This window comes from Diplotaxodon limnothrissa, linkage group LG20 (genome assembly GCF_057381915.1).
Source record: "Diplotaxodon limnothrissa isolate DT_005_m linkage group LG20, D_limnothrissa_male_GT1.1, whole genome shotgun sequence".
NCBI classification, from domain to species: domain Eukaryota; kingdom Metazoa; phylum Chordata; class Actinopteri; order Cichliformes; family Cichlidae; genus Diplotaxodon; species Diplotaxodon limnothrissa.
Genome location: NC_140615.1, coordinates 25655348 through 25726538, shown reverse-complemented (window position 1 = coordinate 25726538; position 71191 = coordinate 25655348). Strand labels below are relative to the sequence as shown.

The 71191-nt window shown below is 40.4% G+C and overlaps 5 protein-coding genes across 5 annotated transcripts in view; 2 read left to right on the top strand and 3 right to left on the bottom strand.

The window, feature by feature from the left end:
• The window catches only part of ptpdc1b (protein tyrosine phosphatase domain containing 1b), a 3308-nt gene extending 2609 nt beyond the window's left edge, over nt 1–699 (top strand). Inside the window, exons 7-9 of the mRNA XM_085345331.1 lie at nt 70–252; nt 348–458; nt 568–699. Coding sequence (XP_085201457.1) covers nt 70–252; nt 348–458; nt 568–699 — 426 coding nt within the window. The remainder of the gene's footprint in view (nt 1–69; nt 253–347; nt 459–567) is intronic.
• A 22-nt stretch (nt 700–721) lies between these two features.
• Nucleotides 722–5424, bottom strand: fbxw12 (F-box and WD repeat domain containing 12). Its single transcript, XM_085345329.1, has 10 exons — nt 5230–5424; nt 5111–5148; nt 4838–5004; nt 3591–3715; nt 2959–3165; nt 2709–2873; nt 2330–2540; nt 1662–1843; nt 1392–1522; nt 722–1248 (listed from the first exon to the last, which is right to left on the bottom strand). Exons 1-10 carry the CDS (start codon nt 5326–5328, stop codon nt 1149–1151), a joined length of 1425 nt encoding a protein of 474 aa, XP_085201455.1. The 5' UTR covers nt 5329–5424; the 3' UTR covers nt 722–1148.
• Nucleotides 5425–6388: 964 nt separating this feature from the next.
• LOC146611015 (protein Wnt-7a) lies at nt 6389–13920 on the top strand. Its single transcript, XM_085345330.1, has 4 exons — nt 6389–6459; nt 7061–7287; nt 9793–10064; nt 13438–13920. Exons 1-4 carry the CDS (start codon nt 6389–6391, stop codon nt 13918–13920), a joined length of 1053 nt encoding a protein of 350 aa, XP_085201456.1.
• Nucleotides 13921–34072: 20152 nt separating this feature from the next.
• LOC146611014 (uncharacterized) lies at nt 34073–35460 on the bottom strand. The gene is made up of 6 exons (XM_085345570.1): nt 35175–35460; nt 35044–35106; nt 34805–34899; nt 34665–34674; nt 34441–34572; nt 34073–34356 (listed from the first exon to the last, which is right to left on the bottom strand). The coding sequence occupies exons 1-6, from the start codon at nt 35458–35460 to the stop codon at nt 34073–34075; spliced, it is 870 nt and encodes a 289-aa protein (XP_085201696.1).
• Nucleotides 35461–45172: 9712 nt separating this feature from the next.
• LOC146611013 (fibulin-2-like) lies at nt 45173–69383 on the bottom strand. The gene is made up of 17 exons (XM_085344493.1): nt 69327–69383; nt 65681–67079; nt 59363–59477; nt 58863–58992; nt 55992–56193; nt 54535–54753; nt 53699–53797; nt 53115–53216; nt 52241–52372; nt 49971–50108; nt 48498–48638; nt 48203–48331; nt 47580–47705; nt 47087–47203; nt 46852–46980; nt 46388–46511; nt 45173–45744 (listed from the first exon to the last, which is right to left on the bottom strand). Exons 2-17 carry the CDS (start codon nt 67005–67007, stop codon nt 45387–45389), a joined length of 3588 nt encoding a protein of 1195 aa, XP_085200619.1. The 5' UTR covers nt 67008–67079; nt 69327–69383; the 3' UTR covers nt 45173–45386.
• Between the last annotated feature and the right edge of the window lie 1808 nt (nt 69384–71191).

The following is a 71191-nucleotide window of genomic DNA, read 5'->3' as shown; positions in this document are numbered from 1 at the left end:
ATAGAATAACAGAAACCCACTCAATCTTGAAATGGATTAATACAGAAACACGTGTATTCACGTATGCAGGCAGAGCTAAATCAAGGAGGTGCATGGGAAAGGCTGTGCATGGAGCGAGATCCCTTCATCCTCACTGGACTCATGTGGGCGTGGCTAGAGCAGCTTAAAGAGCCAGTCATCTCTATTCAGGATGCCAAAGCCCTGAACCCCGACGAGACGGATGCTCAAACGATCCTAAACACACTCGATCAGGTCAGTGTGTGCAGTTTAAGATTTAATACAAAAGCAGTATCACATTAAATTGCTCCAAAGTGTTTAGTGTAATCCTCTTTGTCATCTTCTCTTAGGCCCCTAAAGAAACATTAACATGCATATTGGATTGCATGGCTCACATGCTGAAAATACCAGAGGAGATTGAAAATACATTCCTGAATCGTACTATCAAGGCTTTCACCTGGGTAACAAAAACCAACACACTGAATCACTTGTGATCAATTGAATAATTCAGTTCATGTACGGCTTCTAGTTTGTTCTGACAACTCAAGAATCACGTTTGTGTTTTAACAGGTGGATATTAATTCAGAGGACAGCAGCAAAGTGTACGAGTCCATGATCAGAGTCTTAAGGTGTATTCTTGAGGACATGAGATCTGCAGTAGAAGCAGATGAGACGCCCACGTCTCCCTTCCCTGTAACATAATATATAGCCACTAATCTATGTTTGGTGCACTGACACTGTGGAAAGACAAGGATGCTTTTGTGCCTTGTGTCAAAGTTGTTTAATGTGTAATATAAACATTTATATGTTAACCTGCCTCAGTAGATTCCAAATAACATAGTGAAAAACAGCTGATGAGAATACTGTATTCTTTAAGTATGCTGGGCCGTAAGCCTGGTCACATTCAACACATACCTCAGCTCTAAAAGCGTAGCGCTCAAACACAAATCTTACACTTATACAGACTTCTCACAACACAATACTACTGATGCCTTTCTCATAAGTACCACAGGGATCCTTAACTGTATTACTTTCATTTATATTATAAGCATAGTGCTACCAAAGAAAATGCATATAACAAAAAAAGAAATGTTGATCCCTCTAGTGAGTGGTGCAAACTAAATGCAGGCACTTTTGTGAGGCTGTGATGCTCAGGCATTGAAGGAATAAGCTTTTAGGACATCTTTTCCATCATTCCCTTCAACCGATGCCACAATGCTGGAGTAGTCACAGGCGACGTGAGTAAACCCTCTGGAACAGAGTATGGTGTAAATATTATGTGATACTCAGGTCATAATGTCAAAGACATGCTTGTTTTCAGTAATTATTGATGATAAAATGGCATGGATAGTGTTGATACAGAAGGGATACTAAAAGACCACAGCTTACAGTACCTGGACATTGTGTGAGAGCCTCCCAGTAAGTGGTATCGGCTCTCCAGTGTCAACCCATAGTCTCTGTCATTTTTCCAGGTTAGCACTCGTAAGGAAAGGTCCTTGGATGCTGTTACAACACGAAAACTGTCCTGCAACATGAAAACAACATAAACCGATCATTTACAGGCACTAATATTGTGAACTTTTCACAAAAATGGTATTATGTAAATCAAGAATTTCAGCAGCTAATGGGAATGTCTCTGAATTCCAAATGAGGAAACAGCCTACCACACATATGGAAGAGATTGGCAGAGTATGTTCTTTAAAGCTAGCAAGCATGACTCCTTTCAGTGAGTAAACCCATAGTTGTTCACCAGCTGCCAGCACTATGCAGTTGCTATCCTTGGCTGCTAGGAGGATGTTTGAGGACAAGGCATTCAGTGTCAAGGGGAAAGACTCGACCTGCTGGACTAAAATGTAAAGGAGACTCAGATTACACTTGTACAAGGCAAATATTTAAGAAAATATAAGAAAGTCTAGGCTTAACATGTGGATCTAAAATTACAGCAATAAGACTGGTACATCATTTTTTCCAGTTGAAAAACCGCCTTTAAAACAGATCTGTGGGTGCGCTGCTTTCTGGTATTTCAAAGTTGCAGTGAGTGCTGTACTTGGCATGTCGGGCTTTTTTGTCCCTGAAACATCACTCACCAATATTGTGTTCAGAAACAAACGTAGATACACAGTTTTCTTTAACACTTTATTCTAATTTACTTATCTTATATATGTGTTGAAATCATGGAATTTTTATTATTCGAGGAAGTAAGCAAAACTCAAAACGACAAATACATCAAACTGCATATGTTCAAGTACCTGCAGTGGCTGTAAAGAGTTTTCCTTTTTGTGTTTTAAAGTCTGACTTTTACTAGTTAGTGTGCACATATCTGAGTCCTCACCTATGATCTCGGATTTGTACTTAGTCTTTTTCATGATGATATCAAAGATGGTTATATCATTTTTGTGTTCGAGGTCGTTGTGGTGAAGGACAGCCAGTCTGGCAGGCTGGGTGGGTATGAAGACAGCAGCCCGGCACCCAATGACTGGCACAGACTGGCAAAGGGGCTCTTCATCCTCCGACGGAGAGGTCAAACTCTCAGTGTAAAACACCTAGCAGAAAAAAAAACAAAACACAAAATGCAGAACTCTATATCTATAAATGCTTTTGACTACTCCAACTGTGCAACATATATTTTCTACATGAGTCACTTATACAGAGGTAATGTGGTAAAATAATCAGCGTACAGCAGAGCCGCTGAAGACAATATAAACAAATACCTTTGGAAAAAAATCGTTATTCTCCGTAGTTCCAGCTGTGATCCATTTCTTGTCAGGTGAAGCGAGGAGTATGTTGACACTAAAGGTGTCATACACTATAATACTGGACTTTTTAGTCAACGAAGGACCTGCTAGTGTACACACAGATCCCTGACCAGTTCCAACCTGGAAGGCAATATAATAAATCTTACTTTAAAATGATTGTATTTCATTTTCTAATAAGAAACTTAGAAATGCTGTGGTTACTTACGGTTAGAAACCAATCATTGTCTATGTTGTACTGTAGCAGTGTACAGTGTGATGAGGAAGTAGAAAAGGAGGCCAACTCCTGGCCAGTTTGGCCTTGCCAGGTCTTAATCAGGCCCTGAGAATCTGCTGTGATCACAACTTCATGCTGTTCATCACTTAAAATCTTCATCAGAGGACTCTGTACAGGACTACACCACAGGGGCTCACCCTGAGAAAAAAAAGGGTGCAACTGTGTGTTACTGCCTAAGTGACAAACATTTCTCCCAGAAGACTTTCAAACAATACAGGAGAACCGTCGGAGAGATTTTGGCTCAGCAATAAAGATATATACTGTTACAGAACAGTACAGCACGTGTAGTATTTCTGCGTTAACTTTGTGGCACTGAAGATCTAAAAAACAAACAAAAAAACCTCATGACTTATTAGAAATGTATCCTCCAAGCTTCAGTACGGACAGAAAAGACCAGGATTTGACACATAATGTTCAGATTTGATATGTTTCCTGTCAGAAATTCAATTTAAGTCAGAAGTTTAAAGCAAAGGCGATATTTATCTAGCTGAATGCACAATTTATGTTAAGCAGATAAAAATAAGACACTACTTTGCAATGGTGCAGATACTTCTAGCACTGACGTTTTGGATGTTCCATGCTCGGACCGTCCCATCAGAAGAAGCACTGCAGACTGTGGCGTTGTGGCTCCAGAAATCTGGAAGCTGGCTTGAAATTGCCTTTAGGTAAACAAACCCCACAACCTGGCCTGATGGAAAGGAAAACAGACCACAGACAAAGAAAATAGACATAAAGAACGGCATGCAAGCCTGAATTGTCACATTTTTGTTTTGCTATTTTTTTTAACTTATTTTAATTTTGGTTTTATTTTTAGTTTGAGTTAAGTTAGTTTCTACAGATCAGTTGCTAATTTGCGTTTCGCAGTTTAATTTTTTTTTTAAATAAACAAAGTTTGAGTATTTTTGTCTTTAGGGGTAGATTTAATAATAAGCTCATAACGGGTTTTACGTCACAAATGTGTGATTAACTGTCGACTTCTTTGTGCCTATTTTGTTGACAAATAAAGATAATTATAAACTGTATGTTTTAATAACATTCTCACAATCTGCAGAGTTGTGTATATTCTGTCACTCCATGGTGGCAAGTATGTTGTTACGTTTACTTTTTTTTAATGCAGCAGTATGCCGGGGCAGCGGGGTGAAAGCAGCTGTGCCAGCAAACTGATCCAGATGACCAGGAAGGCTGGTCATCTTCTGGGGGTGGAACTTGAGCCTGTGGCGGAGGTGTCTGAGAGGAAAATCCTCAGCATCATCCGCGGGCTCGCTGCTCTGATGCAGGACTGAGCGCTACAAGGGAGCTTTTCCAGCTGTGGTGGTTACTGGATTATCTGTAATTACTTCTTACCCCATCCATTAATGACACTTTCTCCCTTTTACACCAAGGTTCTCATATATGAGATACTGCACTGTATAATCTTTATAGTTGTACTCCAACTGTAAGAGTTTGATCCTTTCCAGGCTGAGATTGGTAAGTTTGAAGTGATTGACAATCCTGGCTGTCACTATACTCAGAGTTTGTTTCTATTTTTATTGCATTGAGCATGTAAAAGGCACGGACATTTTCCTCAGCAGTCAAGATTAATACAAGATTATTTTACGTTTATTTATTTCCTTTTCAGCTTAATTTCATTTTTCAGTGTTTAAAGTTGATTCCTGATATTTATTCATTTACTCCACTTTCTTTCTTTTTTTAAAAAAATTGTTGTTAGCTAAAATATTTTGCCCTCCTTCTTTTAGTTTAGTTCTAGTTAACTATACTAACAATGATGTAAAGGAGACTCCAGTGACGCGCACACACATACAGACCACACCTGTGTGCCCCCTGAGGCTTTTGCAGGTATAGCCTCCTGTGCGACCTTTCGTCATGTTCTTCTCCAAGTGGGATCGTCGCAGGAAGTATCTCTTCCAGGAGTGATTCGCCTGTTCACTCCCCAAGACTGCGAGGTTACAGAAACCCCAGCGCTGCAGACACATCCTCCTGAGGAGAGCACACAGTCCAATGTTTACATGCGCGTTATCACGATTTCCACGCCCATCGACTTTTAATATCACGCTTTATGTTATAAAACTGGCAAACAAATCACCTCCATAACCAAGGAGTCTCTGCAGCTTCATGCCAATCCTGAAATACAGATTTGCAATCAGACACAAGTCACAATTTTTGTTATTTTGGCGCTACTTCCGCATGGTGGACACTCCTTACCTTACACACACTTGAAACATTAATTAAATCTTCCTGGGTAAGAAATGTAAAAATTTGAATCAGGCAGTCATCGATTAGCTGCGGTTCACAGGAGTCCATGGTGGCATCGATACGGCGTTAAACAGATATTCCCGCAGAGACTGCCTTTATTTTTTCTCCTCAGTAAGTTACAGAGAAAGTGCGACAGCAAACGGGTAAGCTACGGAAGGAATCCAGGGACAAGGAGGGAGAGTTCGCTTTAACCCGCAGTGTCCTCGCTGCACCACCAGATGTCGCCATCATCAAAGACAGGCGATCCACAGAGTCTGGGACGGAGACGCACAACAGTTTGCGCGCACCAGACGCATTGTGCGTGGACAAGAGACCGGCGAATTCTACTTTTGGGTTTAAAAAAAACAACATAAATCCACATACAAAATTCAATAAAGGCGTAATTTAACCGGGGGTTGTCAAAAAGAGTTGAGAGAGTGGGCTACTCTTCAATCAGATTCTCTAATCGGTTTAAAAATCTGATCTTGGCTTTAATCAGGATCGTTAAATATTCTTCTTTTTACTTTGCTCCTCTTCTTTTTGGAAAGTGTGACATAAACATAGTTAAATGCAGTGATCCAAAAATGTTAACCTGGGCAAAATAAAAGTAGAAGGCTTTAAAATGAGTTAACGCGTTGAGTTATTAATATCGCCCTTTAGGTAAACCCTAATCAGCCAAGGTGAATGAAGAAGAGAGGAGTGTGCAGGCTTGAAAGCGTGTGTGTGTGAGTGTTTCTGTTGAGATTCAGCCCTGGCGGGATTCTTCAGCAGGGCCCCATGGCTCCTATGAACACGCCCCAGATAGATGAAGCAGATAAATATCCAAGACCTGCGGGTAGTAGAGGAACTGTGAGACAGAGATAATCGCACTTGCTCACCCCAAGAGTTACCTGTGACACCCTCGCAATGACAAGAGGGCCCGGCGATAGGGGCCACGTAATGGGATTTTTGGATGATACCCTAGTCGGTGATTTATAAAAGTACCGAAACATCTGCTGCTCTTTTTTATGCTTTTCGTCACTTTGGACTTCCTCTGGAGTTACCTGAGTCGTGATCGACCGGAGCGTAAGGGAACCGAGTGATTAATCAGCTCCACGAATCGTTGCATGAAACTGAGAGCTGGGCCGAAATGAGTCGGAGAACACGACGCTGGATTTTAAGAGTTTTACTTTGCCTGGGAATTGTTTACTTGAAAATCGGGTGAGCAGCGTTCATTTGAGTTCTCATCAGTTGCCGTAAGTCAGTCACAACACAAAAGACTTTAAAAGCTGAGGACTGGCGGATTTTTAAATGCTGTCGGTCCTTCAGAAACCACTCCTGAGCCCCGTATTTCCTCAAAAGCAGGTAGAAGCACGCAGTTGAATAAATAAAGCCAGCGAGGAGCGTGGACTTACATGGCAGTTGCTCTTATAAGTGAATCACGCTTTCTTTATTATGCCTTAATGATCATAAAACGCATACATTCATAATAGTTCAAATGATATGAAACTGTAGGCTACTGTAGGTAAGTTTCAGAAATACTCTTGCGGTGCACCTGAGCTCGCACATATGATAGAATCTATTGTAAAGAAAAACAAACAATTATGTTGATTCCATCTCCTCTTGATTTGGAATTACATAGTAAAAGCATATTTAATCCACACGGACGTGTTAAATGCTTGGAGTATTACACCAATTTATAACACCAAACAGGAACTCGGGGTGCATCTGTTTTTAGACTGTTATGTAAAATTAAAATTAAGCTAACAAAGCTAAGAAGCTGATGGCTGCTTTCTCAGTCATATCCATCTTCCGTTTACAGTGGTTTCTCATCGGTGGTGGCCCTAGGTGCGAGTATAATCTGTAACAAGATCCCGGGTTTGGCCCCAAGACAACGGATTATCTGCCAGAGTCGCCCCGATGCCATTATCGTCATCGGAGAGGGAGCCCAAATGGGCATCAACGAGTGTCAGTTTCAGTTCAAAAACGGGCGCTGGAACTGCTCTGCGCTTGGAGAAAGGACTGTCTTCGGAAAAGAGTTGAAAGTGGGTATGTTGCTGTCTGTTAACGTTTGCTTAGCCTTCTCTCTGAAACTTTAGTTTTCCTCCCAACAGCAAACACAGTGTATTAACCACCTTTGCGCATTGTGCGTAAAACAGCCTTTGCATTTGGCTCTTTTTATGATTTACCTCCAAAAATTGACATGCATCACATATGTGTGTGTGTGTTCACTGTCACCAGTCAAGCACCTGCACATCATAAATATGAAAAATCATCTGTTTTTCATTAATACATTGTTGGATTTATACTATCAGGAGTCATTCACATCTGGGTTAGTCTTGCGCCCCACGTTTCAATGAGTAGGGCTCTCCGAGGTATCTGAGTCCAGCATGGTAACAAAACTCTTGCCACTGTTGGCAGCTTTTCTTTTCAGCCCCTAGAGTCTCTAGAGGCACATTTCCACTGGTCTTTATCCTTCTAGTGATGGGTGGCTCTCACTGTAAGGATGTCGGTCTTACCACGGGTATAAGTTACAGTGAGGAATAGCCAAGAGGAAAGCAAGACATGAAAGTACTAAATAAGAGAAACAAATAAATCCAAATCGAGTTCCTGCAGCTGGAATAAAGTTTCCTGTAAAGAGGGATGAACTCCCTCCAGGGGATGCTCAATTATCTTTGAAGTTTTGTGGCTTGTTTGCTAAAATGGATTAAAGATTATTAGATAGTGGAAAGGAAAGTGTTTGCTCAAGACTAAAGGCATTTTATCTTATGATGCCTTTATGGCTACAGGTAGTGGAAGGCTTAGAACAACAGAGGTGGCTTTGTCAAACTTTTTACCTAGCATTAAAAAACATGAAATATGTTTTTGTTCCATCCCCAGCTAAAGATAATAAAATTTAAAAATCACAAATAGCCCTATGCACAATGGTTAGTAGCTTGGGCCAGCTGTTGGAGGCTGCTGCTTTGGAAAGAAAAGTTTATCTCTTCATGCTTCTAAAATGAAAACAATGCACTTGACAGTCTGTCCCCTTTTGAATGAGCGCTTTTAGCCAATCCAGAGTTTTGGTCTGTGTGTCCAAAAGAGGAGTTTAACTCTATTGCTTGGACAGCCGTACCAAATAGATTGGTTTCACTGATCAGATTTAGCTTAGAAGATGAATGGTTGTAAATGAAAACCATTGTTGATCCCTGGGCTGAGTGGAGCTGTGTAGCTTGCTATTGTTCTGGAAGCAACAATTGGAAATGAATGAGCAGGGTGACTGACACAATGTTGACGCAACGTGCACTAGATTTGAGACAGTTTAGACCTCGGCTATGTTTGCACTTGAACTTTGTAGTTGCACTAGTCTGAGATGAGGAACATACAAAGAGACTGCATAGTGAGAGGCTGAAGTGTGAGTAAACTGGCACTCCTAGTTCAACACGTACAGGTTTTTGATTTTTTTTCTACTTTCTTTTAAAGATCTTCCTTCTGTCATTACAAGGTTATGAAGTATTCATACCATCTCTTGTGGTAAACCCATGCACTCAGAAGTGGAGGGGAAAAATTAACAACGGTGCACCCAGAACTGACTACCCCGACACACCTTTTTTTTTGGCTCTGAGCCCATCAAGTCTATAAAAACGTCCAAATAATTGATGCCTCAATATGAGGGGTTTTTTTTTCAATGGCAAGGGCTCACATCCAAGTTGTTTATCAAAAACACGGCAGCTTTACGTAGTGAACTTGGTGGCTGGAGGAAGCATAAAGAAGGTATGATGTTTGTTATGAGCAAATAGTAACAAGAAGAGTTTATTTACACATAGATATGATGGATGATACACTTAGGGGTTTCCTGTTTGCATTATAATGAATCATAGATCTGAAACTAAAACATCATACTTGCTGATTTTGTTTGAGAATGCTAACATACATATTGGGAACATTTCAACATTGAATTGCTTTGTTTACATTACACTTGAGGTTTCAAATAAGACATTTAAAAGCGATATTAGACTGTCTCTCAGCTCGTTCGACTTGGGAGCTTTGCTTCAGGTTCTGTCTTTTGACTCCTGTCTGAGCCGTTTCAGATTAACCTTTAGTTATTTGTCGATATTTTCGCGTGTGTAAATGATTTGTCAGCTGGGCCTGGAACTAGATAACGGCAGAATGAAGATTCTGATGTGACTGCCTTATGAGTTTACACAGAATGTGACAGCTTCTAAGTGGATCAATAGCCCTTCCTTGCCGACAACTCTCTTATTCATACGGCTTTGTTGACGGTACGCCTGCAGACATTTTGGTTCACGGGCACGACAGTTTCCGGGTCAGGTTTCGAAACACTGTAGCCCTTGAGCGATATGTTAGTAAGACTGTAATGTAAGCACACATATTGTTAATAATTGACCTCTTTTTCCTATTTAAACAACCTCTTACATTCTGTGGTATTTCTTTTATAGTAAAGGAGAAACACTATAATCTTCCCCTCTTAATTAAATCTAAATGTGTGCCTACATTTTATTATTACACATCATTATCATAGTATTCATCACCTTTTTTTCCCCGCTCCCCTAGGCAGTAGAGAGGCTGCATTCACCTACGCCATCATCGCAGCAGGGGTGGCCCATGCAATCACAGCCGCCTGTACACAGGGTAACCTGAGTGACTGTAGCTGTGACAAGGAGAAGCAGGGTTTCTACAGTAAAGACCAAGGATGGAAGTGGGGAGGCTGCTCAGCAGATATCAGCTACGGCTTAGGCTTCTCCAAAGTATTTATTGACGCACGGGAGGTCAAACAGAATGCAAGGACACTCATGAACCTCCATAATAACGAGGTGGGACGCAAGGTAGGTAATTAGCAAGAGGACTTTGAAAAAGTCCTGCTCCGATCTCCACATCCTTTTTTCCATACTTAAATATAATGGTGAATTCATCTTAAGTAGTCTAAAGCTGGTAATGCTTTGATAGGAGTGAGTCAAAGCACTGAGCAGTGGGACCAAGCTTAAACAAGGAGTGGAATAAAAGATTGCTTTTAGCTGTCTAAGTGGCAGGGTTTGATTACAGCCCAGATCTCTGAACTGAAAACAGATTGACACAGTACAAAAAGGCATTAGCCCAGTCCCCCTCATGTTTTGCACCACTGGGACAGTATACAGTTACCTTTATGACAATCCCCACCCACAATTTCTCTGTTCGCACAAACACACATCAGGTGCAATGTGCATGCACATGCAGCTCGGGGCTGTTTACAGTTTAGCGATTGGGGCTGCTTGTCATTGGGTAATATTTGCTTCTATGGAGGCGTACTTTCTAATGCACAGGTTAAATTCACTGCTTACGTCAATTCTCAGAGTTTATTATATTTTTATTCACAATAAAATGCAAAAACAACCCCAAGCAAACAAACTAAGCAAAACATAAATGATCACAACATGAAAACATAATAGAAGCCAACAATATTATATTGAAAACTAGATTTTAGACAGTTTTTGTTAGAGTTAGTTTTAATTAGATGTTAATTTTAATCTTTTTTCTGTGCCTGTGTTTTTGTGTGGATGGTTGCATAACGCTGCAGAATGACAAAGAGACTCCAGTAGGTCTAGAAGTTGGAAACTGAGTGGAATAATGTGTCCAACAGCTAAGGCTTTGCCCAAGTTAACCCATATCCTCTCTCCCTCTCTGACTCTGCCAAAAGAGCCTGATTCCCACAACCGACACATTGAACGCAGAGGCTGAAAAGCCTCCTAACACAATAGTACCAAGCAGATAATTTTCTGCACCCATTTCAGGGCGGTGAATTCAGATTGGCTTTTCTGGACAGCTAAACTGCCTCCCAACGAAAAGGACTACTCGTGGATTCAAACTTTGAGCCGTCTCACTTATTTCCTATTCTTTCTGCAAATAAATAGACTCTCTGTTTTCCTTTACTTATGCTAATCAAAAGCAGTGACACTGAGCAGGAGCAGCGTTCACAGCTCCCTGGTCGAAGACGTCCACACAATGGCTGTCACAAGTGTTGGTCACAGGACAAGTGATGGATTAGGGAGTGAAGCCAATGTTTTTATGAAGTGGTTTGCTCAGGGAAAACTTGTTCTTTTTGGTCCTTGTTCACACGTCTGTATTTGGGTTTTTACTCCTTACAGTTTACTTGTCAAGAACACAGACACGTAAATTTCTCACGAATGGCTTTAGGAGACCGTATCGCATACCAAACACCTAGCATTTCAGAAAAAAACGGAAACTGCAATTGACCTTGTTGCTAAAGAAAACTGTAGTTTAGTCAATGGCACTTCTTATTGTCATCAGTTGAGGCTTTAGTCGTAATCCCAGTCACTCGGCGCCTTGTTGAGTCGCTCTTGACATTTGTGTGGTGTGTGTGGTAACTACACACACAGAGCCTGAAATCTGATACATTATTTTGGCTTCTGTGTATATGGTACCACACTGTTATGTGGTGGGGCTGTATTTAATCCCTAGCCGTACTGTATTTGTCAGTCACATTGTTTAATAAGCTGCACGTTTTTCACTGAAGTTGAAGTATGGATTGAAAGTTTTATGTAAGGATATGCAAGCATACACAGCAAATCCAGCATGTCCAAATTAACACTGTCGGATTTGATTTCAACACTATTAAAGTGTCTATATGGGTCCACACCAGAGAGTGTTAATTTAACTTTTTGGAGAGTTGGTACGTTAACTCTGATTTAGTGTTAAACACCAAATCTGTCTGGAGTTGATAATTTAACACTTGGTGTTAAGAGTTTATATATTAACTCTCAAAGAGTATTTTAGTTTAACCACGTAAGAGTTATCTTCTAATTCATTCTAAAAAGCGGGAATTTTACTGTTCTGAACTTCTAGAAATTTCTTTTGGAAATAAACATTTACTAAAAAGATGCAATGGTTTTTGAAAAACATTTATTCTGAACTGTGCACCACAATTTCAAAACATTTTCTGAAAGATGTAACAGTGTACATGGTCTCACTTTCATTAGAATTTTGTTTATCAAAAGGTCTGACATGGTAAATGCAAATAACAGCATTCTCATCACTTATTTCTTCAATACAATATGCATGTCCTTCATTCATCCCTTTGTGGAACTTCAATGCACTTCTGCTCTCCCCCATATTCCATCTTCACAAGCATATCCTGTGCGGAGATTGAATAAAAATTAGTTGACACTAATTAATGGCACAAATAATCCAGTAAACAATTGCAGCACAGTAAAAAAAAAAAAAAAAAAGGAATCCTCTTTGAGTCATTACTTGTGTAAAGTATTTTCCCAAAAGACAAAGACACAGGCAACAGGTAATACTGAACTAAATGTAAAACCTCAACCTTTTTAATTTTTACCTAAACCGTGTGCACAAAACTCTGGAGGGATCTATGCTAACGTAGAACCCAGTCAGGACGTCAGCTACTGCTGTTCGCTCTTTTTTTTTTTATGGGCGATCATTTTCAGGCTTCAAGTAGCACCATTATACCAATATTTCACATTCTAGACATTGTTTTAGGTGTATTTGACCAAAGGTTTGACTGAAAATTCACATGCAAGCTTTTTTCAAGGCTGTGGTATTTGCCCGCAAACAATACCTTTCAGCTAGCTAAAACAGAATATTATGCTATCAGCGAGCAACATGGCTAATGCCTTTCACACAGCTTTGTCTCAACTCCAAAGAGCCACAGAAGTAAAAGCTAATAATAATTGAAACAATCTTTGAAAAAATGACTTACCAAGCATGGCAAACAACTCAAATATGTAGAGCAAAATGTTCTGAAACGGCTTCACTTCAGCTTCGATTGGAGCCGTGCTGGGGGCGGAGTCTGTGAATTTACTCTATTGGTGTCATAGCCCCTGTAGGAGTTCAGAGTTAAGAGGTCAAGAGTTAATGTTTCCATTGTAACACCTCCAGATTTGACAGAGAAACACTCATTTTTAACACTCGATTTTAACTACTGTCATTTTACACCTCAGAGTTACATTAAAAGAATGTGACTCTGCTTAGAGTAAAATTAACTCTACTTTTGCAAGAAGACTATTAACACCAAAACATTTAACACTTTTGAATTTGCTGTGTAGTTTCAATTTTAATTACACACAAATTCTGATTGATTTTAATATGACCAGTGAAGTCATCATTATAGTACAGGAACTGATTGTAAAATAGTCATCACTGGAGTGTGTTTACTACCTTACTAAGCTGCTTTTCTGTGTCTAGGTGCTGGAGAAGAACATGCGACTGGAATGCAAGTGTCATGGTGTCTCGGGCTCCTGCACAACCAAAACCTGCTGGACTACACTTCCCAAGTTCCGCGAGCTCGGCTACATTCTCAAGGAGAAATATGCCCACGCTGTACACGTGGAACCAGTCAAAGCCAGCCGCAACAAGCGCCCTAAATTCCTCAAGATCAAGAAGCCGTACTCTTACCGAAAGCCAACGGATACAGAGCTGGTGTACATAGACAAGTCTCCTAACTACTGTGAGGCGGACCCCGTCACGGGGAGCCTGGGGACACAGGGAAGGGTGTGTAACAAGACAATGATGCAACACATCAGCGGCTGCGACTTGATGTGCTGCGGTCGGGGATACAACACACACCAGTACTCCCGGGTCTGGCAGTGCAACTGCAAGTTCCTGTGGTGCTGCTATGTGAAATGCAACACATGCAGCGAGAGGACAGAGGTGTACACATGCAAATGAGAATATTTATTGGATGGTGTGTGTGTGAGTCTGTGCGTGCGTGTGTGAGATGTATGCATGTGAGCGGTCTTGTTTTTTGTGTTTTAACGGACAACCTTTACAAGAAAAAAAGAGGCTGCTTTTACAGTCTTTACACACATCATGAGGAACTACTGTACTGCATATACAGTAAGCTAAAAATGAGGCACCATGATTCTTTTGCACAAAAGCTCTTCACCCCTCTTCTTGGACTGCTCGTTGGGATGTAGTGGCAAAGCATTGTGACAACCACTGTTAAAGGGGAAAAAAAATGTAGCCCGACATATGCGAGTGGGTGACCACAAAGGGAGTCTCTAAAATTAAATGTCAAGACTTTAAGCTACATGGACGTGTACCGACATGCTGACTGCTTGGACTTTGCCAATGCAGATAAATTATGGTGGACGTTATGCCAGGCAGCACACACTGCTGTCATTCCAATGCCACCTGTGCACAGATGAAATTAAGCAGCAATTTGGAATATTTAACATACTTGTATTTAGAGAATGAAAAGTAATTAATATTAATTTATTCTATAAAGAACTACTGATTTTGTCCGATATGGACACAAAAAACAAAAACTAAGTGTCATGAGTTTAATAAAGAAATCCAACCTTGTTCATGGTTAAGACACTGGAATTGAATCTGTCTGGAATAATCCGTATTGCTGTAGACTAATGTTGTTCCAGATGAAAATGCTGTAGGCTGCTCAAATTGACCTTCTGACCTTCTCATGAGTTCGTCTTCCCTCTGTTTGCTGCTAGTCTAGAAACGTGAGGTAGAAGGCTGCACTTGTATGCTGTACTGACCGTCTTCAGCGGCACCTCCACCTCACTTCAAGCTGATTTAGCTTAACTGGAATCATTGATCAAAAACAAACAAACAAACAAACAAAAACCACAGGCACACTTTCCATGTTTGGTAAGCATTGGTTAATAGAGTATATTTTGTAAAAGCCTATTTTTATATGAATGTTTTATTTATATATTTTGCATATTCAAGGTCGCATTCTGACCCCGACGTCTGTTTTAATACCCCCGTGAAAAAAAGAAGCTGATATATGTAAGTTGGCCCCTGTTGTCGCTGCCATAGTTGTATATTGTAAGAGATAGAGACTGTTTATAAGTGTTCAAATGTCTGTGTTTACTGCATTTCATGACTACTACTGATGGAATACAGGAAAAGAATAACACTTACAAGACACGAGTTCCCTTATTTCTTGTTCACACATCGGTTTTTTATCGATTATGCCATAAAGAAATGTTCTGAAATAGCTTTATGTGGATAAAACACACTTGAACAGTTGTGATATGTCTCAGAATGAGTCAGCATGTCTTAGTGAATTTATCAGTAACTGTAAATTAAAGAAAAGGAAGCCTAGCTGTCATATTGTTGCCATAAAAAGTGATGCAGTGAAGCCGTTGAACATTTATGGCTCTAATTACTTTAATTGCTCATAAAAAAAAGAATCCCTTAACTGGTAGTGCTTTTACTTCATCCAGATAAACATAACAGTTTGACATAATTATCACAAAATAAATATGTTTGTTAATATCACGCAGTTACCATGGCGATAAATCAAGAATTAGCACAATGTGTGCGATGCTCAGCAGAAACAGAGATGTTCTTTGAGAGGGGAAAGTTATTCAGGCTCAATTGAGGGCCCATCTCGCACACTGGGAAGGAGCTGAATGTGCCTCAGAAGAAAAGTGTTTGTCCGCTAATGGTAGGGTACAGGGGTAATTGATGAGACTGCTTGGGCGGACTGTCACAGTGATGACTTGCTCAGTCGGGGGAGTGGGAGCTGTCAGGTGATAGATGACTCGCACATCTGCTTCATTCACTTCTGGGCCACCAGTTGCTACAACAACTCCAGCGCTGCAGAGAAAATGCAGGGTAGTCTCCAAGAGAGGCCGGCCAGCGTGTCAGGGAAATGTTAACGATGCAAAAGCCCACAGTCGTTCCAGATTCCACTCTTATTGGCCTGGAAGTGGAGTGAGGAGGTGGCCCCGAAGGTGTTGATGGAAAACCTGCTCCCAGTACCCTCCAAGGACTGACTGACAAAATTTTCAGCGGTGCTGTAAATTAGAGACTGTCCAAATGGGCATGTTCTCTGTGAAAAAACTTTTTTTTCTTTCCCCTACCTCCTTTGTGAAAAAAAAAAAAACGGAGACACATGAGAATTCAGGTTTAATTTACAGTAGATTAGCCATATCATGTGTCATTGCCAGTGATAATCTACCTAGAATAAAGGGAAAAGGGCGTGAAGGGATAATAACAGGGGCTTGTCTCTGTCTGACAAAGGATTTCAGCTTTCATAATATTGATACAAAAGACTCAGCATAAGAAAAGGCAGCTGCTCAGAAGGCTCTGGTTAAAACTAAACTAGGGGTTTTGTGTGCAAGACGCACATCCCACTATCTCAGGAACAAAACAGTTGCGTCTCCGAGACCTTTTTATACGCGTCCCCCATTTACTTTCACTTGGAGCGATCGAACATGAATGACAGGGGCAAAAATCCCAGCTTTGTGTGGATACTTTGAATGTGGCGCTCTAAAGTTACAAGGTGCCCTTTGGTTCTGCTAATGCGGATTTTGAAGATTTACACCGTGAAGCCTTTGATGCTATTATTTACATCAAAACACGCCTTTTTAAAAACAAACAGTGTAGTTTAGCTACTGTTCCAGGTAATCCACCTGCAGTGTTTTCCAGTCAGGTGCAAAACCCCACCACACAGAGGCCACAGTCACTTCAGACTCGTTGAGTCACAAGAACAAAATACCACCTTCTTTGATAAGTCAGACACCCTGCAGGATCACTGAATTGCTAATTATACTCTTAGCCGTGTTTCTCCATAAACAGGACCGGGCCCATGCCAAGATATTCAGAGGTGTAATATCCATGTTGCTCTGAAGTGGGGTAGTGTTACCCTTTGGAGTTTTGTTTATAAACACGCACACATAGACACACAAACACACACGCTCACCCATCACCTGCGGGAGCTGGAAATTGGTGGTAGCTGCAGATTTATGGTTAGTAGTCTGGCTCACTCCCTTTGTTATTGCTGGCGGTCTGCCACAGCTTCCCTATCTGCTCCCATGACCCGATAGATCAGGGCAGCACGGCACTGAGCTCCAGCCAGCAATTAGCGTCAAAGCCAGCAACGAGCCTTTAAAATATATCTAAGCAAGACCCATCCTGCTCTATGTTTTATCATTAGATCAAGCTTGACTACAGCAGTGATCAGATTTATGGCTAAAATTTAAATCTGTTTGATGATACAGAAATGTGTTGAAACTGGCGCTTGAATTGAGGATTTTGCTCCAATTCGCATAATGAACCCAAACCCACAGCTTACAAAGTGATTAGATTGTCTGTATGTCTTCGTGTCTGTAGCAGGTTACGCACTAAACAAAGAAGATGCATGACTAGTGAAAATATACCACCAATGAATAAGGAAATTATTCAATTTCACAGATAAAGAGCAGTTCAATCAAGGCTTTCATTAACTCGCGGCTCAGAGAGTCAATTCTGTTTCAACAGTTTCCAACATTTCACTCAAACAAGTGGACGGCACTAAAGACAATAATTTGAAGGTGGAGGAGGAGGTGGGGAAAGAAAATGCGCTTCCCAGTTTTTCTCTCCCCTCTGCTCTCTCTGACCATAAATCTTCTGACACATGATTATGTCAGTCATACTTTTGTTTTTCCTCTGGTTGAGACATGCACAAGCACCTGAGCGCTGCACACTAAATTGCAGAGCACAAGGTTGTCTTTATGTGATTCCAGAGATACTGCATGGTTGCCGAGCTCACTCGTGCACTCTCTTAACTCTGTTTGAGACTCTGAGATGGAAGCTCGAGATAGCCGACAATCCACTCCCCACAAGAGAGATCCTGGCCCTCGCAGGGTCTATCTGACTTCCCATGGTCTATCTGATTGTACAAGTAAACACAGTGTTCAAATAGCTTCAGGGTATTGTCGGTGGCATTAAGGTAAGAATACAGGCTGGTTAAGCTCTCCTGGGGGATTTTGAGACACCCATTTACAATGATATGAATGAACATACCAGCCCGCTTAACCTGCCCTTCAAAGCTTTTGAAATATTTAATCATGGAACAGAAGTGCATCTGAGACGCGGGGTAATAAGAATTTTGAGGGAGTATGTCAAAAGCTGTCTTTGAAGGTGTGTAATGGTGTGTCTCCAAATGATCTGAGAACCCCATATGATACTTTTCCCCTGGTTTTGGAGTGGTTTGGAACAGGGCTATAGAGGACCCTCATGCCTGCCCCCCCCCAACAGAAGACATCACCTGAGCTGAGCTTACAGTAATCCTCCCACGTCTCAAGCATCCTGACCTGGGTTGTTTTGAACAAAAACACCAAACTCACTACAACCCCGTAAGACTCAGAGACGCTTAGGAAATATCACGGATCATCATCCAGCGTCATGACAGTCAGCCAGTCTGGTAGCACCTGACAGCCTTTCTTTGCCCTTCCAAAGAGAAGACGCTATCTCCTCACTTTGACTGAATTCTCTCTTCTTGGTTTCACAGTGCAGCTCACCTGTAGTCACATCTGAGGAAACATTTGTCCTCGGCTTTTAAATCAATTTGTAACGGAGCGAGGCAATCATTTAATTAGATCCTGACATTTCAATTCAAAATTTCTGTCACAAGAAAAGAAAGGTGTGCAAACAAGCTGCTGGGACGTAAACATCCTGCGTGTACTTTAGCAATGGTGTCATAGCTTCCAAGCTCCTCTCTCTTGGCTGAGTTCAGAGAGAGTTGCAATGAATTCTCTCCTCTAGCATATTGCAACCTGTCCAGACACGCTCCTAAATGTATCATTGCAGAAAGCCATGAAACAATTTGAGCTGATGCTGCCAGTTTAAATAACTAAACCGTGTGGTCAGAGCTATTATATCATTAATCTTCTCCCTCTCTCCACTCATGCTTTGCCAAGAAATGGAAACTCCCTCACCTTCAACCCAAAAGAGGTAAAGAGATACCTGAAAGTACTTCTTTTGATATGTATCCCTCAATGCTGGTGACAAAAGTGTTTTGAAGTCAGTGCCACAGACCCTTTCAATCATGTTATCTTTATTTCATTACCCGCCGCTGGATTGACATGCATGCTCCAGAGAAGTCTTTGAAAGGTATTTTTCAACATTGCTCCAACCTTTCGAGTCCCACCTCTGTGTCTACAGGACCCTAGCTGGCCATAGCATGTGGTTAACTGTGCACACAGTGCCATGAACTGTAATAACCACTTGTATGAGAGTTTTATGTCTGTGTGGCTCCCTGTAAATAATAGCCAGTGTTGGCTGTAAACAAGGTAAAGGCCTGATGTCTGACAGGTGGTATCTCAGGTCAGTTTGTTCATTCATCACATTTTCCATTACAATGCCGGGACATTCATGATTACAGTCCAAATCCAAAATTTTCATTGAAAAACGGGGGTAATGTGAACCAAATGACCCCAGAGTTGTGGAGGTTTCTCAGTGACAGTGGTGGATGATCCTACAGTTCAGCGCAGGGTTAGAGGTTTGTCTGCAGGGCAGGGATGGATGCTCCGAGGTCAGCTTCAGTGATGGTAATGAGATAAAGAATAGAACAAAAGGGACAGGGGATAAAGAGAGCAACGAAGGGGAGCGAATCTCACTTTCACCCTCCTTTAATGACTTTAAAGAGGCTTTATACCTGCAGTGCATTGATTTATGGTTATTGTAATGTTATATTAGGTCTTGTTGTTGTTGCAGTACTGAGGTCAAGCAGTACAAATGGCATTTCTTGGATGCTTCATTCATTAGCGAGTGTCTCCTCCTGGCCTAGTTAAATCCCGAATGAAAGCCTGATGGACAGTGAGTCATGATACTGTGCTAGACAATGACACCCTGAAGGGTTCTTGGCAGGAAGTCTTTAGACTTTTTGCTCTTTTGCAGGCAAAGAAACGACCTTGTCATGCACTGACATTGATATTAGTAGGACATGCAGAGATAGAACTGCTCTGTGTAGAGTCTCCTCCTTTTTTTAAAATCTCCTACAGTTGCCACAAGGGGAAGAATAAAAGCAGGATCTGGACTATGATCTGATGTCACTTGTGACTCCTGAAGAGGGAACAAAAGCATTGTCAGCTGGCACAGATGCCGCAGCGATCAGTTCCATCATAAATCACTGCTTTTCAAAAGGCTAGGTGTCTGGTGACAAAGTGAGACGTCTGAACAAAGCGGTGGAAGTAGTCCTTCATGGTGCTTGAGATGATGTTTTCTCTCCAGATCCAGAGCAGACTCTGAGAATCAGGATGCATTTGGAAAAATGTTGTTATTTAAAAATGATGTGAAATGCAGGCTGATCTTAGGAGGTGCTGAAAAAGAAAAGTGCACAAGTTTTCTTTGATCATTTTGAAAATTCAAGATGAGAGTCAACAGAAAAAATGTTAATTGGTGTCATATGATGTTTACATGTACAACAACAACACAAAAACTTAACCTATTATACAGGGTCAAAATTACTTTATTTGTAATATTTGTATCTTATTATTATTATTTAAAATTTCTTGCTTTTTAAACTGAAGAGTTAAAACTGCCATGAAGTAATGGCTAAATGCCAAAATGGACCACAATAACAGATTTTATTAGGCACTTGGGGGCAGCAAAAACAAGCAGTAAACACTGACAACACCACTTTTTTAGATGGCAAACTAACTAGCAGCTGCTTCAAAGCCCCTCCCATATTATGGACCTTATTGGAGCAGTAAGCTGATGAATTTAAATGTAATAGTCACCAGACATTTATTTATTTTTTATTTATTCATTTTGCTTCAACAGTTTAATTTAGTGATATAAAGCTACTCTATGCAGTATGACACAAAACCTTAAGGCTCTATTTTGTAAAACTAAAACAATGATCTGAAAAAGAGATTCACAGGGATGTCATAGAGCAAAGAAATCAGGTACAACCTGCATAGATCGCCAGTCTACTGCAGGATCACAATTAAGGACAGACAACTATTCACCAGTTCAGCAATCACCATTAAAAAGCATGTCTTTGGACTGTGAGAGAACACGTGCAGGCCTAAAAAGAGAACATGCAAACTCCAGAGAGAAAGGCCTAGGACCTTAAACCCAGGACCAGTGCTGCTAACCACAGCAAAACTGTCCCACTGATAACATTAAAGTGATTATGAAAGGATATCACTGTAATGCAGTGGCTCTGAGTTCAGACCTGCTGGTTGGCCAGGATCTTTCTGTGTGGAATTTGTATATTCCCTCCGTGCCTGCTCCAGCCTGCATGTTGGTTAGATGCTTAATTAATGTGAGAGTTGTGTTTGTCTGTGTTTCTGTGTTGGCCCAGTGATTGGCTGGCAACCTGTCTAGTGTGTACTCCACCAGTGGCTCAGTGGCATCTGCAATAGAGTCCTCACTGGTGGCATGGGCTACATAGGATAATATGATGTCAACCCACTGTGCTGCAGCAGTAAAGCTGAATGCTGCTAGTTGTAAATTTATGATCAGCCACTGGGACAGTGAGGTCCAGACAGGTCCGAACAGCAAATAAAATGTTTCTCAGTTGTGCTGCGAAGCATAAAAACTATTAAAGGCAATGTACAGACAACCCGGGGGAACAAACAAGCTAAAACAGCTACACGTAAGGCAGAGAAGAGCAGCTCTTGATGGAGTTATACATAAAAATTGCAGAAGCTATTTTGATAGTCTTAACGTTAGAGGATAATATGTCTCATATCATATATCTGAACAAGATGTTCTAAGTTGTAATGTATGTAATAAAAGCACATTTTTTGTCCATTTAAGTTATTAAATTACCATTATTTAAGTAAGAGGAGATGTTTTTTATGAGCTCCACGGCCAGGACATGTTCTTTGACCCAGTAGATGAAACCAACCTAATCTCATCAAGTTAGGTTCCATTTTCCCAAGAAGAAATAAAAAGCAAAAGATAAGGATGTGTCAGGTTTGTCAGTGCACAAATGACAGGTTTATCTTCAAGAGAGGCAGACAAACATTACCTCAGAGCTGCCTCTTCCAGTGCTGCTGCAGACTTGCTGCACACCCGCAAAGACAGCGTCAGTTCACCGAGTCTGTTCTGATCTGTCCCGGGGGGAAATTCCTTTCTAGTACTGTCCCCCTCTGAAGCAGACTGTAGTTGTCACTCTTGGGTCATAGGATGATATATTTGTGTGCTTCAATGATGGAAAAATACCACTATTGTGAACTCATGCATGAACAGTAAGTCTGAAAGACATGCAGGATTTAGATGGGGACTAGACAAGGTGTTTTAGATATAGAAAACAAAGTGCTTAGGTTAAACTGCTTGCTGGATTATTAGTTAATTCCTGGATCAACTGTTTAGCTTTAAGGCTCTATACAGTAGAAGCGTTTCGGAAGGTGAGTGATATTTGAGGTCAACGTATTTCAACCACCAAAAGAAGTGGCAACAAACATGAACCGGTGACTGAAAGTGAAATAAACCTTCGCTAAAGATTGCAGGTTAGATGTATGTGCAGTGTAAGAAAAGACTACGTCCCTCTTTTCACAAGCTGCCTCAAAGCCAGTCATGCAGGTTTTCTGTAATTAGATGAAAAATGGCTTTGGTCCCTCAGGGGTTTTGGCCACATTTGAGAGACAGAAGAGGTGTCTTTGCGTGCTTTTGTGTGTGTGTGTGTGCGTGCGTGCGTGCGTGCGTGCGTGCGTGTGTGTGTGTGTGTGCGTGCGTGCGTGTGTGTGTGTGTGAAACGCTGGAGAAACGCTGGAGAAATGCTGATGTACAGAAGAAGCACTGACGGTTAGTACGAGCATATAGAGGCAGGTGGCAAATGAAAAGAAAACAGAACATAAAGTATCTCAATGCTCCGCCATGTTCGATTCTTCCACAGCACACTTCCTTATTTGATGTTTTGATATGTTTTGATTTGGTGTTACAGAGCACCATCATCATCATCATCATCATCATCTCCTGTAGGTGTTCTCTACTCACCCAACCCCTCAGTGACCCGTGGTGATCTATGGATGGAGTCTCGTGCGGTCTGTCTGTATGTGAACCAAAATCGTCAGCATGGATGCCAGTATAGCTCACTGGGTTGAGCATATGACCTACTGCAGACGCCTGGGTTTCAGCACACTTTCAGCACACGTGTTTCCTTCACATCACTCCCCCTGATTTCTGTCTCTTTAACATCAGCTCCACAGTCCTTTCAATCAAAGTCCTTCCAGTTAAATGAATCTGAAAAAGAAGTCTAAAGCACTGTACAGGTCTCACGAGGCTTTAACCTGACCTAGATTTAAACGTGTCTGCCAGCATTTCTTTGATATAAAATACACGACAGACAATAAACTTTGTAAATCAACATCTATCAAATCTATATGTCATCACCATGGAGCAGTGACACTGTTACAGTCTGTTTAAGACTGTGTAGAACTCCAAACGCCACTGGCATCGAGCATCCCCGGTTTATTCTCCAAGACTACAGCGATTTGTGTTAAATTGTGTGAGATTCCTGCCTAAATCCTGGTGATCAATCAAAACATTTCCAAAACAAGCCTTGGGTAACAAATGCAGGAAAAACCCTGCGGAGGAGGAGCTGAAGATGGCTTAGTTGAGTGTAAACCCCCCCCCCCCATCCTGGGTGAGTTTATGATTAATCTAAGTTGTATCAACAGAATCAATATTTTTGCTCTGCACAAGAAACAAGCTTTGAAACTCACAATATCTGCTAACTAGGCTAATCTTCAGCCCGAGCAGATGTTGTCTGCAGTTTGATAGATTTGGGTGAGAGTAGAAACTGTCTGGAGCTCTGAAGCCTGCCAGATGCTTCTGTATCAACACCTCTTTTATCACCTGATGAGAGTCATCCTGCCAACTATGACAGTAATTCCATTTAAGAGGGCCACACTGACAGCACTATCATCACATCATGGATGAGTGGCATTGACTGAGTGCACATATTTACATTTGACACGTGTTTTCTGAGAGTAGTCCTGGTTAGCGAGCGCTGTCGGCCAATGTTTGGGCTTCCTGAATTTATGCATTCAACAAAAAATACGAAAAAAAAAGATGAGCACATTCTGTCAGAGTTCTGTGCCAACCTGCATAACTATTTGCACATGGAAACCGTGTTTCATGTGTAGGAGAACACCACTAAATGGGCTGCCTTGATGTAAGGTCAATCCTCCTACATTAACACCCAGGAACACAGCGATTAAACATCAAACTCCTGATTCCTACTACTGGTAGGAGAAGAAAATACCCAGTCAACACCACCACCTGATAACTTTCAGCCTTAGGTAAACAGACTGTCTAATGGTAAGAAGAACTAGTGTTGTTTTACACTTGTCAGATTATACAAACACATATGACGTGTGTCTCGCGCTATAATCAACTAATCAAGTGGCCACAGTGAACTATACAGCAATGTGCTTTAAATAGCCTCGGTGGCTTAGGTATGTCGACATGTGTTGAGTTTTATGGGAAGACCGGCACACTAGGATTTGGCAGCTACTTATACTCACAGGTTCCAATTAAGACGTGATAAACGCTTTTGTATATTTATCACTGTTCAGCTGTGTCTCACTCACAAAAACAGCAGCGTTATACAGAAATGCTTTCCTTTCCTTTGCTTTTTTTTTTTTTTTTTTTTTTTACATACCTGTGTTTGATGTGCAAGTCAAAACGGCACCTCACGTTAACCGATTCCTGCCTGTTCTTGTGTGCTGGAACATCTTGATGCATCAAATTTAATCCTAATGTAGATTAAGGACATGAATAAACAGTGCAGGCAAGAGCGTCAAACAGATTAAGAGTTTTAAAAGAGCATTACGACAAATTATACTGCTTTGATGTCTTTGCAGAGTCAAAATGAAAAGTCCTATGCTTTGTCCAAAGCGCAGTGCTGTTTTGCATTGCCGTGCTAAATGTATTCTTATTCATGATCGTGGATCCACAATAACCGGGAACCATCAGTTTAAACCAGGTAAGGTGATATTTTTCTAATTTGCAATCAATCTTTAATGGCATCAGATACAGTTATACTATTTTTGGCTCCTGGTTGTCTTCACTGACTGACATTATTTTAGGGAATGCTAAAAACAAATCCCTCTTCACATTTTCTTTTCACATGCCACAGCAGAGTCCACAACTGTATGACGATTGCACCTTGAAGAGGAAAAATGCCTTTTGAAATAACAAACACTTGAAGCCAGCTCATTACTTGGGTGACATTGTTTCTTCCAAGGCAAGCCTCAACTTTTCATCATTATACAACTCTCCTATTGCTCACCAAAAGAAAATTTATTATCCTTGCTCAAATCCACTTAGGACAATATGCATTCCATAGTTGGTTGGCTATGAGAGCCAAGCAGTTTGAGATGAATGCCTTGCCCCAGCTGAGGAGATGTCAGGTTTGAAGCCACGCCTCCAGTGATTTTGACCACAAATAGATAAATGTGGGGTAATTAGTGCAGGCATTCAAGAACATGACAGTTATTCCAGAGAATCTGCTGAGGTGCGCTAGCAGCCCTGGGACTCTGCAGCTAGTAGGCGCAGCAGTGCTTTGAGCTAAATTCTAATGTCAGACTCCCAAGGCCTGATTTAGCAACTTATTGCACCAGTGCAAACTGGGTTTTAGTGTTAAAAAAAATGTTGGTATTTACAAAGAGAGCACAGTGACAAGAGTATGTGTAAGTGGAGCTTGCAGGTTTTTGGGACTGACCTTGTTGCATACATATTTCTAGCATGTTCTCCTTCAAGGCATAAATTATAAGGAAGGAATACTTATATCAAGCACACAAACTGATTTACTAATGTTTGCAAGATGAAATTTACTCCTAATTGCTCTGACATTTAACACTGTACATTAAACTCACCCTGTTTACTCACAATGTGGGCTGCCACTCTATTGAATCATTAGTTATTATTAATCTCAGGCTTTCTTCCACAGTGTGTCTTTGTCCTGTCTTCCCCCCATCACCCCAACCGGTCCTGAGACTGGTTCTGCTGGAGTTTTTCACTCCAATTGTAACCAAAGTGCTTACTCAAAGGGGGTTCATATGATTGTTGGGGTTGTCTCTGTTTTCTTTGCATTATTGTAGAGTCTTTACCTCACAAAATAAAACGCCTTGAGGCAGCTGTTGTTGTGACTGAATTAAAGTGAACTGAACAAAAAAGGATGTCTTATTTTTTGCACTTGATATTGAAATGAACTGACGGCGCCTGTGTTTAAAGAACAAGACAGCTTTTGTGAACCATCTGTAAAACTAACCCCACCTGTGAGGCCCGCACATCAGAATATTGTATTACATGCTGGTCTCCATTTTTTTGGCTTAATTTTGCTTTCTTTTATAATGTTGAGATGATCAAATAGACAGTTAAATAATATCTATAGAGAGACAATTATATAATGCAATGTGATATATTGTCTTTAATTCTTAGATACTGTTGTTTCTGAATCAATCTTCACAAGTGCTAATCCATTTTTTAGCTTCTGCTTGTCCAAAGCTGGGTAAGGGTTTGGGTGAAATTCTGTCACTTGTTCACGGTTCTCAGAGCAAAGAAAAGAACTAATGAAGGGAGGTTCTTGTCACGACCTAAAAGTACTCATTAGGATCTTCTTCTTCTTTTGGCTCCCCACTTTAGGGGTCACCACAGTGGATCATTTTCATCCACTCTTATGAAAATGATCCTGTCACATCACTCTTCTGCACATCTTCCTTCACTACATTAATGAACCTTGTCAGAGGTCTTTTTCTTTTCCTTGAGCCTGGCAGCTTTATCTTCAACATCCTTTCTCTGCACTTATCAAATCAGCCAAGCTTTTCCCTTTACAAATCATACTACTTACATTTAGAGTTATTACATTCACCTCTACACTCCTAACTTTGTCTTCAGCCAACAGCAGCACAGTTTCCACCCAATCCCTGACAGATCAAGTACATAAATATCTCTCTTTATGATCTCCATGTTTAATTTAATGATGGTTTTGCCTCAGATGCCATTTCTGATGCAGCCTTCCTCATTTACCTGGGCTTTGCATAGGAAGAGAATATTTGTTTTTTATTGACAATCTGTTTTACTTCACCCGATGGGCTCAGTCTGGCTCATATATACACAAGGGTATGGCATTAGTGACACTTGACTGTCACTTTCAACATTTCCTCTTTTGAATGTAAAGGGGCATTCTTACCCCCACCACAGTCTAAATCTATTCCAGTAGTTTTTAATGCCCAAACCTAACCAGGAAGTGAAAGCAAAAGTAAGAAAAGAGCAAGAATAGGAACTGTAATTGGTCTTTTTTTTAAGCCAAAAAGACATTTGATTTAGTCTATCACCACCTTAACAACATCCTAACACAGACTTTTTAAGAAGTATGCAATTTTCCCTCCAGCAGTAAAATCAGAATTTAGTGGAAATTATGTCAGAATTTTATTTGGATAAACAAAGGTTTATTAATATTCATTAGATATAGTTTAAATGAATTCAGTGCATGGTGGCTGTCTTAAAATAATTACCTTTTTAAGGTGAATCCAATTGTAAAAACAACTGACTCCCATATGGACTTAAAAGGATATATTGTTCAGTATCTGCAGCATTCAGCAGTGCAAATTTTAACCAACATCTTTAATTTTATTTGATAGGTATTAATTAAAGTTCTTGACAGATTCACAAACTAATTGTTTTCATCGTGGTAAGAGAGAAAATAGGGTGTCAGCAAACTCATTAGTACTCATTCTCTCGTGACCAGCTATTGTTTTGGATTTCCCGGCAATCAGTCCTGTAGCTGATCAAAATATGTGAGTCAGCACAGAAGCGGTAGGATGATTAAGAAACCAGCATTACCCCTAAAGAAGAATCCATTTTTTAAATTTTGGAAACATTGAAAGTGTTGCCTTCATGTCACTGACGTGCTGATGTTGCCATTTCTGCTTTGAAGTCTGTGTAATTTGCATATTAATTCAATTACTTTCAGAAACATGTTGGGTGGGGAAAGAACACAACTGGGAGTAGACTGGCTGTGGACACTTGCCTCAGGAGCTCTAGGCTTCAAATGTGCATAGAAGTAGAGAAGAAAGAAACACAGTTGCCTTGGCTTACACATGCGTATTCCATGTTAACTTCATTTGCTGACTTGGACATTTTTAATATGACTTTAGTGTAAAATGCACCAAATCCAGTTCCTTCAAACCAAAAAGATTTGAATTCTCATCATGCATTTTTCAGTTCATTTTGAGTCATCAGCTCTTGTGGGAACAAGTCTGAAGATAACCCATTCAGGAAGCCCATATTAGAGTCAATGAGGCAGATGAGAACAAAAACACAGAAAACATAGCCCTGCGGGTAAAAATACTCATGGAAAGAGGAAGCTTGAAAGTGGCTGAATAACTTCTTTGCAAAAGAGGCAAAAGAACTTGTAGCTAAATGTTTGCAGAAAAAAGCAGAAAAGGGAACATAAGGATCATTTACATTTTTATATTATATCAGGTGGGCACACAGCTCAACCGTCAGCTTTCAATGATGATAGAGATACATTATGTCATTCAGGAAAAACAGAACTTCCTGTGTAAGGAGTGATATATTTGTTTGGGGTGGAATAATCTTTTTCCCATCATGAATGAAATGAAAAGAGAGGATTACAGTATCATAAATTCCTAAACAAAATATTTTCTGGTCTTGAAACTGCAAAGCTTCACTACAACTGACAGGCAGCAGATAGTCACAGTTGCACATTTAAATTTGGATTCTCTGGAACCTTTTGGGGCCACCCAGATCTGTGCATTTCAACAAACAAATCTCATCAAGGTAGATAAGCACCTAGCCAAAGTAAATAAGACGGCGTCATCAGTCTTTTTCCTTTGCTCTTTTTTTTTTCTTTTCAGATGCAAAACATCTCACGGAAATGAGGTAAAACTCAGTCACGGGCTCAGAAAACCTTTTACGCGTACTGAGCCAACGACTAATTCTGTACAGAGGGAGCTATTTGGTCATTATTGCATCAGTCATAATAGCAGTGGTGGAACCACTGCAACCGTAAGTTTTATAGCTGAAGTCAAGTTTGAATCATTACTTACACTGTGTTGCTGCTATTAGTGACATAGGCCAGCCCAATGTAAGTAATGACCTTCAGTATACTTTTTTTCCTATGTGGCAAATTTCTGTAACCAAAACAGTTAAAGTTTTTAAGTCACTGATTCTTACTATTTGGTTATGCAGGCTTGGCTTCCATGCAGAAGTTGCACATATAATTAATTTGTTTTATGCAACCACCAACTCATTTAAATAATCTTGAATGGTTTGTCTTTTTTCTATTTCTATATCTACATTGATATATTTATATTTATATTGATATAAGGTGGTTGCTCCATCTATCGATCCATCCATGCATTCATTCTCTTCCGCTTATCCTCATCAGGGTCGTGGCTGGATCCTATCCCAGCTAACATGCCACAGTGGGGTACACCCTGGACAGGTTTCCAGCCTGATGGAGGGCTCACACAGAGAGACAGACAACCATATGCTCTCATATTCACACCTATGGGCAGTTTTGAATCACCAATTAACCTAGCCCCACTAACTGCATGGTAGCTGCAGAGAACCCATGCAAACAGGGGGATAACACGGAAACTCCACACAAAAAAGGCCCCAGACAGATGGTGGAGTCAAACTCAGGACCTTTAAAGTCGCAGATACTGGACACCCATCCTGACACAACCCTGAAGGAGATTTGTTTCCATTTGGAATCAAACCAGCAACCTTTCCCTTGTCAAGTGAATATGTTAACCACTACAGAAGTACAACTGCAACGAAAAAAGGGTTCCCAAAAAAGTCCTGTAGTATTTACATAATGTAATTTTAGTTTAGTGAGTAGCCTCCTAATTAACCACTGGCTGTGTAGGTTGGCCGGAGGGGCTGACCAGACACACTTGTAAACAAGTGTAAACAACTTGTTTACAAGAAAAAAAACTTACAAATTACTGTGTTTTATCTATGAATAGAAAACACTAAAATCTACAAGTGATGCAGAAAGTTGCAGCATGTCCCAGACCATTTGTTTCTTCTAATATCATTTTATCTAATCTCATCTAATGCACATATATCAGCTACATAAAAAGAGAGAAGTTCTAGATGTAACCTTATAACCTGCAGAGGCAGTTACTCTGGTATCCTGCAGGGGGTCCTAAACAGTAAGTCAGCTTCTCCAGGTCTAAACTGCTGCTGCTTCTGCTGCAGTCATTGTTCTTCCTAAGGTGACCCTGGTTTGATCAAAACTGAAGGTCCATAACTGCACATCTGAAACGTGATAGTACCGGCTATCTTATTCTAGTATCTACTGTTACCCAATGCAACTGGACAAACACTCCAGTACATTTCATCACTTGAAGATGTGAAGTGATTGCCAAGTACTTTGCAGCCTCTCTGACCAGCACTAATACTGAGCTTTGTCAACAACCTTTAATGCAGTGCACCTACTCATTATAAAATTCAATAATGCAACTTAATCATGCCAAATAATTTAACATGAGTATGTTTTTAATAAAACAGTGTGCATTTGCACAACCCAATAACATGTCCATTTGAGTCTGAGTACAATCAGCTGTTTGACTCTGAGTAGATATGCATCTATAGACTCTGGCTACAGTGGAGGGCTTCATTTCCAGTGAATTGTTGGCTCAGAGCTGCCCTCTGTGTGCATACCTGCGTTTCTACATGAGTCTCTGCTTGTGTGTGTCGTTCCTTTGTGTTTTTGTTGCTTGCAACTTGCCTGCACCAGAACGTTCGGATCACAGAGCTTGAAATATGTACATTCGGTGCCAGGATCCTTTGTATTACAGCACATTGCGCTGTTATATGCAAACGTGTCATGCAAATAGACGCATTTGCTGCAAACGGAAATCAGCTTTTCCCTCTCTGCGATCTATGAAACCAGCTGTCACTTTCAATCTCCTAGTACTCTTATTACTGCTCAATAGAAACTCTCTTGGAAGCTATAGAAATTTCCAGAGTAGTCACATGATGTCTACCTTTTTTATAGTTATAGTGATGATTAAGGAATGCCTCTTGCTCATCTCTGATCAACTAAAGTGCATAAAAAAGAGGAGACTTCTCTTTTAAATCAGGCAGAAAGGAATGCACATTTACACTCACACGCCTTGGGGCTCATCCTGCACCAAACATGTTTTTTGGAGTGCAGAAGGAAGACTAATGGGGGTTCCTTTATCTGTTCAGCTGTTACGGCACACTGTCCAAGATCTATCTTAAAATTTAATTTCTATTTTAGCTATGCATGAAATGTGACAAGAAAAGGGTATACCGAGTTAAATGTGTAACAAGTACTCTTTCCACATATGTAAAAATGTAGAACATATTGTTACAATGATTTAGATTTTGCTTAGCAATTGCTATCATATTTATGTCATAAATTACCTTATAGTTAGTTTGCATTGATGAAAATCTATAGCTGACTCTTATCAGGCTCTAATGAACCTCCTCTTTAATTTAAATGTCAAAAGAAATCATGCCGTTTCTGTTGCGTGTTTGTGTATGGGTGCACATGCACACATGCAAGCAAGTGGAGGCATGAGTGTGTCTAAAGAACATTCACGAGGTTTTCAAACATGTCTTCCTGCTCTGATTGATTTTTTTCATTGACCAAGAAGATGCCAAACAAATGATATTGGAGACACTTTAAGCAGCCTTTTCTGGTGCACTCAGCTCTAACTAAAACATTCGCACTTCAAAAGATCAGCTTGCAAAAGCCGTTCACGAGACAGAGAAGACGTGCACTGTCACAGCTTTAATGAGCTTTCACACCTTAAGCTCCAGGACAAAGAAAAAATAAATAAATGAAAGACTAATGAAACTAAGGTTTTCAAATGGGAAATTCCCTCTCTCGTTAAGTGCTGATTCATCAGCTGGCTAAATTATCCCAAAACAGAGGGATTTCACAATATTGCACACATAATCAATTAAAATGCTGTCTTTATGGGCATATTTCAAATATCGACAATAACAGGGATACACCTTAATGTGCTGTGTGTTTTCTTGTGTTCTTAAAGTCGGATCAATGATACTACCTCTAAACGAGCCGAAGCCTTGATGACAAAGGGTGAAAAGCTTCTCCAGCTTAGCCTCAACCTTAATAGTGGCACTGTGGGGACACCTAACATAGAATTAAATGCAATTATGAAAAAATGTTTCCAACCCAAGAGGTGCCTGTGAGAGAGGAAACCATAGAAGCTGCATTCATTTCACACAGCCCCAGGTGCCGAGAGGATACGGTAGTCCTTTTCATATTGGCAGCTGTTTGATCAGACTAACAGCGCTCCCTAGCCATACCATAGCTTCAGGTCTGATCTAAACTCCTCATCAAATTCAAAGGAGACACCGTGTCTCCAATACACTCCGGGCTCTTTCCATAAACACCGCTGAATTATTCCTTTGAGCACCCCTTTTTTGATAGTGACGTCCACCTTCCTTTCACGAGGCTGAAGAAATGTTAACTACCTACCAACTACAAATTTCACAGCGGTAGATGCGTAACGATATTGGACAATGTCTCCATATCTTCCAGCAAGGGTGTGAAATTGTACTGTGAGGGCATCTGATAGCTTGTAGATCAGCTGCGACTGATAGCGTTCTCTGTGGATTGTGGGAAATAAACAGGGAAAGTAGAGGGCAGCGAAAGAAAGAGAGAGAAAGAGTTCATCACAGACACTGGCAGTGAAAGGAGATGTAGCTTGCCTGCCTCTGTGTTGTGTGTTGATCATGGTTATCGGACCCATGCTAGATGACTGATAACTAAGGTGTGGTGTTGTGTAATGTGTGTGTGTCTGTGTATGCCTGTGTGATCTGAATGACTGCACAACAAAGAGTCTGAATGGATTTAGTCAAAGCTCAAACGCTGATGCAGCTGCATTCCTGGAGCTTTATGATGTGAAACACCAAAGGAAAGGAAACAATGATCACATTCATAAGATGTCATTTTCTTCCACTTTTATCTGAGGAATTTCTTTAGTTTTTTGCCCCCCTTTTTTTCATAACGTAATGTGTTCACCTTTTCCAAACTGGGGCCCTGTTAGGAGGTTTTGTTTGAAAACCTGACCCCAGTCTCACTAGTAATGTACAGTATGGCTACTTTGCAATAACAACCATCCACACATCCACGACTCAAATTCCAAAAACGTTAGAACACTGTGTAAAGTGTAAATAAATACAGAATGCAATGATTTGCTCATATTTTATACATAATAGAAACATAGAAGAAGTATAACATTTTTCAAATGAGTAAATGTACCCTTTTGGGAAAAAGTAAGGCAATTTTGAATTTGATAGCAGCAACACAGCTCAGAAAAGTTGGGATGGGCCCATGTTAGTCCAACAAAAGTGCAGCATCCTCTCTACTTTTAACTGATTGTACACATCTGGAAACTGAGTCTGGGGTCTTCTTTGTCATATTTTTGTTTCATGATGTGCCAAATGCTTTGAACTGGTGAAAAGTCTGGACTACGGGCAGGACAGTTCAGCGCCCAGACTCTACTACAAAGCCATGCTGTTGTAATAGATGCAGTTTAGCACTGTCTTGTTGAAATATGCAAGTTCTTCTCTAAATAATCAAGTCATCTGTAAAGCTTATGTTTTGTTTATAGTTTATACAACTTCTTAATTATTTGGCGAATGGGGTTGTGGTTAGTTGCACTGAAAACAGTGTTGTATTTTCTCTTTATGGATTAGAGTGTGAGAGGCTTAGAACGAGTTGAGTAAGTCAGTAAATTAATCTAAACTCACCATTACTTTAGTTTTTTCAGAATAACATTTTCCATAAAGTCATTTAACAGTGCTTCAAATTAGATGTGTCTGCCTTGAACCTATAATTTAAAATATGTAGTTTGGGCTATAGATTTGTGACATATCAACTACTGTATGGCTGTCAGTCTTGTCAAAGATTAAAGTTAAGACTAAGTTTGTGTAGGAGAATTTTAATTTATTAATTGAATGCTCCAGAATTACACATGCTTTTATGTTTATGAGTTTGTTTCCATAAACCTACCCAGTGCAGAGAAATTAAGAAACAAAATCCTCTGTGAATTTGATGTTACCTTTGCCTTGTGTCCAACTCGTATGTTGGAAGTTACAAAGGAAAGAGCAGAAAGCCACTAAAAGTTGTTCTGTGGTACTGGTCATCCCAAACACTACCAGACAGTTGTACTGAAACAACATCTCCCACTTCTAACTGCAACACCACACCATTGGATGCATTGTCCTCAGGATCGGTGGTTGTGGTTTGACGGTCCCCAATGAAAACCATGGCATCAGAATTTTTGACAAGTCTCATCCTCATATTTTTCTCATAGTGCGCTATATGACCAGTAAATCTAAAGTAGTAGACTCCTCTTACTGGTGCAGTGAAATAACCTAAAAAAGAGAGAGAAAAAAGTCACAACTAATTGTGGTGAAACTAATGAAACCAATAATTAAATAGAAGCCTAATCTGCCTACCTGTGTTTGGGTTGTAGTGGTTTCCAGTGTTGGTAAAGACATTTCTGAAGATGAGTGTTGCAAATTCAGAGCCATATTCAATGTTACCTTCACCAGATTCCAGGAGGGAGGCAGAAAAAGCCACCTTCACTACTGTGGCAAGAAAACAAAATAAGTAAATAAATAAATAAATAAATAAAGTAAACTCAGAATCATTAATGATCATCCACTAATTATTCATCTACTTCTTGTACACTTATCAGGAAAACAGAAAAGTATTTATCTCTGTTAATATTTTGAAGCTCTTGCGCTGTGGTATTTCCCCGTGAAATCACAAGACACACATGAATAACCAATCAGTCAAATCATTCCATACATCCCAAACCGAAGCTTTACCTTCCCGCTGTTTCTCCAGCATTTCCACACGAAGTTCACTGACTGTCAGCGTCTGCCTGATAGCTGCAAGCTCTCTAGCTTGAGCTAACATGATGAAAAGGGAGATAAATGAAATGGAAGTATATTGTGAAGGTTTACAAGTCAGAGAATAAACAAGTTGTAACAGTTTATGAGTAAGTAAAAATGAACACAACAATACAATATTTAGGGCCGGGGGCATTTAGTTACCATCATTCTTTATCTGCAGTTCTTCAACCAGGATCTCAGCTGCAGTCATCCTGGCCTCCATGACTATAACAAAAGTGCATGTAAGCTTAGTTGCATCTATTTTTAATGAAGTGATTCCCTCATCACTGTACCTGTATTTTCTTTCTGTAAGGCCTCCACCAGGCTATCCAGAACTGTCACTCTGTCTTTCAAGTATCTAAGCTCTACACTTTGCTCCACCACCAAGTCTCTCAGAGCCAACAGCTCAACCCAGATGTCAGTCTGAAGCACCTGATCGTCTTCACTTCCCTCAATGCTGGGCCTCTGTGTGCCAGCCAAATCTGTCTCATCATCAGAATCATTGTTACTGCTGTTTATTTGGGCCCTGCAAAGATGGCAAAGCAGGAGAACCATAAATGAAGGCATGAAAGTCCTCATCTTCATTCACGAAATGCCCTGTTTGCTGTGTGTGCCTGGGTCATTTATGGGTGATTTCAAGGCCAAATGTGTCAGGTGGATGGAGATTTGCCAAATGTGTGAGAAAGATCACAGCTACTGTAGTGTGGCAGGTATGGGATAGACAGGTGTGTGACTCAGACTTTTAAACACATATCACTGAGTGGATGTTGCAATGGAGAGCTTTGAATAGATAGAAGTTTGCTAATAGGTATGCCCAGCTCTCTAAATGACTTAAAATTATTTTTACTAATAAAAAAAAAAACTATATAAATACTTAGATTTCAAAAAACTGAAATGTTGCACAGAGTCAGAGTTAAATTCCTTGTTTCACAAGCTTGGCCAAATAAAGATGATATTGATGCTGATAGCCTCAGAAATTTTCTAGGAATCCTCGAGCAACTGTTGGTGTCAGAGTGCTGTCACAAATGAATTAAATAAATTACAAAGGAATACTATGCTCTGGACAGATGAATCAAAGGTTATCAAACTTTTTTGAGATTAAATACAAAATTTTTCAAGAAAAAACACCATGTAATGTGCATGTAATAATGTATACATGTAGTTCACCATTATCCATGACCTACTTTCAGTGGCAAACACTGATATCAGTGTCCAGTCTGTGCAAGAGAACGGAGTACATCTAACTCAATTCTGTCAATAACACCGCTTGATGTAAACACGGTGATCATTTCCAGAGGCTCTTTTTCTCTGACAGGTGTCGTTGTTTCCCAGAAGGGATCTGGAATTATCCTCAAGTCCTTTAGCGCAAACGGGCGTCCACACAGGTCTTTTGACTACCCGCAAGTTATTGTAACGAGCTAGGGAAATTTCCCACTGCAACAGGACCATTATGTGGGCGTGTTGCTTGTGAGTCATAAGCGTGTGCATCAGTGACAAGTTAGACAATTAGAGAGAAATAACAACAAATCAATCTGTCGTTAAAAAAAATATTTCTTGAAGCGAATAAAGTGGTGTGAATGACATGATTTATGCTGATTGCTGCTTGTGTTTATGAATAAGAATATTGAGCAGCTGTCAGTCAGAACTCCTCACTGCCACGTACAACTGTATTCACACCAGATAAACACGCAGTCATCAATCTTTCTAAGAAAACACTCAGATGGTGGGAAAGAAAACACAGATGAGTAATAATGTTGTCCTTAGTACAGCAAAAAAATGCCGGATAGTTTCGCTTTTTACTGTTCATACAATTTTTCTATCTGCTTTTCTCTGTAAAAATCAAAGACCTGTCATGAAAAAATCTTTGCTGTAGGGGTAAACACAAACAAATGTGCATATCCCACAGAAGTTTTAAAGAAGAGGGCCTTTTTTTGGAAAGAGAACATAGAGTTTTCTACCTGTGTGCCGCAGGGGGCAGAGATAAAGACAGTAATAGTTAGACTGTGGTCACACTGGTATGCAGACAGTCATGAAAGCAGCAGTACCTGTTGCATCTTGCAAGTTCATTTGCTCAATATTGTGAAATTTAACCACTTAAATTGGGGAGACCCTTTCTTATCACAACTCTAGGTGTGTGTGAAGTAGTTGCAAATTATTTTAATTACAGATTATCGACTGATATACAGTTGTTTACTTGTTACTGATCAGTATCATCTTATCGTCAATTAATTGTATATGACTGTAAAATGTCACTGTTTTGTGAAACCTTGTAACACTTTAACAAATGTTTAAATAATAAACAAACTATACAGTTTTTTTTGTTTTTTGCTTCATTTTGCTAAAAAAATCTATTTTTTTAACTGCACTGTAGTAAACCAGCCTACACAACATATCTTATCTTTTGCCCCATATCTGTAAATACACAGCTGGTTGGTTCACAGCCTACAGCCATGCTAATGCTAACGGCTCTGTGGGACTGCAGTGATATGAGCTAAAGGCTAAAAAAAATGTTAGCATGTTACAAAGGACAATTCAAAGATAATCATCAAAGTTTAGTGTGTTAACCATATTACCATCTGCTAAACAGCACCCACTGGACACTCTATTAGGTACACCTTAGTAGTGTCAGGTTGGATCCACTTTTACGTCCAGAAAGGCCTAAAAAAACATTGCTGAGAGATTTTGGTCATGTTTCCATAATGAGAATAAGGGGCCCAAAGTGGGCCGAGACAATTTCCCCTAAACTATAACATCACCAGCAGCACCAGTCTGATTCATTGACACAATGCAGGATGGTTCCATGCTTTCATGTTGTTTATGGCAGATTTTGGTCTCTTTTTCAGACCATTTTTTGTAAAGCCTAGACTCAGTGCATTTAAATACCTAAATGCACTGAGTTTCTGCAGTGTGACTGGTTAGCATATAGTTCTGTTATTACCTTTTTACAAAGTCTTAAAAGTATAGAAGCTAAATCATTTAAGTTAGCTATAATGTGGAAAATTATTAAAGTTGGAAATCACACACACACAAATCACTCACACACACAAGACCAGTTTGATATAAAAATGTGATAGTAATGTACCAAATATGCATGCCACATCACATTCAGTGATAACTGTTTGTGGTACAGACACGCACACAGACAGTGTTGCAGGTAAGTGTTCGCTTATTTACGGCAAAAGTGTTTTTCGCTTAGGTGCTTCCCCAGCTTTTCAGCTGCTTTGTCTCCAGCTCCGCTCTCCCTTGGGTCCCAGTGTCTTACAATCAAATGTGGGAAGGTTTGATTGTTATATTGTTCCCAGCCTAGCCTCCCTGGCACTCCTCTCCAAACTCACTGCACCACCTATTCTGCAGACTACACCCTGCCACACTGTCATTTTATCGAGGTGGACAAAGAAATTTTTGAAAACAATATAAAAAGTAAGTTAATCAAACCTGCATGAGAATTACAGATGATAATAACAAATATTTGCAAGGTATTTGGATTAAATAAACCTTTAATAAAAAATTTATACCGGTGTAAGCTTACTTCAGTGAGTCAATACAAGACACTCATAAAGAGAAAAACATGGTTTGTAGTGTCAGAAGTCCCACATGCCAAAGATATCTGGCATTACAGTCTGTCAGAATGGCAGTTAACAAGGCAGCGCATCACTTGTGACTTCTATCCCATTGGTTGCTCTCCCAGAGACTGTTGCCAAGGTACTGACCTGTGATTTAGACTCTAGTAAATCTTTCCACCCTCTGAGGTCAGGCTGTTCCTGCAGCAATGACTCTTCCTTTCTTCTGTATCTGCCCTTCAGGCCCAATCTCATATCCAGGTCTCTTCCTTCTGGTCTGCTCAGAGTCTGGAGACAAAGCTCTGTTAGACTTTTCAGGGCATGCATTGTGATTAATTCTATTCCCATAAATGAAAAATAGATAGTGAAATATCTAAGTGTGATAGATGACAGCTTGGTTGAACTATCAGGCGCCTCAAAGTGACAGGCACCCTTGCATACCTTCCTTCATTTTCCTCTCAGGCAAATTCCTCTTCCTCTGTCTCTTCTTCAAGATTTCCCAACTCTTCTCTTGTGTGTGTGTGTGTGTGTGTGTGTGTGTGTGTGTGTGTGTGTGTGTGTGTGTTTTTAAATATGTTTTCCTTTAACAAAAATCAAGCATAATCTCTTGCTCTGAAGTTTTCTACTATTATTTTTTTTCTGACTTTTAAGTTTAACAAGATAATCCTGCTATGCTCAGCCTGTGTCAATGCATTCACCCACAGGTCAAATCCTTTAAAAGATTCTTCTTTTGTCTCTTAATATGATCCAGATTTTCTGTAAATGGTTAGTTATGATACCCTGCATAATTGCTGTAATAGAGATGCTGACAAATCATGCAACCTATAATCATACATCTTTCAGTGTTACAGGTAATCACTTAGCAAGCTGACCAATCCCTCTAGTCCCTCTTCTGTCCAAGCCAAGCAGAGAGGATGTGTTTGTGCACCCTGCTACTGTAAGAAGTGGACTTGACTGCAGGTACTTAGCCTCAGCTTAATCTAATGATGCATACTTCCCCCTGTTTACGGCAGCCGGCGAAGAGGGAGCACTAGCCTATGCTTGTCTGCTGCTGAGAATGCCCATTAATGCTCTTTTCCCCCTCGGGTGATGACCACCTGAGCTATCAAAGACAAACGTGTCTGTAACACCACCCCCCTTCCCTCCACCCTCATCATGCTCCATCTTCACCCCTCCTTGCTGTGACCGCCGCCCAGACACATAATGTACAGTCAAAACGGTTTTCCCCTGTGAAAGAGCATTCAGAATCTGTGCAACATCATCATCGTCACCATTATCACCAGTGTAATAGTGATCTTTTCAACTATTATTTATCCTCTGCAGCTACACAGCAGTCAAACTGGTACATAAAATATGTTCAGTACAATCCAGCACAGCAGCACCTTAGAAAGGAAGATATCATCTCACCTGTTCACTCACTCACACAGCATCCAGCCAAGCAGATAATTTTCTGAGTTTTTAGATGTTGGTGATTTCTGCTGCCCTTTTAATTGAACTGAGGATGTAATTATGTTTGCAAAACTGAAAAATATTCTTAATTTGTTTTTGTTTGAACTTTTTTATTGAATCTTTTATGCAGCTGTCCATCCTGGTACCTTCATCTGTTTGTTAAACCTTTTCTCTTTTCACTCATTAAATGGATTCTGGAGCAGATTTCTGCACTGAAATCATTACAGGTTTGTATTATTGGAGCGCAGATATAAAACAGATTATGTTTTATGTAGAGATGGCACGATACCACTTTTTTATGTCCGATACCGATACCGATATCATAAATTTGGATATCTGCCGATACCGATATGAATCCGATATAGTGTTTTTTAATCAACAAAACTGTTTTTTAAATATCTTGCTGCATTTTGTATAAGTTCATACTCAAGTTTAAAACAACAACAACACTAAAGCTATTCTGTTATACCTGTATGCAAAAAAAAATATTTCATAGTTCAGCAATACTGATCAATCTAATAAACTTAAACCTACACCATCCTCCCTATTCTGGTATTTTAAAGAGTACTTAACGGAAATATTAAGCAACCTAACTAATAGGGTTCCAACTCCCAGCAACAACAAAAATAAATAAATAAAAAATAGGGAACCACCCCTCATGCTCCACCTCATGATGCTTAATCGACGTAATCAACCTTAATTTGATGCAGTGTGGAAAAAAAAATGCACAGAAATCAATTATTTTTCAAGAAATATTAAATAGATTCAGCATCTTTCTTCAACAAAATTGCAGACTGCACAGATGGTACCTTCCCAAAGGAAAAAGTACTATAGCTTACTAGGGTATATATATTAGACTTAATAGTTACTATATACAGTAATTGACTTCTATTCATTTTGCATCAAATTAAAACTTTGGGTGTCAGATAATTATTTATTAAAAGCTAGACATTTTAAATGAGAATAAGAAAGAAAAGTATGTCTTTGTGCCCCCTTTTCCCTGTTAATGCCCTATTGGCCCCCCTGGCTAAACTTTGCTAGATCCGCCCCTGTACAGTTACAGCCGTCAGCTACGTAGAAAAAGATCCTCGAGTAGAAAGTAATATTAAATAAATTCTAACAACAGCTGATCAAGCTTAAACGTGCTGCTGTTGTTCAGCCGCTGGTTTCCTCTTTCTGGTGCAAAGTGGGCCAAAAGCAAACTAGAGACACGGACTCGCGACAGAAAAGCCGATCAGCTGATCGTTAAGCAGTTTCATGATTGAAGTAGCAACAAGAAGAGGCAGTCGTTTGTTAAGCTTAACGCAGGAATGCTTTACAAACATTCAGAGATGGACTTACACACTTGCTTTACTTCTCTCGGGGATAACTTTGTCGGAGATGAAATGCCGGGTTGCTAGCGAAGCTCCAAATGCTATCCAGACCACCACAGGTCCTGCATGCCACAGCCGCTCTATCACGTGATGCATACTGCTCCGACGTGCTAACGTTCTGAGGTGAGTTACGGGTGTTGCAAGTTTTGTGAGGTGCTTTCGTGATATTTAATGGATCGGATTACATTTTTAATTTTTCTCCGATATCCGATCCAGTAATTTAGGTCAGTATCGGACCGATACCAATACGTAATATCGGATCGGTCCATCTCTAGTTTTATGATTATTAAAGTAGATGTCGGGGACAAAGCTGGCAGAGAGAGAAAAATAACATGGTACAAAGGTCCCTTGACAGAGAGCCAGATGGTGTACTTCACTGTTGGCAAGCAAACCTCACGCACCTGTGCCATTAAAACAGGTACTCAAAAACAAACGTTCAAAACTGACCCACTTTGGGTCAACTCACTGTTATATTTATTGATTGTTGGAGTATGATGTGCAAATCTCCATAGAAATCATACTTTTATCAATAGAAAGTCTGTAAAACAGTAAAACAGTCCAAAAGATAAAGACAAAAACAAATATAAAATCAAGTGAAAACACCATCAAAGAACCAATATAAGTTAACCAAGTATTGATTTGATGCTACACCGATCAGCCATAACAATAAAGCCACTTTCCTAAATTTGTGTGGCTCCAAAACAGCACCAATCTGTTGAGGCATAAACATGAAGCCTCTTTGAGGTGGGAGCCAATTATTTAGCTCTTGTGGATTGTAGAACATACTCGGATTCATTGTTTCAATTCTTGACCTCATTTTCATCCATCTATCTATCCATCTATCTATCTATCTATCTATCTATCTATCTATCTATCTATCTATCTATCTATCTATCTATCTATCTAGGGTTAGGTTAGGTTAGGTTATATAGGTTTTATATATATATTTAGAAAAGTGGTAACAAAATGATTAATATTATTCACTTCACCTGTCTGCTGTTTTAATGTTGAGGCTGATTAGTGTACATTGACATAACTGCTCAGGTGTTTGTTATGATTTAGTACAGCCTAAGGGAAAAGCACTGCCCATTCAGTTTCCTAATCTACACAATATTATTAATAATCTTTTCAACACAGTATTATGAAGATATGTGCAGTCATGTGAAAAAGATTTAAAAAAAATACAGCACTCTACACAGTCCTGTGAAAAGTACACTGTATGATTCACCAGCTTCATTAATGACTATCAGTCTATCTCACACGTCATTGAGGAGGAATTTTGGTCCACTCGTCTTTACAACGTTGCTTAATTTCATTCAGGTTTGCAGACATTCATGTTTGCACAGCTCTCTTAAGGTCCTGTGACATGATTTCATTCAGGCTGAGGTCTGGATTTTGACTGGGCATTTGCAGCTAGCACCTCGATTATTTTCTTTTTCATCCATTTTTGACGTAGATTTGCTGCTGTGCCTGAGATCATTGTCCTGTCTGTAGCAGTCTGACAGATGGCCTCACATATGATTTGGTATGGAGAAGAATTCATGGTTGACTCATTAACCACAAGGTGGCCAGGTCCTATAGCTGGAGCATATTCCCAAATCTTAACCCCTCAACCACTATGCTTTACAGTTGGTTTGAGGTGTTATGCTGACATGCATTGGTTTTTTTTCACCAAATATGGTGCTGTACATTATGATCAAATGTCACCACTTTGGTGTCATCTGTCCAAAGGATATTGTTCCAGTTTTCTGGTTTCTTCTGATGCACCTTAGCAAACCTAACTTGTGTCTGAGCTTTGCAAGATCTGGCTTTAGGGAGGCTTTCCTAGGATATTTGATTTGATTGCTCCAGACCAGCAAACTGCCAAAACTTCTGCTTTTGTAGAGGTGCTCACACTTGTTGATGATTAATAATTTAAGTGCATTTCATTAGCACCTGACTGCTACTTATCCTTTAAATCCTAATGGTATCAGTAAAGGTGTAAAGGGACTGAACACTTTCTTTTTCCCATGATGAAAGACATTTGATGCATGTTAAAAAATATTCTTAAAATAAAGAAATATTAAATATATATTTATATATACATATAATGTATATCCTTTACCTTCCTTTTTCGAAGTGGATATTTGGCAGATATGTTACAAAGCACATCTGGGATCACTGAGCCTACATGTGTCTCTATTAGAGTGACTTTCACCGCTATATTGGTCACTTCCAGAACTGCCCATTCCCATAACTCTCTTACAGTCCATCTTGCTTTGTCTAGAATATTTCACAACTTCCTGTCAGTATCACTAAACCCATAATAGATGTGTATATCTTCCCCTGTCTGGGATGCGTGATTCACTGTCCCTGAAACCCAGCACCACCTAATCTTGAACGGCAGATAAAGCTAATTAGGGGAAAGAGACATCAATCAGTGCTCCAGGCCTTGTTATGTAGGCTACTGCACATACCAAGAGTGGCATCTCAGTCAATGGGTGTGTTTAAAAGCTTGAGTCAGTCATACACACATAGCTATTATTATGAGTTATGTCTAGAGGATGGCCCAGAACTTGAAGATTATGAATGCTGGGTTGAATGTTTCCTTTATGTTTTTCAAACTAGCCAGATATAATAATTTTTGCCAAGTAAGTGGACTAAAATTAGAGCAAGAATTACATAAATTACTTTTCTGTTGTAATGACCTTTGACAGTATAACTCATGTGGGAGAACAGTAATCTGGCGAGGGGCTCTGTTTGGATGCGCAGCATGCATTAATACAGCTGTCAGTGAGAAACACACGCCCTTTCCGACGATTACAGCAGGTCCAGGAGGTTCACTGAACTCTGAGCAGTGACAGATTGTAGCTTGGGGGGAAGAGGAGGGTTTTTTTTAATATACTAAAAGTGATTAAAATGTATTCACAATTAATGACCTTCAGTTTTTCTTTAGAACTTGTGCAACTGTTGCTTTAGAGCCAACATTAGAGAATGTAGCATTTGTTTCATCCTGTAGGTGGGAGTGTAACACTTTCTATTTTATAAACTGCAGCAGCTGTAATGTGCAGAGTCTGCAAGACCTCACATGTTAAAATGAAAAGACTACTACGTTTTTTATTAAACACTACATGCCGATTACATTTATGAGCCATAAACCTGTATGTTGATCAACCTGTGTGTAATGATGGATGCTTATCCTAAGTTCTCGCAACTATTTAGACGAATATGAAAGCAGGTATTGGTATTTTCTGTGTCAGGCAGTGTATATTTTAAAAGGTTAGCTGGGGAATAATGTTTATAATATACAATGTGCTAGATATTATTGGATGCATAATAACAGCAGTTTGACAGGTGAAAAGAAATTATTTTAAAAAGCATCTCAGTGAATTAGACAAATGAGCATCTGCTTTTTGAATTGATAAAAATAGTTTTTATGTGAAATTATAAATTTTATTTAATGTTACTGGAATTGCTGTGTACAAAATAACAAGACTTTTTCTGTCTCAGTTAAAAATGCAAACAACACTCACCTTTGCAAATACAAATAGACCAGTACTCACCAAACCATGGTTTTTAAATATTTTACTAAAATACTTTGTTGTTTATGGGTTTAGCATAAAAAATATGATACATCCATCCATAATATGTCTGAGAGGTACAGAGATATAAAAATGTAACATACAATGTAGGATTAAATATATTTTGCATATGCATCAAAGACAGAACAAAAGCAGCAGTACACAGTAAAAGAAATGGGACAGCTGTTCACAAATCATTTTTATCAATGCTATAAACCTACAAATTGCCATTAAACGCAATGATATCAGCCGAAAGTGGATATATAAAAAGTGGCAGAAGCTTGGTCATTGTCTATGATTTTGCAGAAAGCGTCATTTTTGTGATATTTAAATATTTCATATCCCCAAATGTGTTGTTTCTGACTAAGACTTTGAATATTTTTTGAAAAGATGTAATTTTTAAGTGGCACAAAGTAGAAAGCTTCTTTCCATAATTTCTATAGCCATGCTTTAATAATAACTTCTGCTGGACATTAGTGACAGTGGTATTGTTAAACAGCGCTAAAGATGAGTCCTAAGGAATTGCTTAAAGGTCCATATTGGCCACAGCACAATTCCAGCTGTTAAAGTAAGTTGCCTGTGATGAAGACGTATATCCTTGCATGGAAGGTGGTAAATGTCCCTTGTCTCCATAGCTTCATCTCTACGTTGATTAGGAAATCCCTGGGACCCTGAACTTGGCGGTTTAAGAACACGGCACCCGTGTAGGCATTCAACTTCCTTGTGCTGAAGTAGTTTTCCTCATTTCCGCTTGTGATACTGACAATGATGTTGTCTCCGGAATAGACAGGAGAGGGTCCGATGCGGAAGATCTGAGCAGGGATGATGATGTTGGATTGGAAGCTGAGGTAGTAGTAGGTGATTCTTAGAGGAGAGTTTTGACACTCCAGGTAGTTAGGACAGCTGATTCGCTCACAGCGCCTATGAGGGAGAAAGAAAGGAAACCTTTTTTTATACAGCAGCTTTATCACCTTCCAATAGCAAGACACTTCAAAATGACTTTAAGACACATTGTTTTAAATGCACACTGGCTCTGCTTTGCCAATGTAGCTCCATATCTGAATTTGTGACAGGTAAAAAAAAAAAACAAACTACATTTCAAAATTATTCTATATTTATTCTGTACTTTGTGTTGTGCATTTGTTCATTCAAACAAGTCATTTTGACTTACAGGACACCCTGTGTTTAAGGTATAATTCTTCTAATTGGTTATCCTTCACACACAGAAGGTTTAAACAAAAGACAGGCTGGGCTTCAAACGCTCACAACCAGACCTGTGCACCTGAACTGATCAAAGTAGGGATATGCCATCCAAGTGACATCATACACAGCCTAGAGTAGAAAAAACTGAACAGAAAAAATTGAAAATTATAATGATGACCTTCTGACTGAGAGGGGTTATTTGTGCTGAGCTGATTTTTCAACAGTTGAAGTGATCCTTCCTAAAATTATGCAACTGCCTATGACCTCCCCTCCCACCCGGCCCACCCAAAAAAACCATAGACACTGTAAATTTTTACAAAGACCAAATGAATAGAATTCTTTAAGGCATGTTTTGACTTACGTGTCAGACACTTTTCGGTAGTTTGCCGAACAGCTAAAAGAAAGGCAGCGGTACCCTCCTTGAATGTTGTAGCAGGTCTCAGCTAAGGAGCAGTTATTGGCCCCTGTGGCACACTCATCGATATCTAAAACAGACAGTTTATGCACAAGAGCTGGTTTAGTCACCGACTTGGTTAGTCACAGGGTAATGGAGGGAAAAAAATGTCCTTGTGGGGAAAAAAGACTATTCAAGCAAAAAATCGAATTAGTTTGACAAGATTTTTAGGCCAATAAAGTTTTACAGGCTGTGTAATTACTGCACCAACCAACAATTATATTTATCTGAGCAGAACCATTAGTGTATGCTATGTAAGTGGGTGCTGAGCCATTTTTAAAGTCAGTTTCAGGGCGAAGCTCGATGGGGCACACTTGCTCTGAGGCGGCTGCAGTACAGTGAGCGCATGCATGTTGTGGAGAGCTATTCACCTCTGCAAGATCGTCCATTTGGAGACATGGTATACCCATAGTCAGGGCAAGCACACTTGTAACTGCCTGGAATATTCACACACTTATAGGTGCACAGATGGCCAATGCTTTGGGAGCATTCATCAATGTCTGCATGACAAGGAGAATAAATCATGTCAAATTGATATATAAACTTGTCTAAACAAACGTTTTGTATAAACACGGTGCTTGCAATGTGTAATAGAGCATACTGCACCTTCACAGGTGTGGCCATCCTCCTTAAGGTAGTAGCCTTGTCTGCAGTAGCACTGGTAGGAACCATAGACGTTGGCACACTCCTGACTGCATAGGTTGGCCAGACACTCATTCACATCTGGGGATTAGAGGTTAGAGCTCATTACTGTCACAACTGACTTGATCAAAGCAGTTTCAATGTTTTTATCCCAACATATAAACAAGATGTTGTTATGAAGCCAATTATGGTTTTAATGGTTCCAGCTTGAAGGCATGGCATGATACACAGTACAATACACTAATGCAGCTAACCAGCACATGTTGTGCTGTGCCCAGCTTTCACATCAGCTCAGCCTTACAGCCTGTCTATCAATGCATACAAGCATGGTGTCTCAATAAATACACAAGAACACATATTTTTATGCACAAATGCACAAAAATCTACAGTGACATGTGTCAGCATGCACAGACTGATGCAAACACACCCGTACAGGCAGACATTAACACATACACACCTTCACAGTTCTTGCCATCACCAGATAAGCGGAAACCAGAGGTACAAGAGCACTCATAGGAGCCTGGGGTGTTCTCACAGGTCTGGGCACACAGACGGCCTCGGTAGCTCCAACACTCGTTTATATCTGAAAGAAAGAGGCAGCATCATCATCATACTTAGGTGAGTGCACTTTGTGTTTGTGAGTTTGCATCCATGTGTGCAAGTGCGTGCACGCAACCAGGCATGTGCAGTTTTGTTGTCCTGCACAAATACGTACGTGCCTGTGTGTGCTTGCGTGCATGTTAACGAGAGTGCGATGTGAGGGGACCATCTGTCTGCTGATAGTCTAAACACACGAGCAGAGTCCATTATTATGAGAGTCACAACACAGTGAGTCCCGAACAGAGGGAGCAGTGGCAGGATAAGCCGGGGTGGGACAAAGTCCTCTGCTGCAGGAGACGTGATGGGTAGCTCAGCGGCAGAGGCCAACAGCAGAGGCTGGGAAACAGCAGCAGCTCTCCCACAACAGAATAATAAATAGGGGGAGAAGAAGAGGCAGCCAAACCAGAGGGATTGCTGTACAGTGGCACAAGGAAAAACAGGAACTTTTTCTTCAGATTACATATGTAATGTCCTTCATACCTACACACATCCTTCTGAATGAATCATACTGATAGCCTGTTCGGCATTCACAACGATACGAGCCAGGTAAATTGTGGCACAGCTGGCCTTCTCCACATCGATGTACGTTGCTCTGACATTCATCCACATCTAAAAAAGGCATCATTTATAAACCAAAAAAAGGAAAAAAGGCAGAAATTATATTCATGAATAGCATTTGTTTAAACAAGACACGCATACAAGACATGTTGATTTTGACCTTAAGTCTGCACATGTAGGGTTGTTTGTTTACGATGCGTTTCAATACGAATCTTACCAACACATCTGGACCCATCAGGACTAGCATGATAGCCACGGCTACATGTTATCTTTCTGTTGCAAATGTAGGATCCCATTGTGTTGATGCAGTTAAATCCTGGACTGCACGGCTGGGTCAAAGCACCACACTCGTCAACGTCTGGCATTGCGGACACCACAGGGGGGAGGAAGATACGTTTTAAGAAAGGCAGGAGAAGAGGAAAGCCCCAAAGGCACAAAGACAAGGGTCCTGAGACCAGAGTGCAGCTTTTTAGCCACACTGTACAGCTGTGATATCAAAGCAACCACACATCACACAGTTGCATTCCTCTGGATAACTTTGTTGTTGTTTTGTGTGTGTGTATGTGTGTGCGTGTGTGTGTCAGAAATTTTCTCCATTTTCTCATTTCTCAGAGCATTTCTTTCACGCTCCTTTTATAGCGGCGTCTTCTGCCTCGACATGCCTCAGTTCCTGCCCCTGGGGGCTAATTCCACAGCATCAGTTTGTACTGGAGGAGGACATAGGATTGGCTTTTATCCACCCTTTGCAGCCCCTAACAGCAACTTCTCTGATCTCATGTCTGTGTGGCATTTAACCCCTCTGTCACTGCAGACCTGCTGATTCACCTGCATGACAAACAACCGTGCATCTTCCCGCACTATGATTCACCTGTGGAGGAATTTCTGTTGGTGCATCTGCCCGGATTCACTCATTTGTTTGGAAACAAGATAAGAAATCTCTTTAAAAGGAAAAAAAAGAAAAAACAAACGATGAAAAAAATTGTTATGGTTTGCCAATTTTAATGACTTCTCTCTGTGTGTCTCTTTTTCCTTGGCATCCTTTGTTTAGTTTTACCCGTTTAAGTTCTCTACATATTTATGGCTCACGTCTTCTGATTATCTTTTGTCAGTCTGTGTTGCCAGCATTCCCTGGCTGGTCTTTACCCCATGTTCCTGTGTTTTGGATTTAGTTTCCTTGCATCCTTGTTGTCAGTATTTGGATTTGTCTTTCTGAATTTTTGGACCATCTTCTGTTTGAGCAACTCCCCGATTTTAACCCAAGTTTTGTTCATTTAGTTTTATTTTGTTCATATGTTTATTCATCTTATTAGTAGTAGAACTCAATCAAAATAAAAATAAAAAAAAATATATAAGCAGAATATTGAGGAAAAAGGTCTTTACAACTAGTCTGAGGCAGAGGATCTTGTTTTGAAACAAATGGAAAAAATAAAGCAAAATAAAAACATATCCAAAGACAAATATGTGATTAAAATCTGCAGCAATATTGATCATTTTGGAGTTGGACAAAACATAAGAGAAAAAGGTGAAACTGATGATATGTGTCTCTGTACATGTAGGAATGTTGTATGAAATTATATCTTTTGCTCACTTTTTGTAATAAATAAAAAAATTTCTATTACACCTGTAACCGAGAAAACACAGTGAACAAAGCGCTGCAGGTCTAGCAAGGACATTTTTTGGTTTCTCTTACCTACACACCTGCCCTGCATGTTGTGGCTAAAGCCCACAGGACATCGAGTTTTGGGGTTGCATCTGAAAGAGCCCTCTGTATTCACACACTCAAAGCCATCTCCACAGTTATGGGTTCTCTGCGCACACTCATTGATGTCTGTGGGAGAAGAGAGGGTTTAATGGAGAGAAGATGTAATAGCACATTTTACCACTGGATGGCACTCTGGTTAAACAGCAGATCGAGTGTTTGACTTTTGCTGCTGTTCATTCATCATAAAGCACTCTAAGTCAAGGCTAAAAGAAGTAATTACAACTTGGAAATCATATGTATACTAAAAAGCTGTCATGGACAAAAGACCTTTCAGGTATATTAACCTGATTAGCACATCTAGTCAAACCAACACAAGTCTCCTGTGCATTGCATGAGTGAACACCGCGTTATATTCCCCGAGAGTCTCACAACACCTGTCTACTCAAAGATTTACCTGCTGAAAATCAGCTTTTCACATCTGCTGCCACGGTGTGAAGCAAAGCTGGAGGGAAATCATACTCTCAAAATATTTTAAAAAAAGAAAATACTGATGTGTTTGTGTATGTCTGTGCATGAAAACGTTCACAGTAGTCTTGTGTTTTCAAGTAGGTGTGCAGTATTTCACCACTGCAAATGTTGTACAGAGGCCTAAACTAGTTCTGGCAGCCCTGCAGACACAGGGTAGGTCTCTAAACAGCAGATAGTGATTGAGCATCTCGCTCCTGACACAAACCTGGCAGACTCAGCAAGAAGCTGAGTGAGCCTGACACCAACAGAAAGACAGAGAAAAAGCAGGAAGCAGGATAAATGTGTGAGAGACTGGTAGTGATTTCCCCTCGCAGTGAAGTCAGAGGGATCAAGGAACCTTGAAAGGTCAAAGACTCCGCATGCTGCTGCGAGAGACGATTTAACCAGTCAGTTTTCTCAGTGTTTCACTTAAAAATTAAAAACAATACTACTAAATACTGCAGAGTTAGGTAATGCAGCCATGTTCAGAGGTCACATTTTAAAAAAGTTATTTTGACAAATTCTTGTTAATGTTTTCTAGTTTTATTCTCCCCATCCTGCTCTGGGTGCTGAAAATGAGAAATGTAATTTTTGCAGTGGAACGCTGGGTTAGCTGTGGGCTACATATGTTTTTAATCTCCTAATATTAAAATAATTTGCACTACAGAAAATCATGCTACATTTGCTGCTAGCTGTCTCTGTTTGCAGCTACAAATGCGCAATCGAGTGCTTTGTATTTGATAATGGGAAAAGTCTTTATTTGCTCATCACGAACCAAGATTTTCAAAATCAACGGCAAGACAGCGAGCACTAATGCAAGATTGCACAATTAATTTTCTGGTCTTAACTGAGTCATTCACTTCCCAGATGAGGGAAGAAAGCATTTGTTTCTTTTTGAAGGCTGAATGTGCTTCATTTGTGTGAGGAGGCTAAATGAGTGTTTCATTATAGCATTCGTGGTAAGACATTAAGTTGGAATAAGTAGCACGGCATAAAGACGTTTTTGCATTATCTTACCTAGGGTGAAACAGCCACATTCTTGGCACATTGTGTGACAAATTAAAAGAAAGAAAAGGTCTGTGTGCTTTTGACAGACTATCATTAATTTTGCTGGTCTGATTGCTCCCAACCCGCTTTGGATAATGTTGTTACTTCAGAGCCAATGATCTGTTTGGAGGCTTACTTTCTTCTTAAATGCTCGTTTTGCCCGACTGAAGATCCTTTACATTCACAAGGAATGCGGATTAGCTGACTGTCCTTGCTCGAAATCCATCTGCAGTTTCAAATGCTACTAATACTGATCTTAGAGGCCCTTCTTCCTGAACACTGCTGGTGCTTTATGAAGGAGACCACTGCACAGGCCCAATTTATGGTGCATGGAAATAATGAGACGCATAGGGAGGTTTACTATTTCATACCAAAGTTGGGCACCACCCACCCTTGAGCCTGGAAGCTCTTCATACAGTTAGCAGCAAGAAATACTATAGAAAAAGGTAGATTCTTCATGTTTTGTTGTTTTGGGGTTTTTTTGTTATTCAAGCTTACTGTGTGCTTAAAATGTCATAATTACAGGGTGATTTTAAGGTGAAGGGCGAATACTCATAAGGCTTATAAACACTGGAACAGTGCAGTTTCATTACATTGTAATAACACAGTAGTTCACATACTCCCTTGCTGCCATTTACAATATATTCACTGTGGATGTAAGTAAATACATTGATGCTGGTTAATGCTGATAAGGTGTAGTGTACCTTCACAAATGTCATTGTTGATCTGGTATCCAGGCGGACAGGTGATCAGTCTCTGACAGACATAACTCCCTGCAGTATTCATGCAGTGCTCATTCAGCTGGCAGGCATGTGGAGACAAACACTCATTTGTGTCTGGATTTTGAAAAGAAAAGAATCAGGACAAATGTGAGAGTGTGAAGAAAGAGAATAAACAATGAGAAGATGCACAGATTTAGAGAAACCAGACAAGATGTGGGGAGAAAAAAAATGTCTTTGTCTGGTATCTGACAATCAGCAGTTTGACGCAGACTAAAGAGACAGGTCAGACCCTCCTCCAAGAGAAAGATCAGGAGTAAGACCACTGGGTATAAAATCCACACAATGAGAAATTTGTTGCCACAGTGAGCTGCTGTCACAGTTTGCTGCTGCCAAGTAGAGAACAGACCAATGGTTATAGCTTAAAGACAGATCCCGAGGGAAAGAGCTTACACACATAGTGCAGTAGCTGATCAGACTCAGGATAAAAAGGATAAAAAGTCCATTCTGAATGTAAATAAGAGGTATGGTATGCAGCTGCTAAGCTATATTCTGATAATGCATGGATAGTTGGGATAATCCCTTTGGAAAATCAAAACTTCTCCACTTATGTTTTCTTTTTCTTTTCCAGTTGGTGGCTAAAAGTGAAAGGGATTAAGGGCTGTATCTCCTCTGCAAATCTAGAGGTGCTGATGAGCGGAAGAGACAAAACAGTGGCAGACAGTCTTGCCAAGAAACTTCTCAAATGGAACCAAATGTCTGCGAGCTCAAGAAGAAGACTTAAATGAGTGCTGCAAATGCAAGCCGCTTTCACTTCTTCAAAGGTTTTCTGCATTATTTCAACATTTTACTTCCTTACCTTCACACGAGCGTCCGTCAGCTCTCAAAGAGAATCCTGGCGAGCAGGAGCATCGGGGCTGTCCGCCCACTGGAGTGCACTGTTGCTCACAGATGTTGTTTCCTGAAAATAATGCCGTGTAGTCAGGTCAAATGAAATGCACTGCATTATCATTACACACAGCACTACTTCAGCAGAAACAGTGGAGCGCTTGTGTTGGAGGGGGGGGGGGGGGAAACACTCTGTTTACTGTAATGCCGTTTGCTTATTTTCTTCCAGGTTTCCAGGTTGATTGCTGACCTGGTCATATTCAATTTCATACTATTGGCTCACAGTGTGGTGGACCTCCACCCTGGTGTCATGGAAACCAAACAAGAGCAACAAAATGTGACATGGCACTCATTATGATATGAAGAATGAATTACTAACACCAAAATGCCACTTGTGTTTGACATTTGCAGCACAATCACATGTGATGGAAAGGGAGAGTTATATTCAGCGGCATTAAGGTGGATGTTCCGGTCTCCAGATGAATGAGCGTGCTCACTATGAGCCGCCAGATCTGCAGCTCTCTCTCTCCATTTATCAAGCACTGCATTTCTAACCTTCACAGGGGTCGAGTAGGACTGACGACGGAAGTGGAGAGGTGGGTTCCACTGCTGCTCTGTCAACCTCCTGCAGTCTGTTCTCCTCATCCACCGCCTCTGCACAAACATGAGTAATGTCAAGACAAAAGCGAGGAATTACTCTGTAATCACAAATTCCACCTTTCCATCTACAAAGGTCTTCGAGACTTAGATGTTGTGCAATACCTGCGTTTTAGGATGATATGAGGCTAGTGGCTACGGATGAAAGTTGTAATAGCAATATAGGTGAGACAGGAAAAAACACTGCCTGCAGACAAACATTTGGTTTTATCAGTGAGGCCCATTGCTCACTGTAATTTGCTGAGAGCTCTAGCATTAGTATCCTGTTGAGACAGGCTTCTGTTGGTAAAAGCTAGTGTTGATTAAAGGCCGGTACGTTGCAGTCTTATCTAAAAATACTCCTGAACTGTGAATCTGAGCAGATCTTCACTTTTGTCTTGAAAAAAACAAACATTTCAAACAGCGTGGAAAAACTTTCGCTAAATCCCATTTGACGACAGCAGAGATGTGACTAATTGGCCATTGCTGTCAGTCAGGAAAGGGATGTTGTATGAATAGAATAATTATTATTAGGCACTATCAGGCCTTGCAGACAGGAAGGAACTCAATAGGCCAGGAAAATAATACACAGTGAATGTGTAGATAAATGGGCTCTCTCTGGGATGCATGCAGACTGTAAATCATTGCTTTAAAAAAACAAATGGCAGAGAGAGCCTTTTCCCCATGTGTTGCTATCGCTAGAAAGGTCTTGTGGTATTTAGTGTGACAGAAAAAGATTGGTGATCTTTACTTACCTTGCACGCAAGAGAAGGCGTCCTCTTGCAACACATACCCGGGGTTACACTCACACCGGAAGGAGCCTATTGTGTTAACACAGATGTGGTGGCAGATGTTGCCCTCATATATGAGGCACTCATCCATATCCTCCACCTCAACAGGACTCTCCACCGCATTCTCCCCATTCTGGTCTTGACCAATGGAGAAGGCCTCTCTACGATACGGGCTGTCCGATACTACAGCACAAGGAGAGAACAGCTGTTACTCTCACAAGTCATGGCATATCATCAAGGACAAAACCTGTTAATTACCTGCAATATTTACATGGAACATAGTAGTAAGGGGGATTTATTTTATTAGTTTATTTTTGCAGGGCTGACTGCACAGGACAAAAGTGTGACGGCTGGGGCAGCTGTCGTGTGGTGGAGTGAATGAGGACGCAAGTCGCAGACAGCGGCGGAGGTGCGAGCGAGTTTTATTTACAGTGAACAATAACTAAGGTGAGGGCAGAACAGAACATAAACCTAAACTGGGAAAAACTAATAAACAAACCTGGAAACATAAGGTCAGCGGGAGATACACAGAGATGACACGAAGAACGCAGGGCAGAGAGGGGAGGCGAAAAGCTGACTAACACGGCGCAACACAGACAAACCAACAAGGATCACAGACTGACACCCACTATATATACACACACACAAGGCAATCAGGTAATGGCACACAGGAGGGGAGCACAGCTGATCCTAATTCACAAGACGACAGGAAGACACAAGCTGACACAGTGATAACAGACACAGACCTTCAAAGTAAAACAGGAAATTCACAAAGACAAACTCAGGGACACGAACAGAGCACAGGAGGGAGAACAATAAAGCGCTAAACACAAGAACCAAACCCAAAGCACTAATACAAAATAAGAATTAACACAAAACACAAGATGAATCCAAAATGAAACACAAAACGCTGGGTCAACGACCCAGGACCATGACCAACAGTCACATATGACACCGTTCGCATCCCAAACAAGTTCATCGGTGGGCTATTATGAAAATCAATCCAGTGCAAGATGAATAAAATCCACCAAAACACGTGCTGTATTTCTAATTATGCTGAAGATTTAGCCATGCAATGGACTGAACGTCTGTCAACCTATAGCAGCCAAAGAAAATCAGTGTATGGTAACTTCCAATAACAGTGTTTTACTAGAATAGAAATGAATACAGTGCAAGCAGGTACACACTAAATCTCTTATAATTATATTACATTTGGTTATTATATGTTTCTTTCAGCCGGTTTCTTTCTCAATATTGAAGAAATACCATGTTGATAAAAAAGATTGATAAAATAAAATGACCTGGTTTGTTTTTAAAACTGGTGCCAGGCACTGCCGGATTCCCATTAATATTCCTGCTTTCAACCTGCAGCATGCCTTTCACAATGTGAATTCATGCATGTCAATATTTGTTCAGAATACCTTTTTTTGGTGGTGGAGTAAAGTTCAAAGGAGGCCTTTCTCTGATAGTGTGCCGGCCATCTTGATTCACAGTCCTCCCCTCCTCCCCCTCGCAGCAGGTTAGAAAGATGTGTCTGCAGTGAAAATCCAGGAAGTGGTGGGCTTCGCAGCGATGCCCCTCACTGCGAAACTGCAGCCCAAGGGAGCAGCAAGTGCAGCACTCCTGCAATTCACACAAACAGCCTTTGAACGTGAAGTTGGGGTTTATGTAAGTTTTGAAAGTAGCATGGAAACAAGTCTAAAACCCACTTTGTGAAAAACAAAACATACTGTGGTCCATCCCATATTCATGATTTGTTCTCCCGGCAATGTGGGTCTAATGATGGCAGTTTTAATATTTCAACTGGTAGGTCAGCTGCATTGCCAAACAGGGAAATTACATTTTTTTATTAATCTAATTTTTTTTTTTTTACAGAGTATGGTCCCTGAGGATAATGTTTTGTGCTTTTAATGAGACCCTGACATCTCCTCTAGTAGCTCTGCAAATTGTTTTTTTAGTCAAATGTTTGAAATGGGACTCATTTCCAGAAACTTGGTGGGCATGCTTGCTGCCTATATAATTAATCTTACATATTTTCCCTTGACTCTTCATAGTGCCAGTAGCTCTAAATTATAGTAAAATATATCGAGATTTGTGCTGTACTTTGTGGATTTGTTTTGCAGAGACCTGATTAATGGTTTCCAGAGGATAAAGACACTCATTGGCCATTTCTTTAGGTTAATTTGTTCAACTGCTCATTAACACAAACATATAATTAGCCAATCACATGGCAGCAAGTGGACATGAAGTTCAAACTGAGCACCAGAATGATGTAGAAGGTGATTTAAGTGATTTTGGATGTGGTATTAGCACTGACAGGCTGGTCTGATTATTTCAGAAACTGCTGATCTGCTGGGAATTTCCCACACAACTATTTCTAGGGTTTACAGAAACTGGTCTGAAAAAGAGAAAATATCCAGTGAGCAGCAGTTATCTGAACAAAAAATGCATTGCTGATGCCAGAGGTCAGATGAGAGCAGCCTGCTTCAAGGTGTAGGAAGGGAATAGTAACTCAACCACTTGTTACAACCAAGTATTGCAGAAGAACATCTCTGAACATACAGCAAAATTAAAATCACACTGGGTGTTACTCCTGTCAGCTTAGAACAGGAAACTGAGCCTACAGTTCACACGGACTCAATGGACAATAGAAGATTGGAAAAATATTGCCCAGCCTGATGAGTCACAGTTTCTCCTGCGTTATTCAGATGTTGTGTCAGAATTTTGTGTAAAAATCACGAAATGATGGATCCATCCTGCCTTGCATCAACAGTTCACGCCAGGGGTGGTGAAATGGTGTGGGCAATGTTTTCACACTTCACACCATCTGAACATAGTTTAAACACCACCGTGTACCAGAGTAATGTTGCAGATGACTGTCTACTCATCTTCTAACGTCTGCATCCAGCAGAGTAACACACCATGTCAGAAAGCTCAAGTCATCTCAAACTGCTTTCTTGAACATGACAATGAGCTCACTACAATCAAATTGGTTTCCATAGCGATCACATCTCAATCCAATAAAGCACCTTAAGGATGTGATGGAGCAGCAGATTGGCATCATAGATATGCAGTGGACAAATCTGAAGCGACTGTGTGATCCTGCCATGACAACATAGACTAAATATCTTCAGCAAGTTCTTCAATTTATGCCACAAAGGATTAGGGTGGTTTTGACAGCAAAAAGGGGGTCTGACCTGTTACTGGCAGGATGTGAGTAGTGAGTGTATACTTGTAATGTTGGCAGTCACCTGAATGTTCCTGACTATTCCTCTGTTGCTACTGTTGCTATTTATGGGCTAGTTTCAGAGAACTGGTCCTAAAATTAATGCTAATCCTAAAATTTCATACACAGATTTATGTTCCCCTCCAGATAAATATCCCTTAACCTTTCCTCTTGTGCCATCATCAAGTCAGATAGTTTTCTCACACCGTGAAAATGAATTAGATTCCCTTAGCCTCAGATGTATTTGTGTTAAATACTCATTTCTAAATTCTTTGAAGACTTTTATTATTGTAAGCATATTAACAGACTCCTGTTAGCATTTAGCCAAGAGTACTGCTGTGCAAGAAATTCACAGAGCCACAAGCTTTTCATCTTGTTGGATTGATCTTTAGTAGTTACAAGTCTGAATTTGGGGCAGCTCTCCCCTTGTGTGTGGGCTCTTACTCGTTTTCCCTCTAGCTCTCAGCAAGATTACTGCTGCAAGTGCCCGGGACTATGGGGAAACATAAAACTGAAGTAATGATTGCTGTGATGTAGCGTGCTTGTAGATGGAATAATATTACTAAAACTACAGGGGTTCCTCAAAAAGGTGGTGAAAGCCAATATTTAACACCTGTACAGTGCCAGTAATGGCCTCACGCTGCTCATGTGCCTCTGAACAGATGGGCTGATTTCCTTCAACAGGTCAGGTAGCAAATGAGTTACTTTGGGCATCTGGACATATAATGGTTACGCAGTCATCGCGAATGGACCTCACTGATTGCCTCAATGTCTCTCCTGCCCTGCTGCTTTTTTGACATCTTTAATTATGACACCATGTTCACACAGTTTCATAGAATCAAAATCTGACATGTCCAATAGCCTAGGGCTGCTGTGAAGATAATAAAGTTTGCAAGACTGTGGGAATCTGAGGCCCTAAATTAGTGTCTAGATTAAATAGGATCATTAAATAAAAAGGATTTGGCACAACACCAGTAAATCTCAGAGGACATCTACAATAAAATAAAATACTGGCAAATGCCGTGCTGAACTGTGTTTGCCAGGTTACCTGGTCACATATACTTGCCTTGTAATAATCAATCCCACATTTATTGCTGGCATCTTCTCTGCACATATTTCCTGCTCTGGCTGCATTCACTCCAGCCAAGCACCGACTTTCTCTCAGGGAACCGAGGCAACACTGTTGTTGGGCAGTCCTGACAGAGAAAAGCACACATGAGAAATGACTGCAGAAATGTCTGGACTGCAACTGTGGCCTTCCAACGGCAACAATTCTTCCAGAGAGTGTTACCACAGAGCTGACAGGACTGTGTTTCCAGGTTTCTGTGAATTCTATTAGATGGAGAAACTGAAATGAAAATCTTAATATTTAGCTCTGAGAATCATTCAGCAACACCAAAGAAAAGTGAGCTAAAATGTGATTAATCATGCAAGAAAACACCTCGTTGTAACGAAATGTGAAAATTACTTTGTCATTATGTCTTTTGTGGCCTTTAATGAGGTGAGAAATATATTCTTCTGATATGTTCAGTGAAGTAGATCGGTGTTACGTAATAATGCCCTTACAAGCACATCGAGTGGATATCTTTTGCGGGTGGTTCCATGTTGTTACAGTGACCATTAGCCGAAGCCCATTTCGCCCCTGTCTCACAGCAGGTTTTCAGCTGCTCCTTGGCAGACACTGTAATAAAACACAAACACCAAGATACAGATTTATCCTACTCAGTGTGCCAGGGTTTCAAGCCACATAAAATAATGTTGACATCATGCATATCGCTGGATTCTAATTGTACATCATTTTTATCTAAGAATCCCGTCAGCGAGATGCTGTAAAAATGTGGTTATTGATATCTGAAATACAATCAAATCTCATCTCCTGCGGGACAGAGTTTGCTGGATTCGGTGACTGCACGCTGAGAATAGCAATTACAGTGTGTGTGTGTGTGTGTGTGTGTGTGTGTGTGTGTGTGTGTGTGTGTGTGTGTGTGTGTGTGTGTGTGTGTGTGCATTTCTTTTCTTTTCAGACTCCTTGACTCTGCTCTCACTTTAAATGGCAACAAAAAGTAGGAAACCCCAGACTCTATAAAATTAGCTTCAGAGTAAAACTGTTCTTTTTTTTGTAAAATCCAGGTTGATGACTGCTGGATCAGAATAAAGGGATAATATATTAGCACTTCATTTTAAGCTGAGAGCAGACAGAGCAAAAACACATGATTCGGTTTACAGAGGAAAAAAAGAGCTTATATGTGTTTCCTGAATAACAGGGAAGCGCATTCCTGTGCTGATTTGTGGCCCCTGCACTACTGTACAAGACAAACCTCTTTGCATTTATGTCTTCTCAGCTTGTCACACCTTGCAAGATTATAAATATCATAAAATTTACACCTAGCAATGGCTATGTTTTCCTTTTTTACTCATCCAGTTAACCCTAATTTTGCAAATAACATGTTCTTATCCAATTTACGTTCAAATTGAGACAAAAAAAAATGCTGCTACCCACTCTATTCAATACTTGACGATATATTTAAGTCAAAGCAACTTGTGTTAACATTTCATCGGTGGTGATGAAAGTTAGCCTTCGTCTTCTGTGCGAGATTAAGTAGTAATCCATTCTGTGTTTTGGAGACAATTCAGTTAAGTCTGAAACAAAGCAGAGGATACTAGAGCATGGTAAAAATGATTTATTTTATTTTTAAAGATTTTTTTAAAAACCCCTCTCAGAGAGCTCTAATTGGTTTCTTGCAGTATGGTCGTTTGGAAAATCAGCCATAAGTAAGGGCAGGGATCATAGAGAGGAAAGACCAAGCAAAAGTCTTTTCTAAAGAGATGATGCTCTGAAGAGAAATCAAGCATGCCTGAAGCCACTTTAGCTTTTTAACTTCCATGTTCACTTATTTTCATTGAACTATTTCTCTCTGACCTACCTGTGTAATAAGGCCCAAGCAATTACTCATAGCGGAGTGAGTGAATGCTGCAGTCTGCATAATTTAAGGGTTTAAAAATGAGGAAATCTAAACCTTGAAAGGCATGATGCCTCTTTGATACACAACTACAGTATCTGTATGTACGCCGTGCAGGTAAACAAGTCCTTTTGAACCTTTCTGGAAGTATATTAAAAGACAGAGAACGACAGGGAACGTAATTATTCACCCTCTCCTTATGCCTCCTATTCATTTTCTCCAAGTGGAATCACTCCACTTGTAACAAACAAGCATAAATTCCACATGTCAAATCAAAATGCAGGATGTATACATACAGCTCATCATCATGTTTCAAAAGGATTTTGCGTCTGTAGGAGATTATGTTTCATGAAAATAGCTACTGGGGGCAAAAACAATGATAAACTATATCAGCCAAACATGTATCTAGTCAAACCAAGTCTCTTCCTTTCTCTCTGACAGTCCTTATAATTAAGCCTGTGTAGAAACATTTTCCATTCAGCTGTGCAATAATTAACTAAGCTAATTATTGTGCTTCCACGACAGCGATTCAAGATGCACTTGAAAGGTGGCTTAGCGTCATCTCTCTGTTCTAGGCTTGTCATTAAATCTGTCCATTAAAGTAACATTAACACCAGATGCTTCACTTTTGTCTAAATCCAGAACTGGTGACATCACACCCTCTGAAAATATGAAGCTACAATAACAACCAAAATGGGCAACTCTCAACATGTCTGGAGGTGTCATAAAGCAGTGCGCTGCCACTAATCAAGGCTCGCGTGTCTCTTCTTTTGTGCACTTGGACAGGTGGGCTGAAGAGATCAGGACCAGCACTGAGGAAAAACAGCGCATGCCAAAGGTCGCCGACATGCAAACTCATGAGGCTGAACATGCCAGATGATTTAGGCTGAAAGCTTAAAAGCATGAGGAGATGTGTGTGTGTGTGTGTGCGTAGGTTGGGGTTAAGCACCCGAGGAGGTGACACAATGTTCTTCCCCACTTCTACACGAGTACTTGCAGAGATATCGTGTCTTTTGAAACACACAGTCGCTATCCAAGAACAGCTGGCCGTGACATAACAGGGATGACTCGCATGCTATGATTTCATTTCCAAAACAGACATTTCAGGTTTCAATTATTTGCAACTTTGGCCTTAATTTCCCCCGAGACTGTGAGCCAATAATCCCACGATTATTGGCTCACAGACTTGTAGTCATGGAAGCCCTGAAGGGTTGTCACATTGTTTGATAGTTTTGCACAGTAAACCCCAATCCAATTACACCTCCTTGTGGTAAAATAATCTGAGTGAAACATTAATACACACTTTCCAGGGTTGCCACTATTTGCTGCATTGAATTACTTTGAATTATAGCTTCCTAATGTTTCCCAGTGTTAACACCCATCATCACAGCCCACACATTTTTGTGTATTTTGAGTTATAAACAACATCTGCATCAGTGTACATTCCTCAGCATACCTCTATCAAATTATTTTCCACCGTCTTGTAATTTGAACCTACTTTCCCCTCCCTCATGGAGCCTTATGGATTCCAAGTTATGTTCACAAGCCATAACACAGGAAATTTAGCCATGTTTTGCCTGAGGAAATCTTTGGACCTGACACATAGAAATAACAGCAGGGAATAATTCATACCTAATTTGTGCTTTTCAATTTTTAAAAGTCCCATTAGAAGTAATTCTGTTTCTGCATTAAAGTATAAATGAAATATTTTGTGTAAAAGAATGTATGGACTGGAGGTGAAATAGTCAATTACTTCTTGGATTACATGTATTTGTTCATATGCGTATATGTTTATGACAGAACTGCAAATGGGTGCAAGACACAAACCTGTTATTTTTCTACAATTTATCACCAATCTCGCTTTACTTATGCTGTGGGTGAGTTTTATGAGTGGTTTCCAGCATCTGGAATTTTTTTAAAAATATATTTATAATCATGGGTGACATGAGGCTCAGGCGGTTTTTTAGTAAGCGGATGATGCGTATGGGAGACAAGCCAAAATTAAATGAACTGAAAGATACTTAGATTAATTATCTTCTTCAAACTGATCTTTACAGAAGTTGGAATGAACTCTCACGTAGCCAATTCTGGATTTCACCCGCCTTTTATCCTAAGGAAAATTATACATTTCCCTTCCCCATGCCCACATGCAAGATGTTGTGACAGTTTTGTTGGCAAAAACAAGCACTACTCCACGTTATTTCACTTCACCTCTTATATTTCTTCGTCCTTTACTCTTGTGCCTTATCCACAGTTCCCGTTTTGTTTTGTTTTGTGGTTTGTGTTTGGTACAGCAGGAACGAAAGTTAGTGAGAGTAAATTTGTGCAGAGGTGCGCTTCAGATGGAGTGATTACTGGGAAGATTACTGGGAAACCAGCATCCTCGTGAGAGATGGGTAATCACATGGACTCATGAGGGAGAAGCAGCAGCGCCTGGCAATCAAGCCATAACAGTAGGCTCATTCATCAGATGGGTATTATGCTGCACACAGGTACAACCCCCAAGAAATCCTAAACCAGGTTAGCCCCGCATTTAAACAGTCTAAACAATTCCACCCTCCTTCTGAGCACATTCTGGATCTGTCTGGGAAGGAAAAAAGGCAAATGAGCAGGAGTTATTGACTGAAGAAAAGCACAAACACATTTGTCTTGGGCCGCAGCAAAGGCAACTCATTTATGTTTTGTGAAAAATGTCCGTGTTCTTGTTATTTATGTTTTCTCTTTTGCTGTCTAAATAACTTTGGCATCTTCAGATAATTGCACTGATAAAAAGGCATTAGTCAGGACTCTTATCAGCTGGGATTTTTCCTGCTTGTGTCATGGATCGCTGTGTGGCAAGCAGGAGGAGGACCCAAATGCAAAACTCACAGACACGGGGATGAACTTAAAGAACACAGCTTTAATGCTGGCACGGCAGAATACAGGAAATACAGAACTAACTGGGAAAAAGTAAACTAACATTCGCAGGAAGGCACAGGGAGATCCACACAACATGAGGGACGACGTCACGCTGAACAGAGGGAGACGCAGACAGAAATACACAGAGGGTTAACGAGGAAAGTGGGAACACACGGGGAACACAGGTGACACTGATAATCATAACGAGACAGGGCGGGGTGAACTGAACATGACATGTACGGGCGTGAGAGTCACAAAGTAAACAGGAAGTGCACAGAGGTTCAGACCGGAGGAGAGAGAGCACGGGGAAAACACAGACATAACGGGCTGGGAAAACATGAAACAACCACAAAGGGAGACGAGGGCTCATAAATACATAGAGGGCACACGGGGGAAGAGAGAGCACGGGGAGAACTTAGACATAATGGGCAGGGGAAACATGGAATAAAACATAAGGAGAGACGAGGGCTCACAGATACACAGAGGGGCACACAGGGGGTAAAAGCCATGAAGGGAAAACACTTAGGGAACAACACAACAGGGCAACTCAGAAAACATGGCCTAAGCAAGGAACAAAATACAAACATACAAGAAAACTAAGAACACTGGGCCAACATGGCCCAGGACCATGACAGCTTGTGCTTGAAGTGTCACCAAACTGGACGTCTTCCTTTAGTCCAGTCCAGTGAACTCTCACTTCATTCCATCATGCAAACTGAGTAGCCAGACCAGTTAGTTCGAGCTCCTTATTGCTGGTGAAATACTATGCCCACTTAGACTTTCAGCTGTGTTGCATTATGTTTATCTTCTGTCTGTAGTGTCTTAAAAATTTCAATGTAAGGATAGACGACTCACATCCTGGACACCAGACTACCTATGGATACAAATAAAGTAACCTCTCTGTACATGAGCTTTACAGTTAGTTCTTGAAGTGCGCTCCAACAGAAAAACCACATAGATGCATTCTGCATATATTGTGCATACCTGTAGGGGCCAGGCGCTGAAAGGAAAAATTGGTTCTGACAGGTCTCAACAATAAATCATAGAGTTGGAAAGTAGCTTAACTACACACCTTTCAATGGCAGTTTGCTGGACAAAACACCAGGAATAAGTAAGATTTTTTAAAAGCTTCTCCCCTTTTAGGCATTTATAATTTAGTTCACCCACCTCATATAGGAGATCTATAATATAGTGAACCCACCAGTGCCTTAAAGCCATAAAGCGTGTAAAAAGTAGGTTTTCCTGAAATGAAATTCTTCACTAAACTCAAAGCAATATAAATTTGGATTATTAAATTGTAATTATTTTTTTGATTTATTGCATATATGTAAACTAACTTCACATATTCCTAGTGCTGTGTAACTTGCCTTTGACAAACTTCATCGTCTGCTTTCTATCCAGTACTCTGACCAGCAGTATATGCACCGAAGGGGAACTGATCTGTTAGAGAATATGCTAATAAACACATGAAGGATTTAAGCAAGTGGTGTGGTCTCACTGGAGCAAAGCAGGGAAAATATGAGACACAGACTTATTCGAAGCATTATGATGTAATCATTTTTTGTTTAAAGCAGTGCCTGGCTTACTCTTTGTTGCTGTTTAGAAACCTCTAGAGAAATAAAAATAGCATTTTCTTAATGTGAATGTATGAAAATGAATATATACTAGATATAGTAATTTTCCCTTCTGAGTAAGGTAGATAAATGATATCTTGGGAGAACAATCTTTCCACGAACAATTGTTTTTCCTGGATCCCTGCCAGATAAAATAGAGTGATTATAAATTCCTCCTGAAAAGAGAGAGGATGTGAGAGAAGGAAATGGAGATTTCCTTTGAAAGAGTACATCAGTACATCATCACGGTGTGATTTATTTTGAAGCAGGCCTTGAATGCATCAAAAACATTTCATGTTTCAGATTTGTTTTAAATTCAATACCTTCAATGAAAATTCACACAAGTAGGGATGCTTTGATTTATCAGGTTAAGGTTAGGATTACTTAAAACTGTGCGTTATATGTTAACTTACTTTCTGTGTAGGCCTCAGCATCTCGAGTCTGATAGCTGCTGAGTGTTTGAGGTTGTCTTTGATGCTCCTCGCCTTCCTCTCTCATCCTGACTGGAGCTCTTCTAGTGGGACTGAATTGAACTGTAGGGTATAACTGTCGTTCCTCTTTACCAATCAGCTGCCTGTGCTCCACTGCCTTTTCATGTCCTTTGTTGGAGACAGAACGGGGGTCGCCATGACTTTGTCTGTTGTGGCCAAAGGGCCGGCTGTTGGTACGCGCAGTGCGTGCTGTGTCTCTTAGAGTATCCTGGCCCGCTCTGTTTCTGTGACTGCCATGTTTCATGGGTCTTTCTCCAGTTTCCTGTTGTGGCCTGTGGTGCCCGGTGGTCACTATCTGTGTGGCAGTAGTTGCCTTTGGTGATGATGTTTTGTTTTCACCTCCTGTGGTAGTTGGATCCATATTATGAGTAACCTCATCCTCTGTGCTCCTTTGTGTGTTTGGGCTTTCTTCTTGTAGCCTGTGTCTCCTTTCATCATGAGAGCTGAGGCTAGTGGAGCTTGACTCTGGGTAAGCTGGTGGTAATGTAGTAGATTCCAGTGGTTGGGCCAGATTTTGGATAGTGGAAGATGTTGGCTCTGCCAGAGTATAGTCATAATCCTCTGTGCCAAAACTGGGTGGGTCCTGCTTGTACAGCGGTAGAGTGTTTTCCCTCACCAGCTTGGAAAATGGTTCTGCAAGACTCGTTTGTTGGCTGTTGCGATTGCCTCGAAAGTCTCTCAAAGGATTGTTGTTCTCTGTAGTTGTTACCGACATGGGCTTATTAACACTGCGGTGGTCACAGCCAGGGATGGGTGAGCACATTAACCTTCCACCTTCATCTGGACAGTGGCAAACTTGGCAATGATCTATCTGAAAGGAGTGCCCCGCTTTATACTTCTTGTTGCCATGGGCACAGCCAATACGACCACACTGCAGACATCCATCTGCAGGTTGTAAAATGTCAATGCAGTTGGGGGAAATTTCAGGGCATGGAATGAAATGACAGCTTATCTTCCCTCCTCCCTGAGGACAGGAGCACTCGGTACTTCCGAAATCCACAAAGTAAGATTTCCCCTCTGGGACTTTCCCATCCCTGAAGCCTGCTTTCACACAGTCATAGTACTGGTAGCCCTCACAGGTGCAGCCGTTTTGTATACATTTAGGACAGCAAGCACCTTTTTCTAAAACATTTTCGATGCAGTTCTGGAGAACAGGACAGTCCACGCCTGTGCAGTCTCTCTGGCTTAGACAGACGTCCACGTACAAAATCATCGAACATAGAAACAATGTTGCTCTTTGCATGTTCATTTTCGATTTTTTTTTTGTATTCACTTCTTCAAAATAAGCCTCCAAATGACAAGGATGTTTGCATTCTTTAGCCTGTAAAAGTAAACAGTGATTATTGATATAAATTTCACAGCTATTATCAGAAGCATATTTTTCACTTAATGACCTGTCTGTTTTCATTTGACAACATGCCAGATGTACATATTTTCCATGCTTAATGTTTTGGCACCAGGGAGGGTGAAAGCTGTGGTTTATATTTTGATTGCACATGGAAATTTGGCAAACGGTGATGTTGAGGGAAATATAAACAATAATACGCCAGCTACATTTCTCAGTGCTTGAAAAAAAAATGTTGTTCAATAACAAAAACACCCTTCATACAATACAATAGTTCAGTATTCAAAAATCTGTCATCTGAGTGTCTGAATGCATGTAGTATATTCTTAAAAGTCCTGTCTGCATCCCTAGATTATGGTGGATATGTTGACCGAGTCACTTGCTGATATCTTTCCATAATAATTGTTTTCAGCAAACTGTGCTCTTGCTGCTGCCTACACTGAATTAATATTTTAAGTACATCAGACACGTTGATCTATACAAAGAATTATACAGGAGCTATAAATGTTTTTCATTAAAGATCTGGAGCCTTTTCTTTGTATACAATACAGTGCAGAGACAGAGTGGCAAGATGCAGTCAGAGTGTGTCAAGCCTGATCCTGTGAGAAAAGTGATGTGACTTCAGATCAGAGAGCATACTGAAAACCAGGTGGTTTCTATTTTACTTTTCCTGTTTTTCCTCTCTGCTTGCTCTAGTGCCAAGCGCAAAACACTTATGTGACATTTCCTACTAAACAGTATGATTTTAAAATTAGAGAATAGCCCAAAACTGTTCTGCATGACAAACTTGTCTTAAGCGATTTCCTGCTGAAATGTTTCTAACTTAAACAGAGTTCTTCCTGAAGCTTATTCTGGCTGTAGCTCAGGTGGCAGAGCAGGTCAGCCACTAATCAGAAGGTCGGTGGTTCGATCCCAGGCTGCCTCCGGGCAGCCTCACCTCTGTCAGTGCGCCCCAGGGCAGCTGTGGCTACAATGTAGCTTGCCATTGCCAGTGTGTGAATGGGTGAATGACTGAATGTAGTGTGAAGCGCTTTGGGGTCCTTTGGGACTAGAAAAGCGCTATACAAATGCAGGCCATTTATCACGTTTGCACCAGCAACATTGTGGAGCAGATCCCCACCCAGTGAAGAGCTGCTGTAGAGGGTACGTAAGAGTGTATGCTCAAAGGTGACTTTTTCTTAAGGATAAACACCTGACTTGGGTTCGATGCTATCTAAACATAAATCTTGTTGTAAGTTTGTTTTCATGTAACGTTGAGTAACTATTCAAAAAATATGAAATGCATCTACGCCAAGGTAATAAAATGAAGTCTAGATGTAATCACAATGGATTCCAGGTCAATAATGTGACATCTGTTGCCATGTCTTCTTTTCATAATTCAGGCACAGGCAGAACAACAAAGTGCTTTGCAGCTCCATTTAAAGAATCAATGATGTCTTTGTGCTCCTGCTGCAAAATCATTTTACCAGATCTTACAGCCTCTAACCAGCACTCTGTTGTGGTGCTTTAGCAGTGTTGAACTCAGCCCTAAAAGTACTAAAGCTTCTGCCTGTTTGTCTATAAAACCCATAGTAAGTGAAATGGTAAGTTAAACATGGAAAGGACCACTGATAAGGAAATCATAATGTTGAAAAATAGTCTGTGGGCCGGTGTGTTCGGCTCAGGTTCGGTTCGGCTCAGAAAATGTCCTGCAAAGCATTTCAATCTGTGTGTTTTGCCAACGCAGTAGCCAAAAGTTGACCTTTACCCTTGTGCCCACCGAGACACGCGCGCGTGCACGCAAAAACTTGTAAAAACCGCTTTTGCCCTCTGCGCAGAAGCAAACGCGCTGACTTGTCATAATTTAAACGTTTCCCTGATGGTTGATAAAACAGAGTGTCACACCTATTAAAGCAAAGCACAAACTTCCAAATCATTTACAATCATTTGTGATGAGCAACACCCCGCCTTAGAGGTGCCTTGACTGAACGTCTCAGTCACAGAGCCGCACATAAAGATTACATAACCGATGCTTTAATTCATTCATCAAATTATCCGGTCAGAACAAGAAACGGCAGTCCAAAACACTTAAACTAATATTAGCTGTAATTAGACTGTGCAATACACAGTTTAATTTAAGCGTCTGTTCATATGCTCACGTCATGTTTCATGAGATCTAAGTGAAAATCAAAAGAAACTCATGTTTGCAAGTACTTTTTCAGTTTTATTTCTAAAAGTGCTTACCTCGCGTTCCAGGATCTTGCAGCGCTGGTGTGCTTCTGAGCAACAGTTGTGCGTAAAGTTCGGGCTCACTCTTTGGATGGGAGCGCCTCCGCTCTCTTTTTTGGGGAAGGGCGGGACAGACTGCTATAGAATTATTTCCACCTTTTCCCAGCTTTTTCAGCTTCCTTTTGAGCATAATGATTCAGCCAAAGTACAAGAAATGACAACGCTAAAATGTGCTTTGCGAGGAAAAAAATTAAGGAAGTTGAGGTTGTGTAAGCCTGTTTGGAAATGCAATCCAATGACGACAATGAAAAAACAGTGCCGAGTATGATGTGGTCTTATATGAATATAAGGACGATTTAAACATCACGTTTGTTCTTTGTTTTGTAGGTATTGCACAATTCACCTTGAAATCCTGTACCTTAGCAGCCAGATTAACACGTTTACTCACAAGCAAAGCTCATACCAGCATTATAGACATCACATGTTGTCTGTGATCTTTTTCAATGGGGTTTTAGAGAAAGCTGTAAGTGTATTACAGCTTAAATTTTTCAGACGGGATAAAAAAGGACTCCTCTGTGAATTCTATCTTTTCTACGTTTTCGCTGTTGTTGTTTTTTCCAGTTTAAACTTAAGGAATCACAGAGTCACTTTAGGAATAAAAACAAACAAAAGCTGCCTGGTTTGGTGAATAGACTGATCAGCCAAGCGGATGGGCAAGTGGCCACTTTGTTTCAGGGCCCTCCCTTGACTAATCAATGACATGGATGAGACAGTTGCCCTATTATTAGTATTCTCTGCTTATTATAATCAAATGCAGGTACATTTGCACAAGTCACACTCTTGTGTGACCTCCCAGGTTCTTATATGTATGTCCTGCTCAAATGAAATCTTTATGTCTCATCTAGTACACAGTTCAGAATAACTACTCTGCTTTACGTCTTTGTGACTTCTTTACAGTGCATGGATCACAGAATCCAAGGAAACAGCGCATCCAAGTCCTTGACAGCCCATTTAAATGTGGTTGCACAACTTAGATTAGTGCATGAGTCAGCTACAATTTTTTTTTCATGGGTCAGTGATATGATCTCATCCAGAACGCCTGGTAGGCAACTTGTGTTATACCCCAGCAGGAGAAACATGTATGACGTCCACTGGACTCAAGTTCATCCTTGAACTGACCCACACATAAGATAATTAAAAATCAGAACAAATGAGTTAAGTGGTTGGGGAGCTATTCTGCAGAGAGACTGTTGTCACTGTCATGGTCCTGGGCCATGTGGGCCCAGTATTCTTAGTTTCTTGTATTTTTGTATTTCGTTCCTTATTTAGGCCATGTTTCCTAAGTTGTCCTGTTGTGGTGTTCCTTATTTGACTTCCCCTTGTGACTTTTATCCCCTGTGTGCCCCTCTATGTATCTGTGAGCCCTCATCTCCCCTCCTTGTTTCATTCCATGTTTCCCCAGCCCACTATGCCCGTGCTCTCTCTCTCCTCCTGTTTGCACCTGTGTACTTCCTGTTTTACTTTGACAGTCTCCCGTCAGTGTTGTTTACTCCTGCCATGTCTTGTTATGTTTATCTGTGTCAGCTGTGTTCCCATGTGTGGCCACTTCCCCTGATCATCCCTCTTGTGTATTTAGTCTCTGTGTTTCATGTAGTCTGTGTCGCGTCGTCTGTGTTACCACCCCCTGTGTTCTGTATCTCCAGCCATAGCGTTTCCTTAGTTTATGTCCAGTTTAGGTTTCTGTTTGAACTATTACTCTTATGCTGCCCTCACTCTGTTTTGTTCCTTTCATCAGCCAGAATAAAAGGCTCGCTTTTGTTTAACTCCACTCCTGCATCCTCACTTGTGTTCGCTCCTGGGTCCACCACACACATTTCCGC

Coding starts and splice junctions, on each gene's coding strand:
- LOC146611014 (XM_085345570.1), bottom strand. CDS start 35,460: ATGAGGACTTTCATGCCTTCATTTATGGTTCTCCTGCTTTGCCATCTT. Junction 35,107..35,174: donor CTTACAGAAAGAAAATACAG/GTACAGTGATGA, acceptor CTTTTGTTATAG/TCATGGAGGCCAGGATGACT. Junction 34,357..34,440: donor CCACTACAACCCAAACACAG/GTAGGCAGATTA, acceptor TCTCTTTTTTAG/GTTATTTCACTGCACCAGTA.
- LOC146611013 (XM_085344493.1), bottom strand. CDS start 67,007: ATGAACATGCAAAGAGCAACATTGTTTCTATGTTCGATGATTTTGTAC. Junction 53,217..53,698: donor CCTACTCGACCCCTGTGAAG/GTTAGAAATGCA, acceptor CATTATTTTCAG/GAAACAACATCTGTGAGCAA. Junction 46,512..46,851: donor AAATGGACGATCTTGCAGAG/GTGAATAGCTCT, acceptor TGTCTGTTTTAG/ATATCGATGAGTGTGCCACA.
- LOC146611015 (XM_085345330.1), top strand. CDS start 6,389: ATGAGTCGGAGAACACGACGCTGGATTTTAAGAGTTTTACTTTGCCTG. Junction 6,460..7,060: donor ATTGTTTACTTGAAAATCGG/GTGAGCAGCGTT, acceptor TTCCGTTTACAG/TGGTTTCTCATCGGTGGTGG. Junction 10,065..13,437: donor ATAACGAGGTGGGACGCAAG/GTAGGTAATTAG, acceptor TTCTGTGTCTAG/GTGCTGGAGAAGAACATGCG.
- fbxw12 (XM_085345329.1), bottom strand. CDS start 5,328: ATGGACTCCTGTGAACCGCAGCTAATCGATGACTGCCTGATTCAAATT. Junction 5,005..5,110: donor GAGACTCCTTGGTTATGGAG/GTGATTTGTTTG, acceptor TGCTCTCCTCAG/GAGGATGTGTCTGCAGCGCT. Junction 3,716..4,837: donor AAGCCTCAGGGGGCACACAG/GTGTGGTCTGTA, acceptor CCTTTCCATCAG/GCCAGGTTGTGGGGTTTGTT.